Source organism: Chaetodon auriga, chromosome 12 (assembly GCF_051107435.1).
Source record: "Chaetodon auriga isolate fChaAug3 chromosome 12, fChaAug3.hap1, whole genome shotgun sequence".
In the NCBI taxonomy this organism is placed as follows: Eukaryota; Metazoa; Chordata; class Actinopteri; order Chaetodontiformes; family Chaetodontidae; genus Chaetodon; species Chaetodon auriga.
This window is the reverse complement of record NC_135085.1, coordinates 26,422,679-26,492,093: the sequence shown is the minus strand read 5'-3', so window position 1 is coordinate 26,492,093 and position 69,415 is coordinate 26,422,679. Positions and strand designations below refer to the sequence as shown.

Below are 69,415 nucleotides of genomic sequence, written 5' to 3'. Positions count from 1 at the left end.
CCACACGGACACTCTGCAGACATGGCCGGACGGGACCGAGTGGTTCACCTGCTCAGACAGCTGGAGCGCGCGGCGTAAGTGTGACTGACGTTCATTAAAACGCTGATTTTTGGCTGAATGTGATTCACACACGTAAACAACGTGCGGTGACGTTTCAGCCTGCAGAACCTCCCACTTGTTGTTTTGCTCTGAGGGGATCGGGTCACGCCAAACTCCACTCAAAAATCCTCCGGTTTTAAAACTCTTGACGTTAAAAGTCCGGTTCGTCGCGAGGCAGAGAGAACTGAATATATTTCCACAATCAGAAGAAAGTCTTTGAAAGTTCGGCAGACACGTGACACGCTGGAAATCATTTATTTCTTCTTTAAACCTGGTTTTTACAAAGTCTGCTGTCATCAATGTGTCTGTTTGTGCCAGCTGGTTTTCAGACTATCACGCTGTTTTTCTGGAGACCACATCGAGGACTGCAGGGACAGGATACACATCATGACAAACAGCTGATTTTACACTGAAACGGTCTCACTCAGCCCACCACAGCGCGAGCACGCGCTCGGGAACCAGTTAGTCTGAAAACCAGCTGGGCCTGAAGGCCTCATGTCTGACTTTGTAGTTTTCACTGAGAGTGAAAGAAATGATTTTCCTGTAACACAGAAGGCACCGAGATCACACGAAGAGCCTGAGCAGTCTATTAATTATTATTATTATTATTATTATTATTACTAGCCAATGAAAATTCTTTGTTTCAGTCATGGAAACAGTAAAAAAAAAAGAAAGAAAAAAAAAAGAAAAAAGGCAGTTCTGCAGCGCTCTTGGACCACATGACCACATGTGACCTTGAGCAGCTTTTCTGAGGCGCAGCGCAGAGAACTCCAGGTTCATGCAGATCACAGGTGACGGCAGAACGTGCAGGTGTGCAGGTGTGCAGGAACCCGACTGTCAGCATGGTGTGTGTGAGCAGACCGTCAGTTTGGTCCTTCTGGTTCCTTCAAGCCTGAACTGAGGGCACCAATCACCAGAGGTCACAGCTGTGGGAATAAACACAGAAAGATAAAGAACATGAAATGTTTCAGTTACATATTAAGAGGCACGCTGTCACTAAGAAATCAATATAAACCATTGAACTGACTGACGGGCTCCAAACCTGGACCCTGAAGTGCTCCACACCCTTTACCAGCCAAACAGTTTTTAATGATAAAGAGGCGTTTGAAAAACTGAGAAGAGAATCAGCCAGAAATCCTTTCAGTGTGCTCTTCATGTCAGTCAGACGCAGCTTTTGTGTTTTACTTTGAAGATTCTCTCCGTGCTGTCAGTGGGAGGATAAATACTGAGGTCATTTGAAAATGTTCCTTCAGATTCAAACAAACTTTGACTAAACTTGCAGTTTTTTGAATGGAGTTCTGCTGTCTGTGACATGAGTGTTGTGTGAACAGGTGCAGATGTCCCGCTCACTCCAACACCTTCCATCAAGGTAGTCACACACACACACACACACACACACACACACACACACGTGACTGTTAATCAATGTTTAACTTGCTGATGAGTCACTGTTGGTGAGTTATTGGCTGGTAACCTTCAGGCTGGACCACATGAAGTTTGGTCTATTAATCACCAGATATGTCAATCATAAGAAACCTGAATTCTGATTGATCTGGATCAATGAAGATATCCACAATCATTTAATCAGTAATCCATACACAGATTTTAGCAGGCATTTGGTTTTCCTGCAGGAGCTGGAGCTGCGACCTGCACCGTCCGGAAAACCGACTACGCCTTCGAGGTAACTCACACCAAACCCTGTTTAAAAAAATGATGATTTTAGAATTCATCTGTCCAGATTCATGAGCTCCGCTTATAAGAGGGAAAACTGACGAAAGTAAAGCTCAAAATTCTCATTAATATTTAAAGATGATTTGGAAAGTCACAGATATATTTGAGCATCTCAGAATTCAAATGAATGAAATGAAAATATCTTAATGATTGTTGAGAATTAAGAAGTTAAGAAGTGAATAATCTCAATAATCTCTCAGAATTTTAACCTGTCGGAGCTCTAAAACTCAGATACTTCTGCAGTGAACAGCCATCCCTGGAAACTGCCTTGTTCAGATATTACCTGGCAGCCGACTGGATGAGCCACCTGTCTATTGCTGTCTATCACATGCTAACGTCAGCCAATCAGATCATTGAACCATATGATGTCACAGGACGACGGCCAGGAAGCGAGTGAAAACATCTTCTCATGGAGAAACCTTCAGCAGCTACGCTAACCTCCTCAGCCGCCGCCACGGCTGTTTTCATGTGAAAACGGCTGCTAGTCGCTACCTGTAGATCCTGAGAGGGCTCTGATTGGTCCACAGGGTTCAGGTGTCATTAGCATAGCTTCACTGCTGTCCAACTTTGTTGTGTTTGTTTGTGTCAGATGGCGAGTTCCAGCATCAGATACGGAGATGGAGTCAGCAGAGAGATTGGCATGGTAACCAAACACCACCTTCATCATCATCATCATCATCATCATCATCATCAAATATACCACTGAACATCTGCTTGATGCTTGAACATCTGGTTTTACTGCAAACACTCATGAAAGTAACTGTGTGAAGACAAAAGTGATGCGTCTCTAAGACGTTTGTCAAACTGTCCACCTTATTAAGGTGGCAGACGACGAGGTGCTGACAGGTGAATGTGCACCTGAGCGCAGGTGAGCACATTCACTGTGACCTCATCGAGCTCACGGCAGCGCTCGATTGGAGAGGAGGAGGTCCTCAAAGGAGGACATGGAGTGTCTGCGTCCAGACCTCCTCATGTTCCTCAGTAGGAACACGAAGCTGTTCTGTCCTCAGTTTGTCCTTGTTCTCCGGTTCTCCTGCAGGACCTGCAGAACCTCGGAGCTCGGAACGTCTGTCTCATGACCGACAAGAACTTGTCCGTCCTCCCTCCGGTGAAGGCCGTCCTGGAGTCTCTGGCCAAGAACGGAGTCAAGTACAAAGTCTACGACAACGTGCGGGTGGAGCCCACCGACACCAGGTGAGACCAGCTGTCACAGGTAACGTACGGCCGGGGACATCCTGCCGTCTGATCGGCTGTCAGGTGCACATACAGCAACAAACTCCCGGGTGTCCTTGCAGAGACAGTCATGGAGACATTTTGTCTGTCAGTTTCTGACATCAGGACACATTGGTGCGTATCTGTGTGTGTACGGGACATGTCTTCATGTCTTAGGAGGACACAAACCACACGGCCGGGAGGACTCGTGTGTCCCGACGGTAAGAGTCAACAACCGTGAAGTCCTGTCCATTTTCTTTACACGAGGACTTTTTAGAGACTCTTTGTCTCTGCACGTGTTCACAGTGTGGACACAGTGTCCGTCCACACCGTCCCCGTTGTTGAGACATATCGAGACGTTTCATCCAGTGAAATGAGCAGAAAAGACAAATGTGGACATGAAGGACAGACACAGCGAAGACAGTAACCAGTAAACACCTGTGTGTGTGTGTGTGTGTGTGTGTGTGTGTGTTTCTGTGTGTGTGTGTGTTTCTGTTTCTGTGTGTGTGTGTGTGTGTGTGTAGCTTTAAAGAAGCCATTGCCTTTGCTAAAAACGACTCGTTCGACGTGTTCGTGGCGGTGGGCGGCGGCTCTGTGATTGACACCTGTAAAGCAGCCAATCTGTACGCGTGTCACCGCGACGCCGATTTCCTGGACTTCGTCAACGCTCCGATCGGCAAAGGGAAGCCCGTCACCGGAGCTCTGAAGCCGCTGATCGCAGGTAACAGAGGGCGTGAGGATGATTGACAGCTGGTTCTTTACTGTTGTGTCATCAGGACTGTTCACGATTGGTTCAGATTAAAGATGAACTGATCACATGATCAAAACTTGTCACTATTCCTTCTTTTTAATTCAGTTCACACGTTTTCCAAATATTCTGTTTAAACGTAGTAAATGTTTTCTCCTCTTCGTCCTTCTTCTTCTTTTCTCCTCTTCGTCCTTCTTCTTCTTTTCTCCTCTTCGTCCTTCTTCTTCTCTCCTCTGCCTCGTCCTCCTTCTTCTTCTTCTTCTTCTTCTTCTTCTTCTTCTTCATTTCTCATTTTTCTGGAGCAGGTAAAGTCACTCACTGGTTTTATCTTCTCTAATGAACCATCGTGACGTCTGTGAGGCGAAATGATGAAATATTAGAAAAACAGAAAACTACTCGTTGATTTTTTTTAAATGATTTGCTTTTCGATTCCTTCGTTTTTTTCCAACAAAAAACATCAAAAACCTTCATCACTGATTTGTCGCTCGTCTGTTTTTGAACATTAGTTTAAATCATATTTATTTTTATTTCTTTGCTTGTTTATTATTGAACTCATTTAACCTCCTGCTCTTGAACTCATCACCGTCACGGTGAACTGACTGATTGTTTCCTTCAGACTGAGGCTGCTGTGACACACCTGAGCCTCAGGTGTGTCACAGCAGCCTCTTATCTGTAGTGATCAGCTCAAGGTTCAGAGTTCAGAGTTCAGAGGTGACCCGATCACCTCACGCCATGAGGCCGTTTGATCACATGTTTGTCAGGATGCCTCATCAGTCGTTTTCTCACAGGTGTTCAGGTACAGGTGTTCTGCTAACGGACCAAGTTTGAAGGTGGCGTTCACAAACATGAACCTTCTGTGAACGCCATGAACGCCTTTAATGTGTTTTGTTCTTCAGTTCCTACGACTGCGGGAACCGGCAGCGAGACCACCGGCGTCGCCATCTTTGACTTTGAGCCTCTGAAAGCCAAAACAGGTAAAAAGGAAACTCACCTGAGTGTTTCTGCTCGTCCCGAATCAGTTTTCCAGTCAGACTTTGGTCAAACTTTGCTGTTTGAAGATGTTTGAAGTTCGTTCATTCTGTCGAAACAAAGAAAGATGGAAGCTCAAACATCCTGTCAGGTGACCAGTGAAGTGTCCAATAGAAGTAAGACTCACGGTGACATCAGAGCGTCAGTCTGAGCTGTGATTGGTCGTCTGTGTTCAGGTATCGCCAGCAGAGCCATCAGACCCACGCTGGGCGTCGTGGACCCGAGACACACGCTGAGCATGCCCGAGAGAGTCGCCGCCAACAGCGGCTTCGACGTGCTCTGGTCAGTCAGCGACCGCCGGCCGTCACTGGATGATTGGCAGATTGATTGATTGGCAGATTGATTGATTGGCAGATTGATTGATTGGCAGATTGATTGATTGACAGATTGCTCAGATTGCACTCTGCTGGAAACTGTTTTCTTCTCCCGTCCGTCATCCAAACATAAAGATTCCATTTAACATTTCAGACGTCGTTTAAATGTTGAAAGTTAATGAATAATTTAAGTTAAGTTTAAGTTAATTGTCTTTTTTAATTTGTCTTTGCAGCCAAATGATGAAGCTTTAAGTACTTTCTGACTTTAAATGATGACAGTCGCTGAATATGTCTGATGTTTGTGAACATGAAGCTGAAGAGGAGCCGTGGAGCAGCCGTGACCTCTGACCCCGCCGGTGCTTTCAGGAACCTCTCACCTGCACAGTATCAGGCCCGTGAAGGTCTCAGCTCGTCTCTGCTAGTTAATGTTTTCACGAGGTTCTAAAGTCTGAAGAGATAGAAGGAAAACTGAGAGTTCAGAGTCCAGACACAACGTTTTCACCGCCGCTGCCTTCAGTGAGATCAATAAGTTCAATCGTCCGTCCGTCGATCAACACGCTTCAGAGTCTTTAACTTCTGATAATAACAGATTAATCAATATCTTGGTTTTGTTCTTAAAAACTCTTTGAACTCTGCAGTGAACAAAGATTCGTTCTGCTTCTCCAAATATTCAAGTTTCTGAAGTTCATTTCACGTATTTTTGTCAGTGATGTCATCCTTTCCGTATACTTCCTGTTTGATGTTCATGTGTGTGACGTTTGTTCCTTCACGCTGCGTTTCATCATCGTTCGAGTCTAACCAGAAGACAAAAGTCAGTGACGCGCAGAGTGAAGCAGTGAAGATCGGAGACGTGAATGAGAGCAGGATTCGGTCTGTATCCAACATGGCCGTCGCCTCCGTGACTCCACCCGTCTCCATAGTAACTCCAGTAATCCGAAATTGAACACAGGCGGAGGTGCGGCGGCGAATGAAGCCACGTGTTTCTAACTTTAACCCTCAGTGTGATTTAACGAGGCCGGAAACGTTTGTCTGCGGTGAAGCTGGTGTCATAATGTGGGGGTCTATGGGGTCGTCTCAGCCCTGCTGCTTGGCGTAAACACAAAGTGTGAGAAGGAGACGTGATTCACCCCCCATTTCATTCCCTTCAGTCACGCTCTGGAGTCGTACACCGCTCTGCCCTACAACCAGAGGAGCCCCTGCCCCCCCAACCCCATCAACCGCCCCGCCTACCAGGGCAGCAACCCCATCAGCGACGTCTGGTCCCGCCACGCCCTCAACGTGGTCGCCAAGTTCATGAAACGGTAAATAAAGCGAGAGTGAAGGTACCTGAACAGGTTCCCTGAGGAACTCCTTTCCAGAGCTGCTGTTCTCCGACGCTCGGAGTCACTGCATGAAATAAACCCACATCAGCATCCGGAAGTACAAACAGAAAACAGGAAGATTACTGGAAACGTGTTTGTTTGTTTGTTTGTTTGTTTGTTTGCAGAGCGGTGCGGGACCCCGAGGACCTGGAGGCTCGGTCCAGCATGCACCTGGCCAGTGTGTTCGCAGGCATCGGCTTCGGAAACGCCGGAGTTCACCTGTGGTGAGAAACTTTGTCAGAGAATGAAGGAGTGGGTTGAGTTCCGGCTGAAAACGTGAACGTGTTGTCGTGGCCTCTCTGCAGTCATGGGATGTCGTATCCGATCGCAGGAAACGTGAAGACTCACACGGCGAAGGGCTACAGTGTGGAGCACCCTCTGGTGGTGAGTGACAGCTTGACCTCTGGATCGGTGTCGTTGTAAAGGTGTGTTTTCACTGCGCGGCTGCTTGGTCAACATGAGGAGGTGTCCGCTGTAAGAAATGTCATTCCATCTCTGAGTGAGAAACCTGCAGCCGTCAGCTGACGTGTTCCAGATGTTCCACAACTGGAGATAAGAAATGACCATCGTTAAAGCTGCTTTATGAAAACATCCTCGTCCCTTTGCACCAGTTGTCTCACTGGTTGAAGAAAGTGAGACTTTGTAGAAGCACAGAGGTCCTGAACAGGTTCCCTGAGGAACAGCAGAGCTGCTGTGGGACGCAGACTTGGTCCTGATGTTTGCTGGTTTCGGCTTTTCGGTGTTTCCGCAGATCTCAGCAGGTGGTTTGTTTACAAAATGAACATTTGACCATTTATTTGTGGAAATGTTGTTTCTCTGTTTGTTTGAATGCTGGTGTGCGTGAATAGTCTCTGCGCTGTGAGGACATTTGGCTGTTTGAAGGTTCAGGTTTAGGGGGACGAGTCCCGTACGTCAATGAGAGTCCTCACAGTGAGACGTGTGTGTATTTGTGTGTCCCCAGCCTCACGGTCTCTCTGTGGTCCTCACGTCTCCGGCCGTCTTCAACTTCACAGCCCCGATGTGTCCAGAGCGCCACCTGGAGGCTGCAGAGATCCTCGGTAAGGGTTCACCTGTTCACCTGTTCACCTGTTCACCTGTTCAGCCTCCTGTGCTGGATCGCACAGAAAATCCAACACAGTCTGATCGCACACTGTGAAAATAATACATATAATAACAGTGTAAGAGTTGTGAGCTGTGACTGCAGCCATGTGCCTGTGGCTAACATTAGCATTAGCATTAGCTGTGGCTGTGATTGTGACTGGCTGTCTGCTCTTTACAGAACCTGTGACATGGTTCAGCGCGGCGCCGTAAAACCTGCCGCCAACTCGAACATGGTTCATCTGTCAGATGTGACAGACGTGTTACAGGAGAAACATTACGAAAAACTTCACAAACTTTACAGCTTTACAAACTTTACAAACTTTACAACGTTAACTTGACGCAGACGTGTCGGTTAGCTCGTGTTCCACTTTAAAAACTGGGCACAGAACCACCATATTAGTGAAAAATTGTCAAAAACAACTAAATGACTTCACTGATTACTGAAAAAGCACCTTGTTGCTGTGATGAGGAACCTTTTAGTTCTCACACATTCATCCATAAATATCTGTTTCATTTGACACTTTAGGACGTTTTCTCTAAATTCAATGAATACTCTTTAGAAAATGACCTCATGGAAGACCTGTTCCATTGGAAAGAAACCAGTCTGTCCCAGTATACCCAGTATACCCAGTCCACCGATCAGGAGGTCGGTGGTTCGAGCTGCCTGTGTGAGTTCATGTGTACGTGGCTTCGGATCAAAGCGTCTGGAAATGACTGACTTTAACTGGTGAAGATGTTTTTTCTTGAATCGATTCGAAGAAACTTTCTGACAGACGAGTCGAACTGTTTTCATTAAACAAGCAGAACAAGTGGAACTGTCAAAAAACTTTACCTGATACACACCTGTGCCGCGGTCAGGTGTGATAACAGACTCTGTGCCGCGGTCAGGTGTGATAACAGACTCTGTGCCGCGGTCAGGTGTGATAACAGACTCTGTGCCGCGTTCAGGTGTGATAACAGACTCTGTGTTGCGTTCAGGTGTGATAACAGACTCTGTGTTGCGTTCAGGTGTGATAACAGACTCTGTGTTGCGTTCAGGTGTGATAGCAGACCCTCTGTGTTGCCTTTAGGTGTGATAACAGACTCTGTGCCGCGGTCAGGTGTGATTACAGACTCTGTGTTGCGTTCAGGTGTGATAACAGACTCTGTGTTGCGTTCAGGTGTGATAACAGACTCTGTGTTGCGTTCAGGTGTGATAACAGACTCTGTGTTGCGTTCAGGTGTGATAACAGACTCTGTGTTATGTTCAGGTGTGATTACAGACTGTGTTGCGTTCAGGTGTGATAACAGACTCTGTGTTGCGTTCAGGTGTGATAACAGACTCTGTGTTGCGTTCAGGTGTGATTACAGACTGTGTCGCATTCAGGTGTGATAACAGACTCTGTGTTGCGTTCAGGTGTGATAACAGACTCTGTGTCGCGTTCAGGTGTGATAACAGACTCTGTGTTGTGTTCAGGTGTGATAACAGACTCTGTATTATGTTCAGGTGTGATAACAGACTCTGTGTTGCGTTCAGGTGTGATTGCAGACTGTGTTGCATTCAGGTGTGATAACAGACTCTGTGTTGCGTTCAGGTGTGATTACAGACTGTGTTGCATTCAGGTGTGATAACAGACTCTGTGTCGCGTTCAGGTGTGATAACAGACTGTGTTGCGTTCAGGTGTGATAACAGACTCTGTGCCGCGGTCAGGTGTGATAACAGACTCTGTGCCGCGGTCAGGTGTGATAACAGACTCTGTGCCGCGGTCAGGTGTGATAACAGACTCTGTGCCGCGGTCAGGTGTGATTACAGACTCTGTGTTGCGTTCAGGTGTGATAACAGACTCTGTGTTGCGTTCAGGTGTGATAACAGACTCTGTGTTGCGTTCAGGTGTGATAACAGACTCTGTGTTATGTTCAGGTGTGATTACAGACTGTGTTGCGTTCAGGTGTGATAACAGACTCTGTGTTGCGTTCAGGTGTGATAACAGACTCTGTGTTGCGTTCAGGTGTGATAACAGACTCTGTGTTGCGTTCAGGTGTGATTACAGACTGTGTCGCATTCAGGTGTGATAACAGACTCTGTGTTGCGTTCAGGTGTGATAACAGACTCTGTGTCGCGTTCAGGTGTGATAACAGACTCTGTGTTGTGTTCAGGTGTGATAACAGACTCTGTATTATGTTCAGGTGTGATAACAGACTCTGTGTTGCGTTCAGGTGTGATTGCAGACTGTGTTGCATTCAGGTGTGATAACAGACTCTGTGTTGCGTTCAGGTGTGATTACAGACTGTGTTGCATTCAGGTGTGATAACAGACTCTGTGTCGCGTTCAGGTGTGATAACAGACTGTGTTGCGTTCAGGTGTGATAACAGACTCTGTGTTATGTTCAGGTGTGATAACAGACTCTGTGTTGCATTCAGGTGTGATAACAGACTCTGTATTATGTTCAGGTGTGATAACAGACTCTGTGTTGCGTTCAGGTGTGATAGCAGACCCTCTGTGTTGCCTTTAGGTGTGATAACAGACTCTGTGTCGCGTTCAGGTGTGATAACAGACTCTGTGTCGCGTTCAGGTGTGATAACAGACTCTGTGTCGCGTTCAGGTGTGATAACAGACTCTGTGTTGCGTTCAGGTGTGATAACAGACTCTGTGTTATGTTCAGGTGTGATAACAGACTCTGTGTTGCGTTCAGGTGTGATAACAGACTCTGTGTTATGTTCAGGTGTGATAACAGACTCTGTGTTGCGTTCAGGTGTGATAGCAGACCCTCTGTGTTGCCTTTAGGTGCGGACATCCGGCAGGTGAAGAGGGAGGATGCAGGTGCTGTTCTGGCCGACACGCTGCGTCAGTTCCTGTTTGACCTGCAGGTGGAGGACGGACTGGGAGCTGTGGGATACAGAAAAGATGACATCCCAGCACTGGTGAAGGGAACCATCCCTCAGGTGTGTTTACCTTCACTCAGAACAGCCTGAACGTCACCTGTGTGCTGACATCATGTTTGAATGAACGTCCTTAAAAAGGGATTTTGAAGAAGATTTTATGAAAACTTTACAAAATCACAGAACAGGTAAGTCTTGATTAGTTTTTTGGTCGTTAAGATTCAAATCTTAATTAATTTGTTTAAGTAATTCAGGTGTCTTTAATGGACTTGTTTTTGGTTTAAGGTTGAAAAAGCACCTGAAAATGAAACCACATGACGTCCTGTTTGAATACATCATCGACATGGTTTAAGGGCTTTCCAGGGAGTTTTCAGAAACCTTTAAGATTGAATGAACATCCAGAAATCCAGTCGTTAGTTTCCGTGGATGTGTCAGTTGATCTGATCATCTGTTGCCTTTTAACTGATCGTCAACAAAGTCTTTGAGTTTTAAGGTATTTTAATACAGAATCTGCACAGTTGGAGGGCTTTTAAACTGAAAAGGTGTAAATGACATGAAAGCTTTGTATTTGCTATTAAAGGCCCTTAAAGGTGAAAATCTTCTACACCTGTGGACATCAACATTTAGCCTTTGATCCTGGAGTGTGCACCTGCAGACCTCAGGTCCTTCAAGGTGCAGATGAAGGTGTACCTGTAACGTGAGAGAGCCGTTACTCTTCTTCTTTTGTTCATTTTCAAACGCTGAACGTGTTTTGTGGTTTCAGGAGCGAGTGACCAAACTGTCGCCCAGAGAGCACACCGAGGAGGACCTGAGCCGGCTGTTCGAAGCCTCCATGAAGCTCTACTGACGGACCAGACGTCCCTGTTCAGTACAGAACTGGTCTGGGGTCTGTTGTGTGTTGAGCTGCAGTTCTTCTAGCAGCCATTGGAGGTCGCTGTTTCTCAGCCTCTTCAGACTCACGTGACCTTTCTGGACTCTTGATCACATCCTGCCTGATTTTATATTAACGTGAAAAATCTGAAATAAAAGACGGATCTTCACTTCACACGGCCTCCTGCGCCTCATTCAGACCAGTGCTCTGAACTGGTTTCTCTGAACTGGTTTCTCTGAACTGGCTTCTCTGAACTGGCTTCTCTGAACTGGTTTCTCTGAACTGGTTTCTCTGAACTGGCTTCTCTGAACTGGTTTCTCTGAACTGGTTTCTCTGAACTGGCCAAAAACATGCTCATTAGGTTAATTGGTGCCTCTAAATTGTCCGTAGGTGTGAGTGTGAGTGTGAATGGTTGTCTGTCTGTGTGTCTGTCTGTGTTGCCCTGCGGTTCAGGTGTACCCCGCCTCTCGCCCATTGCCACCTGGGATAGGCTCCAGCCCCCCGCAACCCCGAAAGGGAATGCACGGGTAAAGAAGATGAATGAATGAATGTGTTCATCACTGTAACAAAGGGGTAATTTATGGATTTCTCTCCACGATCAATAAATTCTGATCTTGATCTATAATGGCACAAAACATTTTGTTATTTACTTCATTAATGTGAATCATTAATGAAGTATAATATGAAGTAGTAGTAAGTAAAAGGTACAAAAACAGAAATACTGAAGTACAGAAAAACGTGTGTGTGTGTGTGTGTGTGTTTCTGAGAAGAGACTGTCTTGTTTTAATCCAGTTTAATCTGATCCAGGAACAGTTGTTACGTAAACCTGATCTGACTGTGTTTAACCGGTTTAACCTGACATCAGAAAATGAGCTAATCACAGAGTGACCCTGAAGGCACCACAGAGCAGTCACACACACCTGAGCTCACCTGTTCGACACATGACTCGTCAGAATCACCTGTCCAGTGTTCTGTTTGTCTGTTTTCTCCATGTTTTGGGTAGTTTGTTTGCTGACGCTGATTCTGATTCTGATCCTGATCCTGATCCTGATCTTGATTCTGATTCTGATCCTGATTCCGATTCTGTTCCAGATCCTGATTCTGATCATGATCCTGATTCTGATTCTGATTCTGATCCTGATCTTAATTCTGATTCTGATTCTGATCCTGATTCTGATTCTGATTCTGTTCCTGATCCAGATCCTGATTCTGATCATGATCCTGATTCTGATTCTGATTCTGTTCCTGATCCAGATCCTGATTCTGATCCTGATCCTGATTCTGATTTTGATCCTGATCCTGATTCGGCAGGATCTGTATGAACAGATGAATTCTGGCCTCTGTCGTTGAAAAGTGATGAAGAGCTGAAGTCATGACATCATGACATCACTTCCTGTTAAGCATCTGGAGCTTGATCAGTTTCTGAGATGAAGCGAGGTCCTGGAGTTGTCTTCATCCCAGAGACCAATCAGCTGCTGTCCAGCAGCTCAGGTGAGAAACCTGAAGCATCACTGTGGATGCAGAGGACACTCCAGCTGCTGGTTGCAGTCTTATGGGAAACATGTTCATTAAAGGCTGCTGAGCAAGCAGGAGGAACACTGATGAAGAAGATGATGATGATGATGATGATGATGCTGTGTGAACAGAAGATTCGTTGTGCATCAAAGCACTTCTCATTTAAACTCAGGCCACATGACTGTTCTTGGTTTTGAGGTACTTGTACTTTAGTGGAGTACTTCCGTTGTCTGCTGCCGCCTCCCTCTGCTCCTCCGCTGTCAAATTACTCACACAACTTTACACCTGATTAAATACAAACACACTCAGCCAATCAGTGTCGATGGATTTATTTGTTTATTTGAGTCATGCTGACGCTCCACCTTCACCAGCTGCACCATCAAAGTGATGAACACCTGATCGGTGTGTGTGTTGCAGAGACACACACACACACACACTCAGCAGGATTAGTGGCAGCAGGTATTTAAGCTCAGTGTGTGTGTGTGTGTGTGTGTGTGTCTGTGTGAGAGAGAGAGAGAGAGAGCAGGTCAGCATGCAGCAGATCTACAGACAGAGCGACAAACAGATCGAGGTTTATACCACCGTCTTCTCCCCGCAAGGTGGGCGCACACACACACACACACACACACACACACACACACACACAGCAGATCCAGAAGCTGCTGGAGCTCCAGCTCGTCCTCTTCCTGTCACCTGAACCGCAGACGTCCTGTCTGACGCTCAGTGTCTGTCTGTCTGTCAGTGTGCAGATCGAGGACGAGGACGAGACATGTGGAGGCAGAAAAGGTGAGACAAACTTTTTATAGGTCAGAGGTTTGCGTTGAAGCGTGTCCTCAGAGTCTGTCAGGAAGGGACTGTGGACATCACAGCTGCAAAGACAAAGATGCCACAGTCCCTCAGAATCCACCTCATGACCTGAGCTGCTCCTGAAACACAGACCTGCACATCAGAATCAGTGTGTTGTAGCCAGAGATCACCTCTGGAGGCCTTCTGAGTCTGTGCTGTGTCTCTTTGTAGTTGTTTTGTGTCTCTTTGTAGTTGTGTTGTGTCTCTTTGTAGTTGTTTTGTGTCTCTTTGTAGTTGTGTCTCTTTGTAGTTGTGTTGTGTCTCTTTGTAGTTGTTTTGTGTCTCTTTGTAGTTGTGTTGTGTCTCTTTGTAGTTGTTTTGTGTCTCTTTGTAGTTGTGTCTCTTTGTAGTTGTGTTGTGTCTCTTTGTAGTTGTTTTGTGTCTCTTTGTAGTTGTGTTGTGTCTCTTTGTAGTTGTTTCGTGTCTCTTTGTAGTTGTTTTGTGTCTCTTTGTAGTTGTTTTGTGTCTCTTTGTAGTTGTGTTGTGTCTGTTGTTTTTAGTCTAGTTGTGGAAGTTTTCAGTCACTTTAAATCTCTTTTTGGATGCTGGGCTTCTCTCTGCGGTGGTTTTAAGCCTCTTTGTTTTGTGTCTCTGTTGTTTTTGGTCTCCTTATTGTTGTTTTCGCGTCTCTCTGTGGTCATTTTGTGTCCTATTTATGGCTGTGTTGTGTCTGTGTCTTTTTATGGTTATTGTGTGGTCACTCTGTGTGTTATTGTGGTTTTGTGGTGATCTTTGAATCGATGACATCGATGAACAACCAGCGTCTGATGAAAGTGAACTTGACAGCATGTTGACATGTCAGGATGACGAAACATCTGAGAGCACTGCTGAGTGTGTGTGTGTGTGTGTGTGTGTGTGTGTGTGTGTGTGTGTGTATCATTCATCAGTGTGTCACTTTTAATCTGCTTTAAATAGCTGCTGCTCAGCAAGCTGTAAATACACAGAGGTCAGAGGTCACACTGATGTAACACTGATTAGAGCATGCGCGTGCACACGCACACACACACACACACATTAACCAATTAGCTGCAGTTTCCTGTGATGCAGATCAAATGAGGTCACTTTGATTCAGGAAGCAGCTTCAGTTAGTTTTTATTCACTGAATCTGTTTTGGTCTTTTTAATTAGAACAATTTAAATATGTTTTAGTGATTAGAAAACGAGAAACAACAAAACATCAGAACAAACTAACTTCATGTTTTTATTGCTGATCGAGCTGCTGCTCTTGCTTCACAGAAGATGATCATCAGCTGATAATCGTACGTTCACAAAGCAAATTTAAGAAAATCCAATTTCAGTGACTTTGAGGACAGACGTTTGGCATGTTCAGGTGATTGTTTTAAGGGTTTTACCTGTGCAGAAACCAACTAAAACTTAGATATTTAGGAACCCTTAAGGACCCTTTAATCACGACAGAAAACCCCTTAAAAAACTCCTTCATATATTCAGTCCACGCGTGTTTCCACTCATTGGTCCATTGTGGTAAAATCCTTAAATCTGGAACACTGAAGAAGAATTCACTTAAAATCAGCTGAGTCTGCGTGTGTGCGTGTGTGTGTGTGTGTGTGCGTGTGTGTGTGCGTGCGTGCATGTGTGTGCGTGCGTGTGTGTGCGTGCGTGTGTGTGTGTGTGCGTGTGTGCGTGTGTGTGTGTGTGTGTGTGCGTGTGCGTGTGCGTGTGTGCGTGTGTGTGTGTGCGTGGCAGGTTGAGTCAACGTTAATCGGGGAATAATTAAGGGTTACTTTGGGGGACCTTAAGGGATTGTTGATGTCGTTTTTACTGACGTGGCTTCACCAGCACCCTGAAAACGGACAGTTCTGGACTCTGGCAGGTGGTGGTGGCGGTGACGCAGTACCGGTCCCGCTGGCCAAAGGAGCTGGACCTGAACCCGGGAAATCTGATCCAGGTTCTGTTTAAAGAGGATGAGACCTGGTGGTTCGGACGGATGACGAATGGAAACGAGGGTTACTTCCCCGCAGCCTGTGTGGAGCCGCTCCAGGTAAGAAACTCTTTCATGAGAGCCTCATCGGCCACGTCTTTCAAACTCCACACCTCCAGTTTGTACTGTAGACTGAACATTATACGTTTGTAGTCTGATGACATCACTGTGAAGTCATCAGGCCACAGATGACATCATTCACTGAATAGGACTAACCAGGACCAGGACTCGGCCCCTCGCTGCGGCCCTGACTCGTCTCAGCTCCAGCGGTTTCCTTCCTGTAGAATAAACTCAGCAGCTGATTGGCCGACAGCCAGCTGTGACATAACTCGCTTTTCATGCTGCAGGTCGGAGATTCATCCAGAGCCACGCCCACGCTGGTGAGGAGGGGGTCCGTACCGGTCGTCGTGACGGCAGCAGGCGCCCCCTGTGGCTGCACCAGGTAACTGCACCTGCACCACACGAGGGCCCTCTGGAGTCTTATTCATCGTAACACGACTTCACAGGTCAACACCCCGAAACGCTCTAATAACGACGAGGAAACGTTCGTTAGGTGTAATTTTACCTTAAGCAGTTTTTCAGTTTATGTTTTTGATTATTTATATTGAAACGGGTCATTTTTAATTAATTACTCTCATCAGTTCATGGTTTAGTGTGTGTGTGTGTGTGTGTGTGTGTGTGTGTGTGTGTGATGTACAGTACAGCATTCTAGACATGTTTTATTTCCTCATTGAATTTGTAAAGTCTGTTTTTCAGGAGAAAACTCATCAGTGAGACTTGATTTGGAGGCAGAAGAGTCACTTCTTATGAAGGTCTTTGTTATTTTTTACAAAATATGTCAAAGAACAAAAAAGTTCATGACGTCTTGAACTTTGCTTCTGAATCATTAAAATTTAGATGTCGACTGAATGCCGACTTTGGAAAATACACTTCTATCCTTTCTAATCGAGAGCGAGACGAGACGGTCGGTCCCGCTCTCATGACTGTAGACAACTAGAAGCTGCAGCCAGCAGCCAGTTAGCTTAGCATAGCATCAATACTGGAAACAGAGGGAAACGTTAGCCTGGCTGTGTGACGACGTGCATGGACTCCAGTTAACTGCATTTCCTGTTTTATTTTGTAGTAACTCTCCTTCATGCATTCCCGTATGCTTTACTTCCTGTCTATGTTCCGTTTCCCTCCAGTTTTATCATCACCTGTTCTCCATTATCCAATCAGAGCTCTCAGCACTTATAGTCCTCTGTGTCTCCACCTGTGTGCAGGTTCTTTGTCCTCCTGCAGACGAGCGTTCAGACTTTATTGTTCCGGTGGTGTTTCGTTGGGTTTTATCTCTGCTGTGAGTTCAGATTATCCACCAGCTGACTTCCTGTTTCACCTCGACTTCATTAAACTGTTTGGATCTTTGTGTGTCTGAGTCTCAGAGAAATGCTGGTTTGTGTGGCGAGGACAGGGTGGAGGACAGGGTGGAGGGCGTGGAGGAGGACGTGGAGGAGGACAGGGTGGAGGGCGTGGAGGAGGACAGGATGGAGGGAGTGGTGGAGGGCGTGGTGGAGGACATGGAGGAGGACACGGTGGAGGACAGGGTGGAGGGAGTGGTGGACGTAGAGGAGGACAGGGTGGAGGGAGAGGTGGAGGGCGTGGAGGAGGACAGGGTGGAGGGAGAGGTGGAGGGCGTGGAGGAAGACAGGGTGGAGGGCGTGGAGGAGGACAGGGTGGAGGGAGAGGTGGAGGGAGTGGTGGAGGACAGGGAGGAGGACAGGGTGGAGGGCGTGGTGGAGGACATGGAGGAGGACAGGGTGGAGGGCGTGGAGGAGGACAGGATGGAGGGAGTGGTGGAGGGCGTGGTGGAGGACATGGAGGAGGACACGGTGGAGGACAGGGTGGAGGGAGTGGTGGACGTAGAGGAGGACAGGGTGGAGGGAGAGGTGGAGGGCGTGGAGGAGGACAGGGTGGAGGGAGAGGTGGAGGGCGTGGAGGAAGACAGGGTGGAGGGCGTGGAGGAGGACAGGGTGGAGGGAGAGGTGGAGGGCGTGGAGGAGGACAGGGTGGAGGGAGAGGTGGAGGGCGTGGAGGAGGACAGGGTGGAGGACGTGGAGGAGGACAGGGTGGAGGACAGGGTGGAGGACGTGGAGGAGGACAGGGTGGAGGACGTAGAGGAGGACAGGGTGGAGGACGTGGAGGAGGACAGGGTGGAGGGAGTGGTGGAGGGCGTGGAGGAGGACAGGGTGGAGGACAGGGTGGAGGACAGGGTGGAGGGCGTGGTGGAGGACATGGAGGAGGACAGGGTGGAGGGCGTGGAGGAGGACAGGATGGAGGGAGTGGTGGAGGGCGTGGTGGAGGACATGGAGGAGGACAGGGTGGAGGACAGGGTGGAGGGAGTGGTGGAGGACGTAGAGGAGGACAGGGTGGAGGGAGAGGTGGAGGGCGTGGAGGAGGACAGGGTGGAGGGAGAGGTGGAGGACGTAGAGGAGGACAGGGTGGAGGGAGAGGTGGAGGGTGTGGAGGAGGACAGGGTGGAGGGAGAGGTGGAGGGCGTGGAGGAAGACAGGGTGGAGGGCGTGGAGGAGGACAGGGTGGAGGGAGAGGTGGAGGGCGTGGAGGACAGGGTGGAGGGAGAGGTGGAGGGCGTGGAGGAGGACAGGGTGGAGGACGTGGTGGAGGACGTGGAGGAGGACAGGGTGGAGGACGTAGAGGACAGGGTGGAGGACAGGGTGGAGGACGTGGTGGAGGACAGGGTGGAGGACAGGGTGGAGGACGTGGAGGAGGACAGGGTGGAGGACAGGGTGGAGGACGTGGTGGAGGACAGGGTGGAGGACGTGGAGGAGGACAGGGTGGAGGACGTAGAGGACAGGGTGGAGGACAGGGTGGAGGACGTGGTGGAGGACAGGGTGGAGGACGTGGAGGAGGACAGGGTGGAGGACGTGGTGGAGGACAGGGTGGAGGACAGGGTGGAGGACGTGGAGGAGGACAGGGTGGAGGACAGGGTGGAGGACGTGGAGGAGGACAGGGTGGAGGACGTAGAGGAGGACAGGGTGGAGGACGTGGAGGAGGACAGGGTGGAGGACGTGGTGGCGCTGCGCTCTCGTAGGGACTCAGACTCCGTGCTTTAACGTGAACGCGGTGGAGCTGAAGGCTGAACAAGCTGCTGAACGTTCGGCTAACGTCGTGTCAGCAGCTCACTTTTAAATCTTTTGTCTTCCTTGAGTCGTCGTACAGTTCAGTTCACTCTTCTCACTCTTATTTATTGTTTACCTTTGAATTCTCTTGGAATGATTGCGATCGACTGCGACTGTGTTTGACTGTTTGCGAACAGAATGACAATAAAGTTGTGTGACTGCAGAAGAAGCAGAGTTGTGGTGAATCCCGTCCTCAGACAGACGTCGGTAAACCTCGTGTCTTTGTCTCCCTGCAGCGGTCGCAGCACTCCCAAGCTGCTGAGGAGAGACAGCATCCGCCGGCCGCTGGGACCGGACGGGCCCTCGGCGGCACCGGGACCCTCGGCGGCTCCTCCTCACAGCTCCCCCAGCCTCCTCCACCGTGTCCTGGCCAAGTCCAGGAGGAAGAGCTGCCCCCACCTCCCCCACCCTCCTCTGGAGAATGGCTCCGTCAACACCGCCTTCCAGCCGGACTAGACTGCTGATGTGGTCCAGCCTCTCAGGCACGAGGAGATGTGTAGTTTCTTGATCTTCCTGTATTTTTAATTATGTACTGGCCTCACACACAGAAACGAACCACACTGAAGATGAAACCACGTGATCCCAGAGCCATAAAACCTCAGGTTTGACCTGCAGGTCACATGACCGAGTCCATGTTGTTGAGGCGAAGTCCTGAGATCAGGTCTAATACGTCCACTGTCCATTCTGAGTCCCTGAGATCACATCCGAGTGGAGTCTCATGTGCACACTGGGGCTATGATCAAGTTACTAAAGTCACCTCCAGGTCACTGTGGTCAGGAAAGAGTCACCAAGGTCAAGTCCATGTCACTGAGGTCATTCCCAAGTCGCTGAGGTCCTGTTTGTGACTTTGAGGTCAAGCTCCAGCTCACGTGGTCAGTAAGTCACATCTAAGACAACAAGATGGCGTTTAAGTGTTCACATCCAATAAACGAGACCATGTCCGAGTCACTGCGTCATCAAAGTCATGTCCGAGTCACCGCTTCATCAAAGTCATGTCCGAGTCACCGCGTCATCACAGTCATGTCCGAGTCACCGCGTCATCACAGTCATGTCCGAGTCACCGCGTCATCACAGTCATGTCCGAGTCACCGCGTCATCAGTCATGTCCGAGTCACCACGTCATCAAAGTCATGTCCGAGTCACCGCGTCATCAAAGTCATGTCCGAGTCACCGCGTCATCAAAGTCATGTCCGAGTCACCGCGTCATCAAAGTCATGTCCGAGTCACCGCGTCATCAGTCATGTCCGAGTCACCACGTCATCAAAGTCATGTCCGAGTCACCGCGTCATCACAGTCATGTCCGAGTCACCGCGTCATCAGTCATGTCCGAGTCACCGCGTCATCACAGTCATGTCCGAGTCACCGCGTCATCAGTCATGTCCGAGTCACCGCGTCATCAGTCATGTCCGAGTCACCCCGTCATCAAAGTCATGTCCGAGTCACCGCGTCATCACAGTCATGTCCGAGTCACCGCGTCATCAAAGTCATGTCCGAGTCACCGCGTCATCAAAGTCATGTCCGAGTCACCGCGTCATCACAGTCATGTCCGAGTCACCGCGTCATCAAAGTCATGTCCGAGTCACCGCGTCATCAGTCATGTCCGAGTCACCGCGTCATCAGTCATGTCCGAGTCACCGCGTCATCAAAGTCATGTCCGAGTCACCGCGTCATCAAAGTCATGTCCGAGTCACCGCGTCATCAGTCATGTCCGAGTCACCACGTCATCAAAGTCATGTCCGAGTCACCGCGTCATCACAGTCATGTCCGAGTCACCGCGTCATCACAGTCATGTCCGAGTCACCACGTCATCAAAGTCATGTCCGAGTCACCGCGTCATCACAGTCATGTCCGAGTCACCGCGTCATCAAAGTCATGTCCGAGTCACCGCGTCATCAAAGTCATGTCCGATTCACCGCGTCATCAAAGTCATGTCCGAGTCACCGCGTCATCAGTCATGTCCGAGTCACCGCGTCATCAGTCATGTCCGAGTCACCGCGTCATCAGTCATGTCCGAGTCACCGCGTCATCAAAGTCATGTCCGAGTCACCGCGTCATCAAAGTCATGTCCGAGTCACCGCGTCATCATAGTCATGTCCGAGTCACCGTGTCATCACAGTCATGTCCGAGTCACCGCGTCATCACAGTCATGTCCGAGTCACCGCGTCATCACAGTCATGTCCGAGTCAGCCAAACAATTGTGAAGGCCACAGAGGCCATCTTTCAGTCACAAAGGGTCGTCAAGGTTCACGATCACAGCGACGACCTTTGACCTTTGACCTCATTGCTGCTGATGTGAGGTTTTTTGGTCTTTGGCTCACAGAATAGAAGCTGAACCGCTGTGTGAAAGTGACGTTTGAAAAGATTCATGCTGAAATGAAAAGTCCAGAGTTTTCTGACTAAAACTGAGCAGCAAGTGAAGAAGTCGCATTGAGTCCGAGACGTTTGTTAGATCAGAAACAGAAACAGACGACAATGAAACTCTCCTCAGACGTTTGTTCCAGCCTTTAAAACCATCACACTTCTGTTCTGTGCACATTCACATGTTCAAACTTCAAATAAAAGAATAAATAGATGTGTTTGTATTCAAACATCAAGCTCAGTTAACACTCAGTGTTAGTATTAAGGTGGTTAGTTTAAACACAGCGTGTGTTCACGACAAGACAGCAGAACATATTCACCATATCAAGATAATAAATAAATATAGAAACAGAGACTGAACAATTAAAAATCTGTCATTCTTATATAGTTAAAAACATAAAATCCACAAATCTGCTGCTGGTTTCAGCAAAGCTACAAGATACATTAAAAAGTCCGTTTGAAGTCCAGATTCTGAGAGCAGCAGATGTTTCCTGTTAGCTGCTGAACGAATCAGCAAAACGCTAAAAAAGGACTGACACGTAAAATCATTAAAATGCTGACTCATGATCTGCAGGCTGAGTCAGCAGACTGATGAGAATCATTTTCTACTAATAATAAAAGAGTCAATTCTCTGCACGTTCACGGTCTCATAGAAACCTGCTGAGGATGAGGATGATGATGATGATGATGACGACGACGATGAAGACGATGATGACAGCAGGTATCTGTGAAAATGAAGAAAACAGGAAATTTGAATCAGCTTCACTGGTCGAATATGTGAACACAATGAGTCTGACTGGTTTGAAGCTGTTCACACAGTAGCACATGATGATGATGATGATGATGATAAAAAAGAATAAATGTTGATATAAATGTACATAAAAATGATGAACACTGGTGTTTCTGGACGTTCTCACAGGGTTCCCATACGTTCCACGTTCCACGTCGGAGCATAAATATGAACATGTATTCTGAAAAGTTTAAATCCAGCTCTCGACACGTGCGTTGGGTTGGATGACGTTCGTTTGTATAATGAGAGGTTTGTGGGATCCTGCGGGGTCCTGCTGGGTCCTGCGGGTTCCTGCTGGGTCCTGCGGGGTCCTGCTGGGTCCTGCGCGGTCCTGCGGGGTCCTGCGCGGTCCTGCGGGGTCCTCTCACCCTCCTGATGGTGGAGCTTTCACACAAAGTTTGCATCCAGCTGTCTTTTCCCCTTTGGGCTCAGCCAGGCAGACGTTCCATGTGGACCTGACGGCCCTCAGACACGTGACAGGTGGACGACTCTGCTGTCAACCTGAAGAAGAAATGTCATTGTTCCCTCTGTGTTCTTTAGTGTCTTTCAGAAATATGGACCAAAAAGAGTTGGCAAGAGTTCCATTTATGAGCTGCTCTGCGGGCCGTGGCGTGCAGGTGTACAGGTGTTCGTCACATGACGTAACCTGCAGGCCGGCCGCTCCAAACACCATGAAACACTCTCACGTTCTTCCATTCTCTCTTCCATCGTGATCCAGACCCGGAAACGACTCCACTGTGCAGAGCCCTGCTGTGACACATGAACCCTGAATGGTCAACGTGACGGATGACTTTAGACATGAGGCGGTGGCCTGTGTCCAGTGTTTGCATGTGCGTGTCCACATACAGTGTAATGAAAGAGAAGAATGTTCTTCCTGTCCAATAAAAATATACTAGATGGATAATTCCACGTTATTTCAGGTGTGCTCGCTCTCAGGTTGAAATCCAAACGAGGTGGTTTAGTGACCTTGCGAGGTAGCGCGACAGAGTCCATGTTTCTTCAGGTTGAGTGTTTGTGATCTGTGCGAGTGAAAACAGTTGGTATTTATCCGTTGCCTTTCTTAACATGTTGTATTTCCTCATGCAGCTGCAAACAACTGCTGCGAGCCAACGTAGATCAGAATTAGGAGCTAAAGTTCTCGCCATGTTCTAATTCTATCCGACTCACGCGGCCTTTGTGTTTGACCATTCACGGTCTTCATGGGCACCGGCGTGGCCGAGGTACAGGAGCTGACCGACAGGCGTCCTGGAGATATACTGATTCAACGAGGAACCCCACTGATGACATGGCACATAGGACACATAGGACGAGGCTAAGGAAGCTTCTTGAACCAATCAAATGCAGCCAGCGAGTCTCCTTCTCCTGCCCAGTCCACATTCGTGGCCAGAGGACCTTGCTGTTGACCGAGCATACGATGCCTTAGGGTACCCTCTGTGGGGTCAGCCTACTTCAGACCTGAGCCGGCTCCTGGACAGAGCTGCTGGACGTGACAGACAGAGAGAGGCTCACCCCTCACATCAGCCCAAGTGTCATCTCAGTTTGAGTGATTCACGGTGATTTGATGGACTTTGTGTTTTATCGTCCGTTCAGTGTTTTAACCATCACGTGAAGGCTCCGTAGTCTTCATCGCTCACTTTCCAACTGATGAGAATTCAGCAGCAGCCAGTGACATTTGCCTTTTTGCCCTGGGTTTTGCCTCGCAGGTAGGTTAGCCCACCAATGGGCACATCCCAAGTCCCTTATTTGATATTTCTTTGTGTGGACTGGAAGCTGTTCTGGTCCGCCATCTTGAAGGCCATCTCAAAGCTCTTACTTCTTCTCTGAGGAGTGAGGAGAGATCTCTGAGGAGCCATGAGCATGGACACAAGAGCTGCCTTCACCCAAGCCTTTACCGACACACCACCTTATTGGATATCAGTTATTGATTGGATGCTGCAGCTGATCAGTCACAACATCACCAGAGTGAAGGAGGTAAGAGATTAAACTCCAGTGATTTGGATTTGATCGGTTTTCTGTACATGTGACCGCTGTAACTGTCATTATGGATCCAGTTAAAGTCGGACAGAGCAGGAGAGCCTGTCAGTCAGCCAGAAACACCTTTTACATCATTCTTTTCATTTCCATTCAGTCATATGTGAAGCTGACGAGCCTTGGGTCTGATATGGTTCCATAATTTTAATTTCCCGGAAACAAAGAAGAGGCGGACTCACCAGCTGGTCGAAGAGGGCCTGGCCTCCACGTCAGTTAGTCCCGCTCCGTCACACTCATTTCATCGTCTGCTTTCCAGAACAGCTCCACGTCTAACTCACTGCTCAGCTGCCAACACAACAGGAAAAGTCATGTGATCAGATCTGCAGACACTGGTGGTGTTTATGTGTGGAGGGATGGAGCAAGCACCACCAGAGGCTTTGGGATCAGCGCAGGTGTGTCGTTGGTGTGTGTGGAGAACATGAAGGAGTGGAAATGTGGAAATGCCCTGCCATCAAATCTCTTCTGTTAAAGTCTGTTATTCATTTTTCTTCATCAAATCTCACATTTAGTGTCAAACCAATGTGTTAGTTCATCTCTGAAGACCAATCAGCTGTGACACACACTGAACTGTTAGCAGTTAGCATTCACTGCTGGTTTGAGTCTGAATGCGAGATTTATTTAAAGTCAGAAACTACAGAAAGTCACCAGATTTCTACTTCAAACCTTCCAGAGAAGCCTGAGCACATACATCAAGTCAGAGACAGAACATGACATCCTGCTGGTTCAGGGCTCAGAGTGATTGTGGGTCAGTCCTCACCTGGAACAGGTTCGGTCTGTCCGGACCTTCGGGAGAGTGCGGACTGACCACTGGCTGCGGACACCACCACACCTGCATCTGCTCCTCCATCAGGAAGCAGCCGAGCGGGGAGCTGTTTTCTCTCCGGACCTGCTGCTGGACGGAGCTCAGCAGACTCTCTCCCTGGACCTGGAGGACAGAAGCTCCACATCAACAGTTCGTTCCATGTGAGGATGACTGACAGACTAACGTCCTGTCGTCTGTCAGTGTCCGTCACAGACGGACGGGATCTGGTGACAGGTGACACATCGTACTACAGGTATTCACTGGCATTTATTTGTTCATGTGGCCACACGTACTATCTGACACATTATGTGAATGGTGAGTTGATTTGCACATGGACAGTGTCTGTACAGGATGAGACGATCACTCGGGTCTTTCTGCTTGGAGATTCTGTGGACGTGTTGATCTCTGCTGGTGTGTCTGTGGCTGCAGGTGTGTGTGTTTCAGACATGTTCGTGTGTCAGACCTCAGAGCTGCTGCCGGACTGTTGCGTGTCAGGATCAACACTTTGCTCCTCGCTCGGCCGATCCATCATCCCGCTCCAAATATCTGAGCCCTGAACCACAACACACGGGGTCAAGCTCCCAGAGGAACACCCTGCAGCTCCAGGTCCGCGAACATGTGAGCCGAGTGTTTACTCTGTGGCACCGTGACACGACAACAGCAGGATTCATATCTGCTGATTGGCAGCAGCGTCTCCTCTCACCTCCTCGGGGCTGCGGCTCTTCAGCGGTGATGGTGTTGGAGGAGCCAACGCCGACAACTGTCCAATCTCCGGCGGCGTCCTGAACACAACGTGTCACTTTAGCTTCTGTTAGTTTAAAACCGATCAACAGAGTGTGATCACTGTGTCTCAATACGCAGTCAAAGACAGGGAAGACCATCGGAGAGAGAAGACACCAGTGTAAACTGTCTCCTGACCTACCGCACACACGAGTCCTCCTGGTTGGTGCTGGTGGGGTGTTTGAGGACACAAATGGGGGTGGAGGTGAGAATTGGATGCTTCAGATCCTCAGCACCACACAGATTCAACAACTGAAGACAGACAGACAGACATCAGATGGACATTGGCAAATGTTTCATATCAGGACAGACAGCAGAGCAGCAGCAACGTGTCTTCACCTCCGAGGGCGAGAAGGTCAGAGCTGCCAGCGTGTTGCTTTTGTGCCAGGAGAAGGTGGAGTCCATGAAGGAGGCTCCATCCTCACTGCTCCCCAGCAGCTCCCCCACACCTGCAAGCTTCACACAACAACACAGCGCCTTCACCTGAGACACAGGAGGGACAACTTACCTGAAATAAACCATCAGCAAACGCAGACCGCTGGCTTCACGTTAGACGTGAAGTTAACCAGACGCCTGCTTTTAACCACGACGGCTTCCTCGTGAATCCTGAGTTGACTCAGGTGGCTGTGCGCGTCCACGTGGCGAGGCCGTTTGTCAGGATGTGAATTAAAGCCAGCAGCTGACTCTGAGGAACTCTGAGAGAAACCATCTACCGTCCTGTTTACGTTGTGTTGTCGGGTCAGACGTTCTGGTGTCGCTCAGGAATCATTTGGTCCTGATCTGCCTCCGACTGGAGACACTTAAAGTCCAGACACACAGAGAACGCAGGTGCGGTGTGTGAAGTACGCTGCATGCTTCCATGAACACGTTGGCATGAAAAACGACGTGTTGAGCCGAATCGTTCCTCCACACTCAGCACCACATTCTGCTGTATGTGAACGTCAGTGGCAGACAGGAGCATGACGGAGTCGAAGCCTTCGGTCTGTTCTTTGACGGATCAAACGTGGACATCATGACTGTCCAGTGTCACACACCTCTGCTCCTCACATGCTTTCAATCTAAACAATCACTTCCTACAGTTACAGTTACTGGTGGTTACAGGATGTGTATCCAAGGGACAAATGAGGCCAAATTTAGGGTAAAAATGTTTGTGGGTACTTCAAATTTTGAGTCATTGATAGAAATGAAAAAAGTCCTTTAATCAGTGTGTTTACGGAGAATGAATGTACTGTGATGACCGGCTTCTTAATCACGACACATCACACACACGAACATGAAGATTTGCTGCTTCTCTTGGTCATTTAAGACAATAAAGGAAATATTTTTCAGTTTGAAAAAAAGCATGTGACCTTGAGCTCTGGGAGACTGTGACGACAGCTAACTGATTCGAGAAAATAAGACGCAGGTGAAGTGTCATTGGAAATGCTGGCTGCAGCGCTCGGGGAGTGGCAGGAAGTAGTTTTCATCTCAGTGTCAGAGGTCTGACGTGCAGTCCTCCTGTCATGCTGAGGGGGCGGCTGTCTGCTGTCTTACATGAACGCTGCTCTGATCAATAACGGATGGCTCGGTGTCATCGCTGCACGTGCAGGTGGAGAGTGATGAGGTCACTTCCTGTGGGACGCAGCTCCAGGTCTCTGGGTCCTGTGATGAAATCAGGTTCCATAAATTTAGACAGAAAACAGGTTTAATAACGAGCTGACGTTTCAGCGACAGTCTGACGTCACAGCTTGAGAGAAAACATGACATCATCAGAGTCATGGCCTCTGGGTAAATCTGACCAGTAAGATCTCATGTTTCAAGTTAATAATCCACTGAATCAAAATAATCTGAAGACTCTTAGATAATTCACACTCATCTGCAGCAGTATGCATACACATGCTTTCAGCTCCACAGGCGTCAGCTTGCACACGCTCAGACAGGAGGTGTAACCGGAGGAGGAGGCGGGGGCGCAGACGGAGCACCGGCAGGTGTGGTGGCTATGGCCTCTGCACACGCTCTCATGGCTGCAGGTGGAGCTGGACAGACTGTCTGCCCGCTGGAGGAGAGATGAACTTTATCATCATCTTTTATCATCGTCATGGGTGGATGATGGGTGCGTGGGTGGATGCTGACCTTGGTGGAGATGGCCATGCTGGGAGGGATGCAGGTCCTGGATGCCGGTCTGGTGGAGGAGGAGGAGGAGGAGGAGCTGGAGGAGTTGTGGAGGTTTAAGACCTGCAGGTATCCCTCCTTCTCCATCTTCCTCTTCAGGGTGGAGTTCCAGTGGTTTTTGATGGAATTATCTGTCCTGAGAACAAAACACAGAAGCTGTTTCAGCTCCTGCAAACAAACCTTCAACAGCTGACCTGATCACAAACGTCACATGCTAACATTAGCACAAGAGCATGTCCTAAACCTTAAACCCATACGATCGTATTACATCCTGTCTAACATCTCTAGACTTCATGTCTATTCCTCAAACTATTTGGTTTTAAATACTTTCTGTACTGAAAATGTGAAGTTTGTAGAAGATTGTTTTCCTAAAGTTTGGCTGCTGACTTTCGACTCATCTTGATAAAATCTGAAAAAGCCTGCAGCAGTACTTTGACTCGTGATGTTGTGCTGTCTGCTTGTGAAGGACTTGGCCCATCGCTACTGGACCAATTTCAAGAAATGTTGTGCCCATGAGTCACTTACACATAAAAACATGGAACAAAGGATCCAGGCTGGCAAGATGGTCAACAAGAACTTAAACAGAACATGTGAACTTTAAATAACAGCTGAACAAATCTGTCAGCTCTTCACAGGGTTGCTCTCACCTCCTCCTCCTGTACAAACTCTCTTTAATATGAAGGTTATCATTCATAAAAATCAAGCTAATGTTAGCAGCTACTTGTACAGCTGAGACCACATTTCATCAGGCCATCTGATCCCAGTCTGACAGTGTAGACCTGACCATGAAACTCTGATGTCCTTACAAGGCCACCATACAGATGATACCAATGTCTCCCCTTCACCTCACCCTCAGGACAACTTTTACATTTTTTACCCCTGGACTCCTGCAGACAGGACACCTACAGACAGGACTCCTGCACACAGGACACCTGCACACAGGACACCTGCAGACAGGACACCTGCAAACAGGACACCTGCAGACAGGACTCCTGCACACAGGACACCTGCAGACAGGACACCTACAGACAGGACTCCTGCAGACAGGACACCTGCAGACAGGACACCTGCAGACAGGACTCCTGCACACAGGACACCTGCAGACAGGACACCTACAGACAGGACTCCTGCAGACAGGACACCTGCAGACAGGACTCCTGCACACAGGACACCTACAGACAGGACTCCTGCACACAGGACTCCTGCAGACAGGACTCCTGCACACAGGACTCCTGCACACAGGACACCTGCAGACAGGACACCTGCAGACAGGACTCCTGCACACAGGACTCCTGCAGACAGGACACCTGCAGACAGGACTCCTGCAGACAGGACTCCTGCAGACAGGACTCCTGCACACAGGACTCCTGCAGACAGGACACCTGCAGACAGGACTCCTGCAGACAGGACACCTGCAGACAGGACTCATGAACCCAGGACTCCTGCAGACAGGAATCATGAACCCAGGACTCCTGCAGACAGGAATCATGAACCCAGGACTCCTGCAGACAGGACACCTGCAGACAGGACTCCTGCACACAGGACACCTGCAGACAGGACACCTACAGACAGGACTCCTGCAGACAGGACACCTGCAGACAGGACTCCTGCACACAGGACACCTACAGACAGGACTCCTGCACACAGGACTCCTGCAGACAGGACTCCTGCACACAGGACTCCTGCACACAGGACACCTGCAGACAGGACACCTGCAGACAGGACTCCTGCACACAGGACTCCTGCAGACAGGACACCTGCAGACAGGACTCCTGCAGACAGGACTCCTGCAGACAGGACTCCTGCACACAGGACTCCTGCAGACAGGACACCTGCAGACAGGACTCCTGCAGACAGGACACCTGCAGACAGGACTCATGAACCCAGGACTCCTGCAGACAGGAATCATGAACCCAGGACTCCTGCAGACAGGAATCATGAACCCAGGACTCCTGCAGACAGGACTCCTGCAGACAGGACTCATGAACCCAGGACTCCTGCAGACAGGACTCATGAACCCAGGACTCCTGCAGACAGGACTCATGAACCCAGGACTCCTGCAGACAGGACTCCTGCAGACAGGACTCCTGCCGGTGGCCTGCGTACCTGCCAGGCAGCAGTTTGGAGATGCTGGCCCAGCGGTTTCCCAGCAGACTGTGAGCCCGACAGATGATGCAGTCCTCCTCCAGAGTCCAGCTGCTCTTCTTCACTGTTGGGTTCAGGTGGTTGTGCCAGCGCTCGCGGCACTGCTTCCCGTTACGACTTTGCAGGTGTTTCCCAATGACTGACCAACGCTTCACGCCATACTTCTGAACCAGATCAATGACCTGCACAGGAAGTGGTAATCAACAGTTAGGCTTTTATGACACGGGATACTTGGTTAAATTAAAAATGTGGTTTTTCATAGCAAATATTATGCTGATAGTAACAGAAATAGACCTGTAATATTTAGAATGAGCTTATTCTACATGATTAGTGCAGGTAAACCCCTGCCACAATGTCACTGTGTTTATAATTTTGGAAATAGATGAAGACTTAATAAAAATGATATGTTACAGGAAAGACTAAAGTTAAATATTAATTAACTGTCTGGAATCACTTTTACGTGAGCTTACAGGACAGTTTTAGAACAAGCTATCTTAAATAAATCTATGAATGACTGCTTCATTTGACGCGGGCTTATGTTAAAGACAGGCCTGTATTTCTAATTCCTTCTGTTTGAAAAGCATATTTGCTCATATTTTAGTATGAAGCCTCCTTGTTTTCTGACCTGTATCTGTTTCATACAGTGGCCGACAAGGTGTGTGCCAAGACAAGTGTGCCAGACCACAAGGGGGACTCGACCTGAGGGATGGACCGGTCAGGTGGGACCAGACCCTCTGAAAGACACGAAGAAGAAGAAGAAGAAGAAGAAGAAGAAGAAGAAGAAGAAGAAGAAAGTTGGCTAAGTTACAGTACGTTTTCCTTTATGTATTTTTTTTCAACACTTAGCCGCAGTCTTTTACAATATTAATCTTTTACAATATTTCGGCCAAGTGTTCTTCGTGTCTTTCAGAGGGTCTGGTCCCACAGGACCGGTCCATCCCTCAGGTCGAGTCCCCCTTGTGGCCTGGCACACTTCCGTTTTGTGGAGTGAATTTGCAGCGTTTCTCTTGCAGTTGTTTTGGGGTTTTGTGTGTTTTTTGATATTTGCAGCATTTTTCTTTCGCATTTGTTTTGTGGGTTTGTAAGTTTTTGCTTCTGCTTCGTTTCTGTGATTGCAGCATTTTTCTCTTGCAGCGTTTTTCTGTTGCATTTCTTTCATGTGTTTGTGTGTTTTTGGTGTTGCATCATTCCTGTGTTTGCAGCGTTTTTTGCCCTTGTTGGCCACCGTAGTTTTAGGCTCATACTCAGGCTCAACAGCAGCATAAAATGAACAGAAAAGGACCAAACAGTAACCGCAATTATTTGAATGACAGTTTCATGATTGTGAGAGGTCTGCCGACAACTCAAGACCAACAAGTCCTGAGTCAAGACCAGCGGCTCCGTGCAGCCATGTTATACAGAAGTTTTACAAAGTACTTATGGATTATAGTAGTACCTTCTCATCCTCCTCCTGAGTCCAGGGACCTTTGACCAGCTCTGGATTCTTTATATGCTGCCACCTCTGGCGACACTCCACATCTGACCTCTGAGCCTCAGACACAACAGACATACAATTAACAGTCAACACTGACAGTAGGTCTGTAAGTCACCCACGTGGACTGATGTGTTTGAGGCTGAAGATTTAGCACCACAGTAACTGCATGTCGACGTCAGACTGTAGGATTAATGAGGAGCGGTGGTGATGTTCACATGCACATGTGAGGACTGCAGCAGCAGCTCAGTCAAACTCACAGTGAATGGTAACAGCGCCCTCTGCTGCACCACAAGGCAAACTACTTCAAACACTGTAAACATGAGCTCAAACTGCTCATTGGAACTACTTCAAATGTTTTTCCACATTTGAACAAAAGCTTGAATTTTTAAATCAAACGTGACTGCGTTAGTGTGTGTGTGTGTGTGTTTGACTTACAACCTCTAATACTACATCAATGTTATTATTCTGACACTCTGGCTAAAATGAAAATACCATAAAGTCACAGCTGAATGGCTGAAGTGTTATATTTAATCTAAGACAAAGGTGGATATATCATGAGGTTTAATTACAATACCGATGGCAGAAATGTATGTAAAATATTGCAGTGAGTTTAGCAATGACAGTATGTGAAGCTCACTGTGAAGTCCTAAACCCTGTCAGACATGAACATTACAGGAATATTATACAGGGCCTGTAAAGCTAATGCTTTCTTTCATGTTGGGGTGTGTGTTGTCGGTAATGTTTCCCAGTTTACCTTCATTTCACACAGTCCTGCTGAACAATATCACACAGCCCCTGCTGCCTTCATGAGATCAAAGATGTCATATTCTATCTTCAGTCTGATTTCATGTGTGATGCACTGTCTGCATTCAGCTGCTGTGCTGCATTCATGCCATGTCAGATTTGACAGTAAATCTGAGCTGTGAACTTATTCCAGCTGGACGTGCAGCAGCGTGTCGTGGTGATCAGCTCACACTCGGCCTCGGACTGAGTAAGACGGTCTGACGTGAAGCTGATGTCCTGCTGAGCAAAGACACTGAGACACAAAACAAAACTACTCACTTGAAAATGAGGAGAAACTGAAGACCAGTTGTTTGATCCAAACTCCTTCACCAGCCTGTGCAGTTTCTTATCCTGAAGAGGAAGATCATCATCATCATCATCATCATCATCATCATCATCAGAGCGAGCTGCCGTGTTGTCATCTCAGCAGTGATGCAGGATTTCCAGTGAAGGACACATTACAGTCACCACTGGCCTGTTTGTTCTGTGTGTCCTTCCTCGGCACTTTTCTTTATTCTTGGACATCAATCAAAATTCCAACAAATGTTCTCTGAGACTTGCTGAGCTTGAAGTTTATGGTGTAAAAAACAGAAACACACACGGACATAAAGAAAGTATTTCTGGAACAAAATCTATCAGGAAGTTGTTTTATGAACAAAGCAGTTTGTGTACAGTATGCACACGAACATGTGTGTGGACGCCAGCAGCTCACACTGAAAACTGATTCAGTTTGTCTCAGATCAGAACCACAGAGAGAAAATAAACAACACAGAAACAACCAGGAACATATTTGGAAGCCAGATTGAAAAAAAAATCAACAGCGCGTTTCAACAAATTTAGTCACAAATCACACTGTGTTGACCCTCCCTGTGTTTCTTTTGTTGGTCTGTTCTGGACACACAGCATCTTCTTCTCTAACTGTGTCCCTCTGCTGCTCAGCATGTTGTGTTCAGGTCACTATAAAGCTCTGTAAAGCCGGGGGAGCTGCACCTTCAGCTGCTCCCCACACGCTGTCAGTGCTTTCACATCGTCATTCCACATTCAGAGGATAAATGAATACATTCTAGATGTTAGCACAGATACAAGCAGCTGAAAAGTGCCAAAACCTGCAGTTCCTCCACTGGCCACTTGAGGCTGCCTCCAAAAGTGAGTCAGTCTCCATAGACCCCCATATTAAAATGTCTGACTTTACAGCAGAAATAAACTAATTGGCTGGGAGTTTGGTGCAGTGAGACACCGCCAAGATGGAGACGGACAGTCACTGTCACTGAGCTTCACAGTAACTCTTCAGAGACCTGAGGGTGACGTCAGAGACCTCGTTCATGTTTGATACAGTCTTCGCGCAGGTATACAGCACCTGTGCACATCCCACACTTGCAGCTGCTTCCATACTGTGGGGGCCTGGACGCACAGCACACACACACGGTTTTAGCCCTAAATGCTAACACAATGACCGTTACCTCATCATTTGTCCATCCAGGCTTCCGTGGAGTCACTCTGAAAAATAGTTTACCCAGTCCTTTACGTCCCAAACAACTGGAATGACTCTTTGTCCTGAGACAGGAAACAACATGCAGGATTAGAGCAGAAACTATTAGTCAATTAATCAATCAACAGAAAAATCAATCGGCAACTGATTGTCTCTACTGTCTCACATTCTCCGTTTTTCTCTGTTTTCTATCTCAGTAAGATGAACCTCTGTGAGCTTTGGACTGTTTCACTGTCCGCTGGCATTTTATCAGCCAAACCATTTACCAAGTCAGAGAGAAACCAATATATAACAGATGGACTGATCATGCCAATAATCAAGAGACGCAGCCCCTCTATGGCATGTTAAGGACCAAACACAGGGTCTGATCACGCTTCACATACTGCTGTATACACACTGTGTACTGTGTGCTGATCACCTCTCACCTGGACCTCCTGCGGCTCATCGCTGCTGCTCATATAAACACTGACACACTGACGTGCTGCTGGAAGAAACACCACACGCACACACACACACACACACACAACACAAACACACACACACACAGTCAGTCATCATGTTCCATGAAAGATCTCATCGGACTTCAAGCTGCTGCAGCTCTCAGGCCAGCGGGCGGTGACGACACTAAAACTTGTTCAAATAGATCAGCAGATTTCATTATTTATCAACCAAAACAACAAAAGAAATGAAGAGCGAGCAGACTTAAAGATCACAGCTCTGATATGAACAATGTGAAAACCTCTCAGGCTCATGTGAACAAACACAATCAAGTTATTGCGTCACATCAAAGTCAGAAACGCCGTCACAGGGCGCCCCTACAGCCGAGTTGGTAGGGTGTGCACCCCATGCATTGAGGCTGTCAGTCCTCTGCAGTGGCCACAGGTTGACTCCCACCTGCAGCTCATGTGCAGCGTCGTCCCCTCCCTCTCTCTCTGCCCCCTTTCCTGTCGTACCTTCAGCTGTCCTTATCATAAAGGCTAAAAAGCTCCAAAAAAATAATAATTAAAAAAAAAAGAAACACCGTCACTGTTTTCAGTAGTGAGTAGCGGTGTATGGTCAGAATCAGGCACATGACTGCCCTACATGTCATTAAAATGTTACTTCAACAGGCCTAACGATCAAATAACACGTTTTACATAAAAAGGTGGAACAGCTTCATCTTAGCACCACGTTTTTCCTCCATTAATGAATGCAGCTCATTAATGGAGCTGCAACCATTCTCTAATTTTTTCTCATTCATAAATCAAACGACATTGAATATCTTGAGGTTTTGGACACTTGAGACAAAAGAAGCAGACTGAAGACATCACTACGGACTCTGAGAAACTGTGAATGCCACTTTTTCACTAGATTTGATCATTTCATAGACATTCACAAACACTGATTCATCTGAAAAATGGCAGCTCTACCTTTTGCAATGCAAACGAAGCTAATAACAATAAAATGTGAACATAATTTAAGCTGCTGACATCGTTCTGTTTGACCACATGCTAAAAGCAACATAAACAGTGTTAGCTGTGATCTTTCATCAGATTAAGGTCAAGATTGTGAATTTTTTTCTGCAAAATGTGACCAAAACCAAGAGAATGAAAACAGAGAACAAATCAGATGTTTGAGTCGGATAACAGCCAAATATTTAGTGCTCAAGTGCTAAATGGACAGTTTGCAGCTTAGCTTAGCTTAGCCAAGCGACCGTTGAGACAGCTAGCGTTAGCACCGGCTAGCTGCGAGCGGCCAGAGAACGCCGGTTAATACAGGACATTAAAGAGATATGAAGGACAGAAACTCGTCAGACACTCGGTCCTTGTCACAGACTGTCTTCTCTGTCCGCGCTCACCGCTGTAGCGCCACCCTTCAGGTAAATGGCGGACATCAGGTAACTTACCTGCTGCGGCTAACGGAGGAGGAGAAACGGCTGCAGACAAACAACTGTCGCCGCTCGCGCTCTCTGATCGGACAACCAGACGCTGTGCTCTGATTGGGCAGGCGATGACGTCACTTCGTGTCATTAGTCGTTTGCCAAACTACTTGCTTTTTTATTGATGGAGATAAAGAAACCTTAATCTGATTCTGATGGTATGATTATGCTATTATTCCACGTATATCAGTCACTGTATATGTATAAGCACCTTGAGTAGCAGCTCAAAGCACGGTTAGTGGTGTTACATCAACTCAGTTACATTTGACCTCTGGGGTCACTCTTTTTAAACGATGTCATGCTTTGGAAATTTGGATGGATTTTGACTTTTGTTTCAGGCATCAATTGGCATCCAGATGGACCCAAAACGTATGTTGTTTCACTTCTGTAACCCATCACAGTGAACTTCATGAAGAGGGTACAAACACTAAACGTGTGCAGTATGAATTTAAAATGGAAAGAAAGAAACTAAGTATGCATAATTTGGATTTAAGCAACCAAACCTGTGCCACACACACTTATATGTTCAGTCAGTAATTAGTTCATTTCTAATTGGGGGATGTTCAATAGAGGCACCCCAACCCAAACCCTAGCACCATCTAACGCCAGCCTGATATTGCAACTGTGATTGTCATTTACTAGGCTTAATGCATATTTTGTCTAAGTCTGTTCTTTTACTAGATGTTGACATAAAGCATTTTGATGAGACTTAAATTTCATTAACTTTACCTTAAAGTATGTAACTGTAACAGTTGAGTGTGGTGATCAGTGCAGGTTAATTTTCTCAGCCACATTACCTGCTTCACTTCCTGGTTACACCAAACAGCGGTAATAAACTGGATCTGTACCCATATCTCCCCTAAAACATGTTGATTTGACAGTATATTTTCTGCTGAATGATCATAGAAATATTGTAGGAATATCATAGGAATACTACAGGCAGCAGGGAGTCTCTATGATCATCTCACTCTACGACAACTACATGCTGCTACTTGTCACTTAGATCAAGGTGACACTAGTCTGTAGAGTGTTTAGGCTGTAATAAGCTGAGGATTTATAGTTTATAGTTCAGAGAACATCTAAGATCCAAGCTGAAAATGACAGAGAGGACTGAGAGAGCATTGTCAGTACCTCTACCACCTTTATACACTAATTCATAGGGGTCATAGATGTTTACCTCACTTCATAGGGACCCAACATGATGTGTTCAAGTGATTTCATCTCTATTGGTGTAAAGTGCGACTGCTCTAAATGACTTACCCCATGATTGTCTCTGCAATATAATATAATATAATATAATATAATATAATATAACATAATATAATATAATATAATGGCGCAGCAGGTAGTGCGCGTGCCTCACAGCAAGAAGGTTGCTGGTTCGAACCCGGGGTCAGGCAGGGCCTTTCTGTGTGAAGTTTGCATGTTCTTCCCGTGCATGCGTGGGTTCTCTCCGGGCACTCCGGCTTCCTCCCACAGACCAAAAACATGCTCGTTAGGTTAATTGGTCTCTAAAATTGTCCGTAGGTGTGAGTGTGAGTGTGTGAGTTGTCTGTCTGTGTGTGTGTGTGTATGTAGCCCTGCAATCGGCTGGCGACCGGTTCAGGGTGTACCCCGCCTCTCGCCCATTGCTAGCTGGGATAGGCTCCAGCCCCCCGCAACCCCGAAATGGGATGCGCGGGTAAAGAAGATGAATGAATGAATGAATATAATATAATATAGCCCTGCAATCGACTGGCGACCGGTTCAGGGTGTACCCCGCCTCTCGCCCGTTGACAGCTGGGATAGGCTCCAGCCCCCCCGCAACCCCGAAAGGGATAGTCGGTATAGAAGATGAATGAATGAATAATATAATATAATAGAAGGTAAAACCACATCTCCCAGAATCCTTTGCGTGAAACGACACATTCTCCCGCCCATTATGACATTCTCCCAGCATGCTTTTCTGCAGGGCCGAGAAGAAGAATCGTCATAATGGAATCTGCTGGTGGCTAATGTGACAAACCTTCTTATTTTCAGTTGAATAAAGTTTGAGGCCTTCATGTTTCTTCAGAGAAAAGCTTTACGGAAGAATCTAGCCAGTTAATGAAAGCTAGATAATTAACTCTGCAGCGGAGATTGTCGGTGAGTTTTTTTAGCTGCAGCGCGTTGATATAACGACGACTTCCAGCACCGGGCCGCCATTTATCTACGGCTACAAACATAACAAACACCGCTAAAACAAGACTCAGAACAGACTCTTGCGTTTTGTCATCTTTGAATGTCCCAATTAACTCCATTCATAATCAGAATTTATTAGTACCAGCATTGTGTTTACAAGCTGTGGTGGCTGCTAACGATTAGCCTGTTAGCAAAGGTAGCCGCACAAGCTAACGGCGTTAGCCGCAGCATCTCCGGGTAAAAACATGTAAGTTATAATTCGTAGAGAAACACAGCCACAGACTGACTGAGTGCCCATGCCTGTAAGTATTTAATGGTGGCGTCTGTCAGACAGTTTGAGCTCACTGCGAGTGAAATTAGCGTTAGTCCTGTGTCAGCCGTCCGACTCTTGGCTAATGTTAACCGCAGTAGAAGCAGTGAAACCTCGTGTGGCAGCTCGGGCACCGTTGCCTTAGTTTTTCACAACAACCTCAGTAACTGTACGAGGATTTAAACGACCGTTTCTGTTCTTATGAAAACTTGCAGTCGCCTCGTCTCAGGAAATACTCATAAATACAGCTTTTAGTGTCCGGTTTCAGTTAAAGGACATCAGCCGTTATTTTCCAGTGACGTTTGAAGTGGAAGGCTCAGATGCATGTCTGTAGATAATATATGAAACTGAAGGGTTTGAGTTCACTCTGAGTTCCAGCTCTGTCTGATCCCGTAGTGTTTTTGTTTGGTGGTGGTTTTGGATGATCACATTTGTTTAGTGGGTTGTGAATCCACTTGGTACATTCATGTTACAGTGAGTTTGTCTTGTTTCCTCAGAATGACCTCAGTAACATCTGCACTGTTACAGAGGTCTGTTTTTGTCAAACTGTTTGAGGACATCGTCTATAATCGAGGTACATGGGGACTGTGCTGTGTTGCTGTCGATTTACCCAGTTTTGTGATTTCCCCCACTTATGCTCCACTTTCTGTCTCTAGTATTAGTAATGTAGAGTTCAGAATCCAAAGGCCTTACAAGGTAAATCAGTGAGGATTTTAGATAGACCAGATCTTTTAACTTAACTAACCTTCAACTGTGCTACTCCAAAACTAGGGCTGTACCGAATATCATTTTGAGGTTTTTAATCTGGCTTCGAATGTCTGGCATCACACTTTATAGCACCATTCCCACCCCCAGAAAGAAGGTGGATTTTCTCCTTGTGTACTTGTGTGTATGAGAGTTATTGATTGTGAAATCATTTGTGTTTATTCACCCCAAACGTCCAGAATAATGAACATTAGCTGTAAGCCAGCTGTGTGTCTGTCTGTTTAGCCTCTGGTTGCTTCACTTCTTTCTTTCCAGTCTCTTCTTTTTCCTCTGTCCTCTCATTCATGATGGAAAGTACATTTCCAGTCAACAAAGAGGGTCATTACAGTGCAGGTGGGCACCTTCACGGTTCAGTGTTACAGATGGACTTGTCCACTTTTTAATTCCCAAAGTTTAAGAGCTTAACTCTGAGCTGTCCTCTGGCTGGCACACAGCTCTGGATCAGAATCTTAGACTTAGACTTTATTGATCCCAATTTGGGGAAATCTTGAATCTGTTGTGACTCCAGATTTCAGTTCCTTCAGCACCTCCAGTCTGCCTTCGTCTGTTTCCTCCAGAGCTCTCCGACTCTCAGCCGCCGTCTGCCGGCATCTGTCCCTCCACTCTGCCTGGTCCTCCGCACACAGCACTCTGCAGAGCCGGGCGAGATTCAGTGTTAGTTAAGAATCTGAATGTCAGCATCATGAATGAAGCGTCAAACTGTTTGGTGCAGCCCTATCTAAACCCTCTGACTCTTGTGTCCACCTGGATCAAAAATCTTTCTGTCAACATCCTCTTCTTTGTTTTGTATGGCACAAGAAAATATGAAAGTCACCACGAATAAAAATGTAATGTAATTTAAAGTAACGTTGGTACAGACATTGCTGATTATTCAATTTGTACAGCTTAGACCAAATTTAGCACAGGTGTCTGGTTACCATCTTTCTTTGGTTGCAAAGTGATGAAGTTGTGCGTTGGACAGAATGCTTTTTGATCCAGGGAAGCAGACTTTGACACAGTGCTGGTTTCTAATAGGACTTGGTCAGCTGGTAGTTTCCACTGAACTTTGTTAATGTCTTCAAATGTTGTGGAGGGCTCAGTCTGTACCATATAAATTTTTAGGTTCATGTATGTCACTGAAGGGTTTGAGACTTACAGCAGGTCCTGATCACCAATCATTTTGTTTGACCTTTGTATATGATCGATGCAAAGGACCAGACCTTATTTATGGTGACAGGCTTGAATCATGTGTCACCGTGAGTGTTGTCTTATTTGCTTGTCACTACTTCAGTAACTTCAGAGCACGTCACGGGTTTTCTCCGTGTGTTGAAACTGAGTACATTGTCATTTAAATCTCAGGTTTACAGCACCTGGTTTAATCCAGTGAGCTCTGTTGTGAGTACTGTTCAGTGGCCAGTCAGCACGTCTTCGGTCCATATTCATAAGTGAGACTTTGAGTTGAGTTTAAGAGTTGGAGCAGAATCTAATCCATACTTATGTTGTCCAGTGTTATCACTTTGTTTCATATTTGGACAGTGGACCAAAAACATGCAAATATTCTTCAGTCTTGTCCGCCAATAATGTGTGAGTTCAAACTCGGGATGATCCTAGAAGAGGTGGCTCCAGCAGAAAATAACAGCATGTCACTGATGTTGAAAGCAAATTCATAACTGACAAAATGACCCAGAATCCGTTTTCATTTCCACAGTGATCTGTCAGACATGAGGCATCTGTTTCTACACTTCTCTGTTCATGACAGATTATATGCAGGTTAAAGGAACAATGTTTAATGGTAAATAACAACAGTAACACGTCTCTGATGTGTCTGCAGACATTTTGGGTTTGTGTCTCGTGAGTGCAGGCTTCAGCCAATGCTGATTAAAACGCTGGATGTCGTTGCAATCCGCTGGGCCGGTAGTGGTAGATTAATCAGTTCACCGCTGCTCTTTGAACGTGGAAACACTGACTCAGTGGAGTGTTTGGAGGTGTTGTGGAAGGTTCAGTCTGTACTTTTCTTTACTGTCAAGACCACAGGTGTCTTCACTCAGAGAGCTGAAGACCTTCAGTTCAGTTTGAGACTTAAAGCAGGTTCTGAAAGGGTGTTTTTGTCCACTCTGTGGTGGTTTTTCACTTTGATGCTGGAGCCCTGCTCTTCTTAAATTTCACACATGTAACATGAGGTCAGCTGTGACCAAACTGAAGTGCTCCTGAGTGAAAGGGACAGCTTCTGTAGGTTTGGTGAACATGAATTCAGGCCAGTGAATTGGATGCTTTGGGTGGAGCTGGTGAAGAAACTGCTGTGGTGTAGTTTGATCGTCTGTCAGACTTCAGTTTGTTCACTGGACACAACTAAACATTTGATTTCTGACATGTTCACTTTGGAGTAATGTGTTTCTGTGTACTTATTTCATGACTGAAGTGCACTGTGATGGTGGAGGAGTGTGTAGAAAGGAAAGAAATACTCAGGTACTGTTTTCCTGCATGTCAGCGTCATATTGATGAGTCTGTTTTAGGGCTGAAGATTGGCACAAAACTCCCGATTCGGATCAGAAAGTCACATCCTGGATTCAGCTCCGATGAATCCCACTAATCTGAAAACATGAAAGTGCTAGTCAGAATTTCTACTCGGAATTTAACTTTCTTTTTTGTTGAAAAAGGTGCAAATTATTTCAAAGTTTCACAGCTTTAAAGTTGAGCTGAAATAGGAGAATAAAACCACCGTTAGTCACAGCCTGCACAGAACACGCAGAGCAAACATTTGCTGAAATACAAAGACTGACGGTGAGATTTTCACACTTTAAATGAGATCGTGATGATCAATACTCACGTGTTGATTGATTTCTACTCCACATGCACATGGCTGTCTGTCAAACTGTTTTGGTTTTTGGGCCTCATGCAGACACAGTTTCAGCTCACTGAAGACAGACCTGTGGAAGACGTCTTCAGGGTGGAGATGGTCTTTGGCTTGTGGCTGAGCGTGTGCTGTTATCTCCTTTGTTTACATGAGGAGATTTTGTGGAGTGGAAGTGGCCAAAATAGTGCTGGAGCTAACCTTGCTAACTGGACTTGTAAATGTACAGTCACACTTGGACCGTATGAGGACCAGAGGCTTCAGAGACACAACCCAGAGCTCCCACAATCCCGTGGAGCGTCTCTAAGTACGACGCGCCTGCTTTGTATATGACAGATTCAGATTCGTTGTTGGACTTGAGGCTAGATTGTGAAAGTTGTCCTGGGTTTGTTGAATGTTCTCCATGGTGCAGGATGCAGGGCGCTCCAGAAATCTGCTCCTTATACACAGTTTGCAAATTTCTGGAAGTTCTACTAGCTTCTGATACTATAGGGACATCCTGTGTACATACACGTGTACATGTTTACACACATAGTTGGCTGTTCCTGATTGGCCGGTGCTGCAGATATTTCCCACAACAGAGTCACACGTTACTAAAGAAACCTGGTTTAGTCAATCACTTGCTTGAAAGTAGTGAGGAGACAGGAGAACTTGGGAGGAGCTCTGTGTTCATGCTGAAGGTTTTCTGGTGACTCCTGGTCTGCATGCGGTCCAACATGTGGTGACTCCTGGTCTGCATGCGGTCCAACATGTGGTGACTCCTGGTCTGCATGCGGTCCAACATGTGGTGACTCCTGGTCTGCATGCGGTCCAACATGTGGTGACTCCTGGTCTGCATGCGGTCCAACATGTGGTGACTGGATATCTGATATTTAGACATGAGGAAGTCAAGTTTGTTGTTGATTGATGGATTTTTGTAGTCGTTTTCTCCTGTTTGGATTGGATGAACCTTGTGAGACTTTAGTGGGAGTTACACTGTTGATTGTGGTAGTGATCAGAGTGTAGTATTAGTACTATTAATCATCGTAGTACTCACTGCCAGGGCTGTGTGTGTAAATAGTGTGTTGCTGAATCATTTAAGTCATTTGAGTAAAAAGAAGTCCAAAAGTAAAACTCGTCCAGTTTCTCTCAGTGCTGTCGAGTCTTCTAGCGTCCAGCCTCTTTGTCTTCTGTCTGTGGGTCAGTGAGAGACGCTCTGTCTGTAGCCTCGGCTTCATGGGAGGAAGTTCACTCTGTAGGTTTTACACAGTCCAGACTTTGTTGGGATGGAGGTTGTAAATATACTTAAATGATGATGAAATATGAAACTGACACACTGGAATAACAGCTCTCCATACTGAAAGTGGCAGTTTATTTTTCATGAGGTACTTCCATCAAATCCTAAAAAGCTATGAATTTGATCAGTTTAAATTATTGACCTGAGAGGAGTGAAAGATGAAGTGAAGAATGTGACTCTGGAGACGGACAGAGATCCTCTATGAAGACGAGGTCTCGCTCTGTTGGAGGTGTTGAACTACAGAAACACTCTGGTGTTTGATTGGGGTCAAACACACAGACAGACAACATACAAGCTAACTTTTGTTCTGGCATCAAGTTTCTCTCTGAATTGATGAATTAGTCACAGAAATCAATATCAGCGTCATCTCTGTGTTTGAGGTTTACTGTGCGGTTAGCCTAGCTTAGCACAAAGACCGGAAGCAAGGGCAAACTGCTCTTAGGAAGAAATCCACCTTTGAACGACTCCACCTGCAGAGTGAGACATGGTCTCCAGTGAAAACATCAGCTGATCTCACATCAGTTTGAGGATCTTTTCATGTTGATAACTTCAGTAGATCACTCGGGACTGTTGGTGTGTGGATCAAAGTACATTTGTTAGTAACTGTTGTATGTTTAATCCACTCTGAAGGATCACATGAGCTCCATCAGCGAATACGCACGTCACTGCTGAAATGTTTGATCACAGTTAGATGTGCATTATTTCAGGCTGGTCGATGTTCTCTATCGTGCTGTAAATGTTCCTTAAAGTGTCTGATAAAGTTGCACTGATGTGTGTTTCCTCTGTTCAACCATTAGTTCATTCTTAGTCTCCTCAATAGTGAATCTTGTAAATCATTAGTAAACTCGTTCTCACCTTCTTCCTTTTCCTTCTTTTCCTCGTCCATTCTTCCGTTCCGGTGTTCCAGCTTCTGTGTTTTCCTTCTTCTTCAGCCTTATTTCCTTCGCTCTGTGTTCAACGTGTTCTCCAGACATGAACTGTGCTCGATCTGTCTGTTTTTCTGGGTGTCTCTGATGTATTTTGTTGTCAGTTTGTGGTTGTGAAGCTGGTCGATCTTCTCTGGCTGAAACGACCTACCTGGTGTCCCGTCCTGCAGGTATAGCGGGTCAGCATGGCGACGGACATCGGCTCGCCGCAGCGGTTCTTCCACATGCCGCGGTTCCAGCACCAGGCGCCACGGCAGGTGTTCTACAAGCGGCCGGACTTCGCCCAGCAGCAGGCGATGCAGCAACTCACCTTCGATGGGAAACGCATGAGGAAGGCTGTGAACCGCAAAACCATCGACTACAACCCCTCCGTCATCCGACACCTGGAGGTAAATACACCTGACTCACCTGAGGTTTTAAAAATGTTCACAGTACTACGACCATCACTACTTTTTTCAGCCTAGAATTGAGACTCATGCCGAGCTACGCTCAAGTCCAGATTCCTCATCAGGGCCCAAACAGACAATTACCTCGCTATCCATTCATGTATTCCTCCTCCTCTTCTCGGAGCAGCTGTGGTTCATGGTTTTCTGATGTGACTGTATGCAGTGACGCTGTGATGGATCTGCAGCTGCTTTCAGCTTGAAGCTTTACAGTGACTCTCAGCTCAGTGTTGATCTGTGCAGACCCTGTTCTGGTTCACTCTCTGGACTCTCATAGCGCCTTGTTCAGAGAAAAAGCTGTGAAAAGCCTCGAGTTGACCTGCTGTATCATGCAGTTCATTCAGTGCAGCGCTGCTGCTGTTTTCCACCAGTGAATATTAATTATTTTTCGATTATACATTTGAATTTACCATATTTGTGGAAAGCCTGACTGCTCAGTGGATTGAGAGTCCTTCTATACGTGAAGCACTTTCAGGGTTAGCACGCTGGCCGTGCTGCAGCAGGTGGGTGGATGATGAGCTTCAGACGTACATGCATTCAGAAACGTTGTGCTCTGCGGATGAAAGCAGCCAGTGATGCTAGACGCCTGGCCGGCCGTGTGTCTCTCACACCCTCCAGCTGGCTGTTGATGCCGGTCTTTTGGCTCAGAGCTGATGTGGTGGCAGTCAGACGTCAATAGATGAACACTTTAAACATTCCACCTTAGCGGACTCGCACCTGGAAGCCATTCAGGTGCAGCTCAGCCAGGCCGTAAGAAGAGTCCAGTGAGACATGCAGCCCTGCAGGAGCAACACGTGCTACGTGCTACATGCTACATGCTACATGCTGCAGCCTGTCAGCGAGTGGAGGCTCTGGGATGAGTTGGGTCTGAAGATGAGCTCCTCCTGACGCTCTCACTGCTCACCAGAAGAAAAGCCTGAGCTCCTCTGATGCTTTGACATCTGATGTGATTCCTGCTGCGACTGTCACAGACCAGGACCATGGCGTCAAAACAATGAAGGAACCTGAACTCAACACACAAACTCCTCCTCTGCCGTCCACTGCTGTTGGTTTTGGGTGCAGACGCTGCGCTGGGACTTCAGAGGTGAACTGTGAGCAGGACGCACCTGTTTCCTCCTCTGATTGTAGAAATCTGATGTTTTCACATCACGTGACAAAGAAAAGCATGAAAACAGTCTTACAGGTAAAACATGAGTTCAGCAGTGAATATTTTGAAATTGTTTCATTTGTTTGTTAATTTACACACTGGTTTTAATGATTTTAATGTTTAAACTGAAATAAAAATGTGGCTGTGAGGTCTTGAATGTAACAGAAATACGTGTGCTGCCTGTGTTTAGTCCAGTCAATCCATTTGGTCGCCAGTGTTAATGTTGGCAGTTCAAGTTCAGTCTTTGGTATTTAAACGCTCAAACTCTGTTCCTATGACACACAAACTGTTTGACTCAAAGGAATGAAGAGTTGAATCTTCTTATGGAGCATAATCCCTGTTTGTTGGAAACTGGTGGTGTGTGTGCTGATTACACACGCTACATGAAAATAAAGCATTATTGAAACATCCTGCCAGCTGACCAGTCCCTGTTTGTCCGCTCCAGTGTTCTTCGTACTGGGACCAGTTCAGCAGCTCAGGAGCTTCAGCCTGCAGAGATTTTGAGATGAACAGGCTGTTTTTGTGTTTCCTCTGCAGAACCGTTTGTGGCAGCGAGACCATCGAGACTTCAGAGCCGTCCAGCCTGACGCGGGATGTTATAACGACGTGAGTTCAGAGCCCGTGCTGACGAGCTGCTCCAGTCAAACACTGTCAAACCGTGCAGCAGATATCTGCTGAGCGACAGCTCAGCAATAGTTACTGAGTGTCAGTGAACGTCTCATGTGATCCATCATCACCTCATCAGTACTGAGACGTTCAAACAGGAAGAAAAGACGAGTTGATCAGAGGAATTGATGAGTTTTTAATAATTCATGATTTTTCCAGCAGAAATGCTGAACATTCCTTCTAGCTTGTTCATTTTTTGGATTTTCTTTTATTTTATCTCCTGTGATAAGAAACTGAATTTCTTTTAGCGTTGGTTACAAAATGACCTCGGGCTGGTCATTTTCGTCAATGTTGTGATGAGTGATTGGAGCAGCTTTCTCTGTCGGCGTCCTGCGTCGGACTGAACAGGAAAGCTTGTGTCTGTGTTTCAGCTGGTTCCTCCTGTGGGCATGCTGAACAACCCCATGAACGCCGTCACCACAAAGTTTGTCCGAACCTCCACCAACAAAGTCAAGTGTCCGGTGTTTGTGATCAGGGTAAGCGGCCGCCGCCTCACTTCCTGTCAGCAACATGCAGACGGTCTGATGGAGAAAGAATGTATGCATGTACATGTAAATGAACGCATTCACCTTTGACGGTGTTTGAGACAATTGTGGGATGTTTTACAGTGTGTTGGTGTCTTGTTAACAGCACACACGCACACACTGATACTGATAAATGTGATTTGTCTCTGAGAAGATGAATTCACTGTACTCTTTGAATTTCTGTTTCCTGTTTGTCTCCAGTGGACGCCTGAAGGTCGTCGTCTGGTCACTGGAGCCTCCAGTGGAGAGTTCACACTGTGGAACGGACTCACCTTCAACTTTGAGACCATCTTACAGGTAAACATGCACTCACCTGCGCGTCCGTGTCCTCTGTGAATGATGCGGCTGTGTGGTTCATAACACAGCTCATTAACATATTAGCTACATGATAAACACTCAGACATGTATCATCAAATGATTATTCAATGAGTAAAGATGCATATGCCTTGGTGGTGTGTTCAAGGAAGCTCAGACACCTGAGAGTCCAGTCAGCTGCTGAAAAGAAGCACATTCATGAGCTGTGCTGTCAGGAAATCAAACCCAGAAGAAGAATTGTATTAAAAGGTAGATTGTGCTTATGGTACGATGAAGACGTGAACCATCAGTCCAGAGCTGCCGGTTACACTTCCTGTTGTTTTAAACATGAATGAATAAATACCTGCAGACTGACTGATGTGCACACTGAAGGCAGATCTCAGACCAGCTGCTCAAACGGTGCCTGCTCACAGATGCACAGAGACAAACTGCTTCAGCGTCAGTTGTAGCTTCTGTGTGGACGAGCAGCGAGAGGCTGTCTGAACGCTGTGGACGAAGGACTCGCCTGTGTCCGTCTCCTCCTGCTAATCAGGCTACTCAGGTGTCATGGAACGCATCATTTTCATGTTGGCATTGTATTGAAATGTTTCAGACAGCAGATTTCTTTATAAGCAGCAGAGCAGGAGCTTCATGTCCATGTCATGTCAGGACCGCATTCCCACAGTCAGCATGTGTGCAAACAGCTGACTGAGCATTGTGTCGCCATAGAAACAAAGTGAAACGGAGGCAGGGTTTGTAAACTGATGAGCAGTGAAGTGATGATCAGTGTTTGAATGTCCTTTACGTTGTCCTGAGCTGGACTGACCTCCGTCCTCCCCGTCTCCTCTGTCCTCCGCAGGCCCACGACAGTCCGGTCCGGGCCATGACCTGGTCTCATAACGACATGTGGATGCTGACGGCGGACCACGGCGGCTACGTGAAGTACTGGCAGTCCAACATGAACAACGTCAAGATGTTCCAGGCTCACAAGGAGGCCATTAGAGAAGCCAGGTTTATACCCAATCTAAAATTTTCTGTAGTTAACCCCAGTCTCTGCTGCTCAGAGTCAGCGCTGCAGTACCACTGTGCAGCCATGCGGGGGCACTGCCTCACCTCTGGCCACATGCTGTTGATGTGGTTGATTAATGACAGATGTACGTGTGTGCTGTTGCAACACTGCAGTGATCTGTTGTTGATGTTCTTCCTGATGTGGCTGATGAGCTGTTTATCTCTGTGTACACAAACGGTTGATTTTGTTGAATAAAGTGGTCAATCATTTATTTTGAACGGGTTGGGGTAGGCCCAGTGGTGTGGGTGGAGAGGAGGGTGGAACTAAGAATAAATCAATAAAGGCCCAGGGTTTGACTCTGACCAATAAAGTGTTAGCAGGGATCAATAAAGTTTTAAAATAAAGTGAATAAAGCGAAGCTCTGCACACAGTCACACAATCAGCTGTAGAGGTTTTAAATAAAGGTTTGAATTCAACGTGTACGTCTTAAACAGAGGTTAAACACCACGGCCCTGAACTACTGACGGGGTGGGACAGATTTAAAGAGACATCCTGACTCTTAGTCCAAAAACCGCCAATCCTACGCTTCCCATAATGCACCTGGATAGTGTCTGTCATTAGAGCCTCCCTGCCTGGTAAGCAGCCTCGTCTTTCACTCCAGTTTGAAACGCAGACCGTTAGACATTTGTAGTGTCCAAGCTGATGACATCACTGTGACATCATTAGGCTACAGATGACCTCATGCAGGGGGCTGTACTGGTCCCGGTTAGTAAACCGAACTTCATGTGTCGAATAACTGTAACCAAACAGGAACACCTGTGCAGTGTGATGTCATGAAGCGCAGCACACCTGGAGCAGTGGTTTGTGGCGATGTCTCGTTCTGCATCACACTGTGAGGTGTTCTTCTTTTGTCTGTCAGGTGAAGCTGTGGAACCTGAAGGTCAATGACCATTACGGTTCTCTCACTGCTGAAGGTGCCGGCGAGGTGCTGCACTACCCATGAGCCTTAGCGAGGTCTCTCTCACAGGCTCCATGTTCGCCTGATGAGGTGTCGCTAGCTTGGCCGAGACGCCTCTGTGCGAGGACAGAAGTAATGTGATTACTGTGTCAGTCGTGGTCTGGAAGTATTTCACCGTCTGCGATGTCTGATTGAGTTTTCATGTTTGTAAATGATAACTACTGTCAGAACGACCTTTCTGACCTTCTGAATGGAACCAGGAAGCGTCAGTGACGTGGTCTGTGTCCCAGCCACTAAACCACCATGGTCAGGGTTTTCCCATCAGCCCGGGGCGGTGCGCTGTAGCTGAGCTGTGACGGTGTCTGCCGACCTCGAGCGGCCGGCGAGCGTCTCCTCCCTCGGCAGAGTAACCCGTGTTGGACTGAGTCTGGTTCACTGCTCGCCGGGCAGCTGAGATGACGATGTTTCCTCTGCTGCTGCTCCACAACAAAAGCTTTCTGCTTTTATTGTGGAGGAAATTAAAAAAAAAACAACTTAGCAGTGGAAACGTAAACAGAATCGTCCAGGTGAACAGCCTCACCTGGCTGAGCTGGGACGGCTCGGCTCTTCACGCCACACTAAGGTCTTATAGTGTCGCAGTGCAGTCGAAGTGGAGGAGACGGCGAATACGTCCCCGTTGTCCTGCAGGTGCTGTCTTCACTGAGGACAGTGTCCACATTTTCATTGGAAATAACTAAATCGATGTCAAATCATCATCTGCGGTCCACGTCACGCTCAGCTGAGCGCGTCAGAGCGTTTCAGCTTCACTTGGGCAGTAATTCATTTATTTCATGGTGACAGAAAGGACAGACAGGAACTGAAAGATGAAGTGTAACACGTCACAGAGGCCCCCAGAGCAGTCAAACAGGGACGTTGTGGTTCCCCGTGGACAGACTTTACATTTGAAAACACAGAGATGAAAAGTGCGATTGAAGATTTTATTGATCAGACGCAGGAACTGAGCTGCCATTTGAACTGATGATGAGCTGCTCTTGGTGTCAGGATGTCCTTTAATATCCTGTGATGTCACGTCTCTGTGAGTCCTCCTGTTCCTCTGTGTGTGTTGTAGTGTAGCTTAGCTTAGCTTAGCTTAGCTTAGCACAAGCACTGGATGCAGAGGAGAACAGAATCCATCCTCCAACAAATCCAGTTGTCATTAACATTATCTTGGCCCCCAAACAGTTGCTGTTCAGTTCTGTGGGCCTCAGGGGCCTCAGGGGCCCATCAACCAGAGTCCCTCTCTGAATGGACTGTTAGTAACATTTCATACAGTCAGAGGTTTGAGGGTCTGTGCACAGTCCAGTCTGGTATTTGTTTGTGTTAGATTTTTGTTCTTTGGGTTGTTGTGAATATTTCATCGGTTCAGTTCATGTTCAGGCCTCAAAGTCCACATTAAAAACAGGGAACCTGAACACCAGGTTCACGCCGCCGCTGCAGACCAACACTTTATTATTTTATTATTTTGTCTGAAGAGTTTGTTTGAAGTCGTTTCGTTCAAAACTCGGTTTTTGAGAAACATCAGTGGACTGATGGAGGATCAGTTCTCAATATTCTAGCTGATTAGTTTCCTGTCAGTCGGTCGGATGTTTTAGCTCTTGATGGTGTCCGTTAGTTCTCCGTAGTCTCATAATGTGTCCTCGAGGTCCCTGCTGGACGTGGTCAGTTTGTCCGTGTTCTCAGGTGTTCGACTGAGCCTTCAGGTGTGTGAACACGTCTGACAGCTGAGAAACAGACAGAAAACACCACGAGAGATCAAAGCAGCAGCTGTTCCATCACGGTGTGTTTTGGTGGTCATACGGAGGACGAAAGGCAGCGTGACGAGCTGTAACGTCAGTCCTGATCAGGCCGATTATTGATCCTCAGTCCTGCTCCAGCAAAAGCCAGAATGCGTCGGTAGCATGAAGCTGCGCGACTCCAAAGGAGCTGATAGTCTGTTCACGTTCATCGTGTGTTTGTTTTCCTGAGTGAACTCAGACTTTTCATCTCAGCTCTGTCGGTTTCACTCGGTTTTCTGTCGTCCTCGTTGGCCTCTTCGTGTTTTGGGCGCTCGGCACTGAAGCTGTTGCAGAACGACCTGTTTGTTGAAGGTCACTTCACGGCGGCTCTGTTGGTTTGTTTCTCTTCTTGATTCTTGTTCTGCTTCCTCCTGACCTCCGCTTCTCCTCCCGCTCTCCTCTGACACATGAGCACCTCCTCACCGAACAGTTCGGTCCGCTGTGACGGACATGCAGACTTCAGTGCTTCGCGGACGATTCAAACCCTTTGTGAGCAGCTCCCAGAAGGTGCTGACTTCCCACCTTTCATTGTGTCCTGACGTCTGAAAAGCCCTAAAGTCTGAATGAAGGCTGACGACTGAACGTCCTGAGGTCAGAGTCAGATCTGCTCTCTACCTCACCTGAAGACTGAAGCAGTGAGTCCACGTCTTCTGTCCACACTTGTCTTTATTCTGTACAAACTGGAGCAGCACAGGTTAAACTCTGACAGGCTGACCAGCCGTCTCTACGGGCTCTTTGAACTGTGACCACATTCAGCAAAAAGCAGGACAGCGTAGACGTACGTGTAGATAATCTGTGTAAGAGCCCTTTAATCAGGTTATCTGATGTGTCACAGACCCGAGGACGGCAGAGACGGACACAGACGTCACGAAAAACGTGACGTTTAAAATGTGTTTGTGTGCTGAGACGTTCAGGTGTTAAATCCTCAGCCGCTCGGCAGACCTGAGATCAGTTTCTGATGTAGTCCTCTTGTTGCTGCTGTCAGCATGTCCAGAAACCATCAGAGACGTGTGGACGTAGACGTCTCTGCAGACAGAGTCCACAGTCTTTGAGGTCAAACGTCTGTGTGTCCTGTGTGTCCAAGCGTACCGTTAACTGTACGTTTAGTCCTGTCAGAGACATTTGAAGACAAGTGAAACACGATGAACCAGGAGACGCAGCAGCTCTTTAGAACCACTGATCCACTGAACCTGGTCCAACCTGTGAAGCTAGGAGACATCTGCGGCTCAGTCCAATCAAGAGCCATCATCTATGTAAACAGGAAGTCTGCGTCTAACTCTGTGCTTTGTGAACTCGGGTCTGATTGTTTAGTTTCAGCTTGTGTTCAGATTGAGCTAAGCTAAGCTAAGCTAAGCTAACTGACAGCGTTTGGCCCTTTAGTTTAATTATTAGCTCTGAGTTTTGTACTTTGAGATGTTTTTGGTGAAATGTAATTTATTACTGGACTCAGGTCCGATCCGTCAGCCGTCTCTGACGTCTTTTGTCCTCTGTTGAAAGATGTCAGATGTTAGCATGCTAACGTGGTTAGCACCTGTTTTAATTCAGTGACGATGAAAGTCCACTGACGTTAGCACGAGTGTGTTCACCTGCTGCAGCCGTGCCTGAAACGAGCTCACGTTTCACTGAGCCCAGATCTGCCTCTGTCCAGGTGGCATGATGTCACAGGTCGTTCAACAGTTCAAACTCTTTAAATCAAGTTAAGGTCTCGTCTGTTCAGTTTAGGCTGAATGAGGCTTTTTGTGACCATGTGTTCATGTTTCAGACTCGTCTGTAGTTTTTTGAAATGATCAGTTGATTAATTGATCAGTCAGTCAACAGAAATCAACAATTACAGAAAAGTGAAGGATGGTTTGAGTCCAGAGAAGGTTTGGCTTTAAAAACAGGACTTCTGGCTGTTTGTCAGGATGTCGATGAGCGTCCTACGTTTGGATTTGTTTGTCCTTCTGCAGGGGACGTCGTTTCCACCTTCTGTCCAACCTCAGAGGCTCAAACACATCAAACCGGACAGAAGACATACATGAATCAAACACCCCGACCAGCACGTCCTCAGACACGAGCTCAGGCACGTCAGTCTGGATGCTCTGCTCTGTTAGGGGACAAAAGTCCTGCTGAACGTCACTCTTCGCTCATCTTCATCATTTCATGGCCCAAATGATCCATCGGCTCGTCACATCAATTGTTAGTTGCAGCTCTTTTGTTTCTGTTGGCTGAGTTTGAGACGTGAATCTTCTTGACGTTCTGTCTGATGGGACTTGGACGCAGCGTAAAGGTGGACGCGGCCGTTTGTCTGTCTTTGTCTTTAATGATGTGATCCGTCTCTGCCGCCTGCAGACGCTTTGCTTCGTTCGGTCCGTCACATGAAGCTGCTGTGTGGTTGGCTGTCGTTCCGCTGATCGTCCAGCAGGTGGAGACATTTAGACCTTAACACTGATCATCTTCAGGGCGTCTGAAACGCGATGCAGTGCATTGTGGGATTGTTGGACAGGTCGTGTGAGCAGCTGATTGATTAGTCGATCGACAGGATGTCGCTGAATCGGCTGTTTTGATCAGCAGAAGTGATCAGCAGATCAACTGATCGAGAGACAAATGTTAGATTTGTCTCGTTTAAGACATTTTTAGAATCCTGAATAAATAAAAAGAGAAAAGCTAGAAAAAAGAAAACAAACAAACAAACCAGACACACACACACACACACACACTCTCTCTCTCTCTCTCTCTCTCTCTCTCTCTCTCTCTCTCTCTCTCTCTCTCACTCACTCATTGGTGTTCTTTGTTCTGACTCACTGTCACACTGTCACTGGCCTCACTGGCCTCACTGGCCTCACTGGGCTCACTGGGCTCACTGGCCTCACTGGCCTCACTGGCCTCACTGGGCTCACTGGGCTCACTGGCCTCACTGGCCTCACTGGCCTCACTGGCCTCACTGGGCTCACTGGGCTCACTGGCCTCACTGGGCTCACTGGCCTCACTGGGCTCACTGGGCTCACTGGGACACTTGCTCAGACAGACTCGTGGGTGACGTTTGTTGGTAACAGCTGACCGTGACGACAAACACGTTGAGAGGAAATCACTGAAGTCTGAAACAAAATCTGATTCAAAAAATCTTTTTTTATATATTATTTTTTATATAGGAACACCAAGTCAGTGTAGTCCAACAGTCCTGTAATACAGTCTGTGTCCAGCAGTGGTCCAATCTAACAAAGTATATTTACTCAAGTGCTCAGAGTACAGCCTCAGTCTCAAACGAGCCTGAAGCTGCTCAGATATCATCTGCAGTGTTTGTTTGTCTGAAAGCACAAATAAACTCAACCATGTTTGATCTTCTCACATGTTTGATTTGCTGCTTTTCCTCTCAATGATCTCAATGTGTCTGGAATCATGTGGAGCTTTGGACTGTTTGGACCAAACAAACATGGTGAAGGTGTCACTTTGGGCTCATTGTGACCACATTTCTCACAATGTTTCCAAAGCAAACGATCGATCGATGGAGAAAATGATCAGCAGATTGATCCAGAATGAAAAGAATCATTAGTTTGAGTTAAAATGAGCTCCACCTCAACCAACTCCAACAGGAACATCCTGCTGAGACATGAATGAGGAGACACCATCAGTGTCCAGACTGAAAGTCTCTGACAGTCATGTCTCATCATTGACACTGATGCTGAGTGACGGTTTAACATCAAGTGCGTCATCATGCCGAGCTTTCGATCAGATCTCATGGTCTTCCTCAGCGGCTTGTTCTCAGTTCTTTGATTCTCTTCTCTTCTTGTCCAGTTTTTCTCCCACAGATAATAAATTTGCCACCTGCTCGGACGACGGGACGGTGAGGATCTGGGACTTCCTGCGCTGCCACGAGGAGAGAATCCTCCGAGGTACGAGCCGCTGCTTCCAGATGTGAGACTCACCTCAGCTCCGTGAGCGCCACCTGATGGCCGCTCTGACCAACTGACGCGACTCATCGCTGTACAACACTGGTGTCTGTAATCACCTGTGACCAGTCACAGTCCTGCAGACACTGGGACACGCCCCCTCATTACCATAGAAACAAGGAAAATAGATATTTTTCATTCTGACTGGAAATAAAGACGAAGAAGAGCCAGTAAAAATAAATAGACCATAATAGTAATAACAGTAATCTACTGGAAAATGAAACTATAGATAATGTGTGTGTGTGTGTGCGTGTGTGCGTGTGTGCGTGCGTGCGTGCGTCTACCTGCCTGCAGGTCACGGTGCTGATGTGAAGTGTGTTGACTGGCATCCCACTAAAGGTCTGGTGGTCTCCGGCAGTAAGGACAGCCAGCAGCCAATCAAGTTCTGGGACCCAAAGACCGGACAGAGTCTGGCGACACTGTGAGTTCATCAGAGATCTGAAACTGAGCCCAGATCAGATCAGTGAGCCTGGAGGTCGTCTAACGTTGAGCTCTTGTTATTTGTCTTTTGAGACTTTGAGCTGGTCTCTGTTCAGCTCGCAGTGTAAATGCACAGAGACAGTCGAGACAGTGTCTCACCTGTGACGTGTGGCCTGACTGTAGAGGTGTGGACACGCAGAACAGCCGTGTGTGACCAATGTATGAACGGCTTGTCGTGAGTGTAGGAAGTGACGGTGGTCACGCCGTCGCTCTCAGACGACTCAGACCTTCTGCTCATTTCCCTTCATTTGATTGAATGTTTCTGTGCTCAGTCACGCCCACAAGAACACAGTGATGGAGGTGAAGTGGAACCTGAATGGTAATTGGCTGCTGACGGCGTCACGTGACCACCTGTGTAAACTGTTTGACATCAGAAACCTGAAGGAGGAGCTGCAGGTGTTCAGAGGACACAAGAAGGAGGCAACAGGTGAGAGGGAGCAGAACTACCTGTCTACAGGTAGCAGTTCACTGTACGGTGGTGGTGATGGTGGTGATGGTGGTGATGGTGGTGATGGTGGTGTAAGCTGAACTTCTCTCTGTCTGTGTGTCCTCAGCTGTGGCCTGGCATCCCGTCCATGAAGGTCTGTTTGCCAGCGGAGGCTCTGATGGCTCTCTGCTCTTCTGGCACACTGGGTAATGATGATGATGACGATGAAGAACCTGAGTGACTGTGACAGACACTGACCTCAGAGACACTGACCACAGGCAGCTCTTAGAAATGACTGACAGGGTTCAGGTCAGACTTATAAAGAAGCTGAGTGAACCAGACTGAAGCCTGTCTCTGTTATTCTGTCCACCCCACGTCGTTATGAACGTGCTGGTTTGTTAATGGTCTGACTGGTACAGATGTTGACTGCTGTTGTTTGTGTCAGGGTCGAGAAGGAGGTCGGTGGGATGGAGATGGCTCATGAGGGGATGATCTGGAGTCTGGCCTGGCACCCGCTGGGTCACATCCTCTGCTCCGGCTCCAACGACCACACCAGGTACATGAACTGTGTACACATACGTGTACTGCATACACAGGACGTGTACAACGTGTACGCAGTACACTGGCTCCACACATCAGGTAGCATGATAATCATAATAAAAAGCTTTATTTGTGTAGCACCTTTCACACGGGAACTGCAGCTCAAAGTGTTTGACACAGAAGAAAATGGTCCATCGTCAAACACATGTTCTGATTTAAGAGAGTGGCGTAATGTAAGAGCAGAGAGCGCATAGCTCACCTGTTCACCTGCCGAATACGTCACCATGCGGTTCAGCGGTCAGAGGCCACCGTCATGAGGTCTGTAGCTCTTCATCGCCGTGTGAACAGTCGGAGCTCTCGAACGCCTCCTGAACCTCAGACGCACATTGCCCTCTGAAGGGACGCAAGCGTCAGACCAGCTGTTTCAAACTGAACTTTTCTCTGCGATCTTTTTCATCTTTTAGTAAATTCTGGACGAGGAATCGACCAGGTGATAAGATGAGAGACCGCTACAACCTGAACCTGCTGCCCGGGATGTCAGAGGACGGCATGGAGTACGGTGAGCCGCAGGAGGACAAACAACACACAAGAGTTTGTGATTTCCTTTGATCGCCGCTGTTTATGGTTCTGTCTCTGTGTGGGTGTCTCAGATGACGTGGACCTGAACAGCGTGGCCTCCATCCCCGGCATGGGGATCCCTGAGCAGCTGAAGGCCGCCATGGAGCAGGAGCAGAGCAGTAAGTCTCCTCCTGGAAGGTTTCCGGGCTTCAGGGAACAGAAGAGATATTTATTTTCAAGCTCAGGACTTCAGTGTCTGTTTCAATGCAGGTGATCACCTGTATGTCACAGATCTCAGAACCAGACGTCCTCCTGCGTGATTTGTCCAAAAAACTGCCAGAAACTGTCTCCATGTTTCAGGTCTGAAAGGTTTTACTCAGTTATCAGGTGTAACTCAGGTGTGCCTGTTGTCTCCAGATAAAGAGGCTGCTCCTGAGGTGGAGATGTCCATTCCAGGTCTAGACTGGGGCATGGACGAGGTCATGGGTAAAGACGCCAAGAAGGTCCCGCAGAAGAAAGTACCGTATGCCAAACCTATCCCAGCACAGTTCCAACAGGTGAATACCTGCCGCTAAGCACTGAGGAACACCTGGACACCCGTTTGTAAAAGTGATGAAGTCCTAAATGTTGTGCTGAAGTTTGAATGATGTCAGTGTTGTTGACCATGAACTCCGTCATGTCTCTGCAGGCCTGGGCAGAGAATAAAGTACCCATGATGCCCCCCGGTGGAGATTTGTCCAAAGACCGGAAGGTGGAGCAGAAAGTGGACATGAAGAAGAAAACTCAGGCAGAGATCGAGCAGGAGATGGCAGCTTTGCAGTACACCAACCCCATGCTGCTGGAGGTGGGCGCTCCCTGTCCCTGATGAGGACAAAGCTACACAGCTTTGCTTTGTGATGTGGACTCGCACTCAGGCTTCATGACGTCCACTCTGTCTCAGAATCAGAATCAGAAATACTTCATTGATCCCAGAGGGGAAATTGTTTTTGTTACAGGTGCTCCTTACAAGATATATATATATATATATATGTATGTATGTATGTATCTCTGTGTCTATATCTGTATGTCTCTAAACCCAGACAGGCTGCACATGCGGTTGGTGCTCTGATTTCATTCAGAACGTTACTGGATTTGGTGAAATTAGTGAAATTGTCGATCCATTGAAAGGTTTATGAATTATGGCAGATTTGGCAACCACACACGCACATACAAGGTCCTAGCAACCACCTAGTAGCACCTTTGCAACTCCGTACCAACTTCCTAACTACACCCAAATAACAGTCCAACCATAAAGACCTCCATCAGTGCCTCCTAAAAACCACCCAGTAACTCCTCAGCGACCCCATAAAACCGTCAGTCATGATGTGGAATGAATGAAAGTCTGGCCTCATTTTAAACACGTCTTTGGTCCTTTGTGCAGCAAATGAAGATGGACCGGATGAACCAGATGAACACAGACGGGAACATGGGCCCCCCACAGGGACAGGGCCCTATGCCGCCCTTCCCTGGTCCTGGAGGTCCCGGAGGTTCTAGTGGCCCGATTCCTCCTGGCCAGCAGGGCTTTCCACCAAACATGCCTCCTCAGCAGATGCCCAACAACATGGGGCCTCCCATGGGCCCTGGAGGCATGCAGCCTCCCTTCATGCCCCCTGGACAGATGGGACCACCCACTGGACCCCAATCTCACCAGGGCCCCCCTCAGGGTATGATTGGACCACCAGATATGCAAGGGCCGCAAGGTATGCAGAGACACCCGGGCCCTCCCAGAAACATGGGTCCCCAGGGGCCTCATGCCATGGGACCCAGAGGGATGCAGGGCCCCCCTGGTGGGATGATGGGCCCCCCTCCTCGAGGAATGGGTCCAAGGGATACTCAAGGGCCTCTACCTCAGGGGAGCATGATGCCACCTCAGGGGAACATGATGGGCCCTCAGGGGCCCACGCAGGGTGGGATGATGGGGCCCCCACCCAGGACACATGGCAACATGTCAAACAACTATGGGATGGGCAACATGCAGGGCCCCCCGGGAGGTATGCACGGCCCTCCAGGAAGTATGCAGGGGCCCCCAGGTAACATGCAGGGACCTCATGGAAACATGCAGGGGCCTCCAGGTAACATGCAGGGACCACACGGAAACATGCAGGGACCTCATGGAAACATGCAGGGCCCCCCAGGGAACATGCAGGGACCTCCATACATGCAGCACCAGGTGAGTTCAAGTGTTTGGTCCCAAAGACAGAAGATTTAAACGTTGTATCATCACAGAGTTTGACTGGTTCCGAATCAGTTTCAGCATTGATTTGTTCTGTTAAACTGTCAGCCGGACTGGTTTTAACTGTACTGCACGAATAAGTACTTTATAAATCTGATCTGGTCTTTGCAGGGTCAGAACGCAGGGCCTATGATGCATGGGATGGGGCAGCAGGGGCCCACCAACAAAGGTAAGACCACACAGAAAATGAAAAGCACCTTACAGCCTGTAAGTATGCAGAGTCATGTATGAGCAGAGGTGTAGACTGTAGACTGTCTGTAGACTATCTGTAGACTGTCTGTAGACTGCAGACTGTCTGTAGACTGTCTGTAGACTGCAGACTGTCTGCAGACTGCAGACTGTCTGTAGGCTGTCTACAGACTGCAGACTGTCTGTAGACTGCAGACTGTCTGTAGACTGTCTGTAGACTGCAGACTGTCTGCAGACTGCAGACTGTCTGCAGACTGTCTACAGACTGCAGACTGTCTGTAGACTGCAGACTGTCTGTAGACTATCTGTAGACTGTAGACTGTCTGTAGAGTGTAGACTGTCTGTAGAGAGCAGACTGTCTGTAGACTGCAGACTGTAGACTATCGACTGTCTGTAGACTATCTGTAGACTGTCCGTAGACTGCAGACTGTCCGTAGACTGCAGACTGTCTGTAGACTATCTGTAGACTGTCTGTAGAGTGCAGACTGTCTGTAGACTGCAGACTGTCTGTAGACTGTCTGTAGAGTGCAGACTGTCTGTAGACTATCTGTAGACTGTAGACTGTCTGTAGACTGCAGACTGTCTGTAGACTATCTGTAGACTGTAGACTGTCTGTAGACTGTAGACTGTCTGTAGACTGTCTGTAGAGTGCAGACTGTCTGTAGACTGTAGACTGCAGACTGTGTCACTTCAGGAAATCACTGTTGACTCTTCTCATGTTAGGAGACCCTCGGGGGCCGCCACCCAACCACCACATGGGCCCTCCTGACCGGCAGGGTCCCGGAGGACCAGACCAGGGCTCGGGCCCTTACTGGGGAGACAACCAGCAGGGTAGGCGTGGACCGCAGGACTTTGACGGAGGCCAGGACTTCCACGGCAGAGGAGAGGAGGGCTGGAGATCTGGACCTGGAGCAGGATACCAGGGAGGAGGAGGAGGAGGGGGAGGACACAGGGGGGGAGGACACAGAGGAGGAGGGAATGGAGGGAACTGGGGCCCCGACGAGAGGTTCACTGGAGGAGAGTTTAGAGGACGGAGAGACGACAGGTGAGACACTTTTCTCCTCAGTCTGATACTGTAGTGTTTGAGCCTGAACGGGAGGTGGGACAGGAGCTAAAACCAAAACCTGCAGACTCTCAGGGGTCTGGACAGATCTGAACTGGACTCACCGGGTGTTTCAGGTTCAGAGGAGGAGGCGCCGGCCGGCCGGGAGGTCGAGGGTACCCGGATGAGTACGGCGGCCAGGAGGATGGCTTCGATGGCACGGAGGAGATGGGTCGAGGCTGGGACAATGGAGGCAGAGGGAGGACGCTCCGAGGAGGAGGTCCACCCAGAGGAGGAGGTGAGAGGAGCCAGAGCTGGTCTCTGTTCTGTCCATCCAGTCTTACCACTGCCAACCCCTTCAAAGTGAGCTGTGGTTCACCTGTGAGCTCCTGCTGCTCCTCTAAAGTCAGAGGAGGTCAAAGTGTCGTCTGATCAGGTTTTCTGTCTCCTGTCGGTGATTCTCCTCATCAGGTCGTCTCAGACTTACTGACCTGACCTTCACGTCTGATGTGATTCACTTCCCCTTTAATGATGTGCAGGACGTATGAATGGATGAATTGTGCTTTACAAATAAACTCGCCCCTTCATGTTTTAGTGTTCACACCCGGCGACACATTGTTGGAAAGATACGATTCTTGTGATCAAACTGATGAAAACCATTTCAAGATGGAGTCACAACAGTCAGACAGTCAGGCCAGTCTCATAGTAACGTTACGATGGCAGAGGTCCAGATGAGCCAGTCCAGAAAAACCATAAAAATCCTTAAAAATCCTCAGAAATCAAACTTGGATTTCTCAGTTTCAGCATCTTTTACACTGATTCTGTCAGCTGGGGATTAAAGTTCGGAGTGTTTCAGAAGAGACCAAATCCATGCAGGCACTCACATGGTTCAGGATCAGGTTCAAGATCGGGTCTTGGTTTAGGCTTTTTAGGCTGATTGTGCTGGAATTTGGAGGAACAGTAAAGAATAAATGTCATGACTGAACCTTTGGACTGAGTTTTATGTTCACAGTAAACGTTTAACAGAAACTGATTTTTTGAAGTCGTCTCAAACCAGCACACTGAATTATTTCTCTGCACTCTTATTGTGGCGGGCGTCTCTCTGTCTTCCTGCCCGTAGGTCACGATGGTTATCGGGACAGTCAGCAGATGCATGATGGGTCGTCTCCGGCCGGTCGTGAGCGCTCCTCCTCCCTGCAGGGGATGGACATGGCGTCCCTGCCCCCCCGGAAGCGTCCGTGGCAGGACGGACCAGGAACCGGAGACCCCCGAGAGAGAGAGTCACCGGGAACCGACGGAGGTGAGAACCACGCCTGACTGACTGACACTCTTCTTCTAACGTTTTAAAACGTGTTCTGTTTTCTTCATTTAATGATGTTACGCTTGTTTTATTGTTTATGGTTTATGATGTTTGTTTATTAGATTTAACGGATGATTTATAAACAGAGACAGAAAAGACAAACGTGAGACATCAGCTCTTTAACATGTCCACCATTACAATAAACAAACAAAAGATATTCCGGAAGCAGAAACACGTCGTGGTGAAAGATGAAGAATCTGAAATCAAGATGAAGAGTCTTCATTTTGTGGACTGAACCACTTTGTTGTCCTCACGTCCGTCTCTGCTGCTTCCCTGCAGGTCGTCCCCCTCAGAGGGAGGACGCTTACGGTCTGTCAGGACGAGGTGGACGAGGTGGCTGGGGTCCTGGAGGAGGACCCGGACCGGTTCCCAGGAGAGGAGGACCGGCGCCCAGAGGACCACCGAGGGGGGGCGGCCGGGGCCGGTAGTCCTGAATAAACTCCCACGATCTTCCTCTGCTCCGGTAGGCTGTCCCTGCTGGTCCCTCCACAGGCCTGAGACCAAGTCCAGATCCTGAAAACCTCCAGACAAACTTTTGGTCATGTGACACATTTGGACCTCTGCTGCTGTGCAGGATGGTGGTTTCTGATTGGTCCAGACGGACTCAGCAGTTTGATGAAGCGCCTGAGCTGACAGGTAGACGGACAGTAAACCAATAAAGTGTCTCATTGACAATCTGTCTCCACCTCACTGAAGCACAGAATTATTTTAATGTAAAATATGGTCTTTGTATCTCAGTTGATTCAGAGTGAACACTGTCTTCAGCCTCATGCTTTTTGTCTTTTTGTAAAAGATTTCTATGTTTTTGTGTTGTCACTGACTCCACTGAAGTGGACAATAAAGATTCACACTTCAGCTCCTCGTGAGCCGAGCCGAGCTTAAACGAGCCGTGTTCAATATTTCATGTAGCTGATGTTTGTGACTGCAGGTGATCCACAGACCCCAGACGCCTGCTCACAGGGCAGGCCTCACTAAGTTCACTGAACCAGAACAGCCGCTGGACTCGCATCTCTGAATGACGTCTAAACGTAAACCTGTTCAGAAACCGTTAACAGAGACGCTTCTAGTGAAAGAAGCACAGAGACCATGTGAAATGTCTCTGACTTTACTTCAATGGACTTGTTGGACCTGGTGCACTTGGTGAGGACCAGGGTCAGAGGTCACAGACAATACATGAAACCAAACAAATGTTTAGGTTTTTATTTCCTGCATCCACCTCAACCTCTCACCCAGATACATGTTATTCATTCAAAGTACATGAGAGAAAAGTCTCACAGCTGGACGTCTTTTACACTGGATTTGGTCCTCTGGACAGCAGCCGCCTGTCCTGCAGGTCAAAGGTCAGGGTTTAGTTAACGTGTCAATTCTCCAATCAGCCAAACATGTGACTGATATCATTCTGTGAACAGCAGCTGGTAATCAATCATCGGGCTGCAGAGCGATGCACTCAACTGAAGTTGGTCCTTTACAAACAGGGACCCGCTGGAGACTCCTCAGCGGCCCCTGGGGGCCACAGACCCTGTCCTATTGGATGTGTGACCCCGCCTCGAGTCTGTGACATCTGTCCGCTCAGATCGGCATAGTCTTCCCGGTCACGGTCCTTTTGATGGCAGACGCCGCCATCCCCCCCATGAAGCGGATCCCGGCGCTCCCCCCGGGCAGCAGCGATACCACATACCCGACGATGGCGGTGACCTGTAGGGCGGCTCCCAGCGCGGTCAGCACGGTACTGTGGAGGCTCAGCGCCGCGTACAAAGTCCCTCCGAGGGCGCACAAATAGACCGCGGCACCTGGAGAGGTGGGCAGGCCGGCGGCCAGTCTGCTGGGGCCGCGCAGCATCGCCGCCGCAGCGATGGCGAACAGCGAACCGAGCGACCACAGCAGCGCGAACTTGCGCGCGTAGAGCAGCAGCAGCGGCGCGTACAGCGCCGACAGTCCGAAGCACAGCGCGGAAAACGACACGCACACCCCGAAGGCCACCAGCCGCTGCCGGCGGCTCATTCCCGGCAGGCAGGGGTCCGGCTCGGCCGACCACGGCCAAGAAAAGCCGCTGGAACTGTGGCCGGACGGACTACTGCCGCGGCTCCCGGTCCATGGGCTCGACCACCGCCCAAACCAGCTACCAGATACGGGCTCCGGGTCTTCCAGGTCCACCGTGGTGCTGGAGTTAGACTGGGAGATGGTCTTAGCGCCACCACCTTTGGACTGGGCCAAATACTCCTGAAGCTGTCGGTTCAGTTCCGCCATGACAGAGGAAGTTACCTGGTTCACTGTCGGCCGGATGGACTTCTTCTTCGTGACTGCGGTTCTTTCTCTAAACTTCCGGCCGTCCTCCACTGCCCCCAACAGGACGGATGAAGAAGTACATGTCTTAATGTCCCGTCATCTTTGTTATTGTGTAATATTATCGATCATTCTGTGTAATTCATAATATATAATAATGTAATATGTTCTTATAATGTTCAAATAATAGAAATGAAGGGAATCATGAAGTGATCAGCTGACACCAGCTCAGCTAAATATAAGTTTATTTACAATAGAAAGAAAAGAATTAATGAGCAGAAACTTTGTACCCAGCTGGTTTCATTGATACGACATTTATAATTAACAAATTATATTTAGTTAATTTAACAAGTAGCTGGAAACAGAAAAGAAAACAATAAGATCAGCTCCTCTAAACATGTGAGATGTTTCATTTTTCGAAGACAAACTGACTCACATTCAACATGATTGAAAATCAATAACAGAATCTGTGTGTGTGTGTGTGTGTGTGTGTGTGTAGAAGACGTCACAGTCTGTGTGTGTTTGAGTGGTTTTAGTCGTCGGTCTTATTTTGGTAAAAGTCACATGACCTCAGCACCAGTTTTCAGCTGTCGCACTAAATTTAACCCTTCAGTTCATTGGCTGGCTGACAGACACACACAGCCTTCTATGGTATCAGCTGTGTGTGTGTGTGTGTGTGTGTGTGTGTTCATTCAGAGCTGTGATCAGAGGAAGAAACGAGCAAAACCAAAGTGAAGGAAGCGACCAAGCAGCAGGTAACACACACACACACACACACACACACACACACACACACACACACACACACACACACACACACGGTAGCGCAGCAGTGAGAGGAGACTTCGCTGCCTTTAATCATCAGTGTTGACGTCATTTCCTGCCTGAACACACAAGACAAGACACACGTTTGAGAAACACCTGGCTAACAGCAGCTCCGGCAGGTGCAGAATACGTCACATGACCTCTGACACGGTCTGTCCTCAGGTGTGACTGTGGTGTTCGGCCCTTGTCCACAGCAGCAGGTGGCGCTATGAGTCCATTTAACAGTTGGACGTTATTCTTAAGGTTATGATGCCGCCAGTCGATCGTTAGCGTCCAATGTTTGACTGAAGTCTGTTTCCATCGGCTCTCATCGTGGCACGTCGAGAGCTGCTTCTGTTTCCACTGTTTAATAACCGTTATCAATGAACGGTGCGTGTGTGTGCGTGTGTGCCAGGTTCTGTGATGGTGTTAATGTTTGTGTGTAATGTTACCTGTGCAAGTGTTTAAGTGTGCAGTGACACCTGTGGTGCGTTCAAGTGTAGTTGGAACGTTCCATAGATCACACACGCTGATATTTCTGCTCCCGGTGCTTTAAAAGGACTCATGGCGCCACCTGCTGTTGTGAGAAAACTCCTCTGTCATGTGAGGAGACTGTCACGTGATCAGATCAGCCTATCAGAGCTGTTGTGTCAGGTTTAGGAACATGTAGTGGGTTTGATGTGTACCAGTTTGTTTGTAAGTGGATCTAACAAGTGGCAGTCTTTGTGCTAAGCTAGGCTAACAGTCCTGGCCCTCCTGACTCTGACAGAGACCATGAGGGTCTCAGGTGTGTTTGGGGGGTCGGTGCTGCAGAACCAGCATTCTAGATTAACACCGTCATGTGTTTCCTGACAGGTTGGCCTCATGTCGGTCTCTCGGATCACACCGACCTTGTTCCTCAGTGGCGCCGATGCGCCGCTCAACGCCGCGCTGGTGTCGCAGATGGGCATCACCCTGATCGTCAATGCCACGCTCAACCACGCCTGCCCCACCTACCCGGGGGTGGAGTGTGTGCGGGTTCCAGTCTCCGACCTGCCCAGCGCCCGCCTTGGAGACCACTTTGACCGAGTGGCTGAGCGCATCCATGGCAACCGTGCAGGGGGCACACTGGTGCACTGCGCCGCCGGTATGAGCCGCTCACCGGCGCTGGTGATGGCCTACCTGATGCGGTACAGAGAGGTGACGCTCAGCCAGGCGCACCGCTGGGTCCAGGAGAGCCGGCCCTACGTCAGGCTGAACGCCGGCTTCTGGGACCAGCTGCTGGAGTACGAGAGGAAGCTGTACGGGAGGAACACCGTCAGAGTGGCGGCGGTCCCAGAGACGCCACCACCACCTCTGACGCCGAGGGTGACAAGGTCAGTGCCGCCGGCGCCGCAGCATACAAACTGGTTAACGCTGGTTCCCAGGTCACCTGTGATGACGCGGACAGCAGTGACGTCACGGTTACAGGCGATGACGCCGGCAAACAAGCGGAGAAGAGGAACCAAATCCAGCAGCAGCAAAGTCTGAGGACTAACCGACCGCCCCAAACAGATCTGAACGTTCTGAGAATTACAAAACAAAATGAAACATGGTGCCTACATTACCCATAATGCAACTCAACCACCGACAGACAGCACCCTGACCTCTACATCTCCACGTCACCCCTCTGTACATACATGAATCAGGAGAAGCGTAAGCTTCAGCATCACTGACTGTTTCCAGTTTAACAGCCCAGTCACACCAGCAGTGAAACCAGCAGCTGTAACGTCACCTGCTGTCACAGGTGACGTCACACCTGTGACAGCAGGCGTCGTCACAGGTGAACCAGAGAAGACGTTAAAAGGCTGTGAATTCATATATATTTGTTTATTTATCTATTGAGTTCAGTTTGATGAACTCAGCTCAACGCTGACCAATAACACGTCGTGTTGACAGAGCTGAGCTCTGAGTGGACAGAAAGTCCAAAACAGAGGACGCTGTCGTAGCTCATTAGCTGTGTCACCCTCCGGCTCCACCTGCTTTACAGTCAGTGACAGTTAGCGAGCGGCTGCTGTGACTGACGCCCCCTGCTGGCTGACATGTTAGCCATCGAGCTGCTAGCTCCACTAGCATCACGAAGACTCGAGCACCGACTCTTCTGAGAGGATGTAAACACAAACGGTGCTGAGACGCTTCCTGATGTGACAGAGTCTGAAGTGACAAAAGACCTTTTCTTTTCTTTTGGGACGCTTCAGGTTTTGGGTCCAGTTTCATCTCCTGGAACGCGTCCAGGCAGCACTGCTGAAGGTCTGGGACCTTGATGAGGCAGTAAACTTCAGGGACTCTTGACAAAGTGTTTGTGGGTTTTTCATTTCTTTGCTTATCAGAGCAGCAGGTGAAGAGAAGCAGCTGAGATCCTGAAGGACTCAAACCAGGTCCTGGTTTCACAAAGACAGATCTGGTTCTTCATCTGGACTTATTGCCTCTTATTTCTGGGTAAAGTGTAACCTGATAATCAGTCTAAATTGTCTTGAAATGAAGTTTAATAACTAGGTTCAGGAACAAAGTCCCAGACATCCTTTCATCATTCATCCCCTCATCCCTTCATCTCTCATCCCTTCATCCCTTCATCCCTCATCCCTCATCCTTCATCTCTCATCCCTTCATCTTTCATTCCTTCATCCCTTCATCCATCATCCCTTCATCCCCTCATCCCTCATCCTTCATCTCTCATCCCTTCATCCCTCATCCTTCATCCCCTCATCCCTTCATCCCTTCATCCCTCATCCTTCATCCCCTCATCCCTTCATCCCTTCATCCCTCATCCTTCATCTCTCATCCCTTCATCTTTCATTCCTTCATCCCTTCATCCATCATCCCTTCATCCCTTCATCCCTTCATCCCTCATCCTTCATCTCTCATCCCTTCATCCCTCATCCCTCATCCTTCATCCCCTCATCCCCTCATCCCTTCATCCCTCATCCTTCATCCCCTCATCCCTTCATCCCTCATCCCTCATCCTTCATCCCTTCATCCCTCATCCCTCATCCCTCATCCTTCATCTCTCATCCCTTCATCCCTCATCCCTTCATCCCTTCATCCCTCATCCTTCATCCCCTCATCCCTTCATCCCTTCATCCCTCATCCCTCATCCTTCATCTCTCATCCCTTCATCCCTCATCCCTTCATCCCTTCATCCCTCATCCTTCATCCCCTCATCCCTTCATCCCTTCATCCCTCATCCTTCATCTCTCATCCCTTCATCTTTCATTCCTTCATCCCTTCATCCATCATCCCTTCATCCCTTCATCCCTTCATCCCTCATCCTTCATCTCTCATCCCTTCATCCCTCATCCCTCATCCTTCATCCCCTCATCCCCTCATCCCTTCATCCCTCATCCTTCATCCCCTCATCCCTTCATCCCTCATCCCTCATCCTTCATCCCTTCATCCCTCATCCCTTCATCCCTCATCCTTCATCTCTCATCCCTTCATCCCTCATCCCTCATCCTTCATCCCCTCATCCCCTCATCCCTTCATCCCTCATCCTTCATCCCCTCATCCCTTCATCCCTCATCCCTCATCCTTCATCCCTTCATCCCTCATCCCTCATCCCTCATCCTTCATCTCTCATCCCTTCATCCCTCATCCCTTCATTCCTTCATCCCCTCATCCCTTCATCCTTCATCCCCTCATCCCCCTCATCCCTTCATCTCTCATCCCTTCATCCCTCATCCTTCATCCCCCTCATCCCTTCATCTCTCATCCCTCATCCTTCGTCCCCTCACCTGGACCTGGTACATGTCCAGGTGACGTAGCCCTCCTGAGCTCTGATTGGCTCCTTTGTTGGCTTTTAATTTAGGAAGAAAGATTAAAGAGAAACAGCGAACAGCTTCATCCTGTTTGTGTTCATTCAGCATCTTCCTCGTCCAAACCTTCATCATCACTGAGCAGAAAGAAAGAAAGAAAGAAAGAAAGAAGGAGAGAGAGAAAGAAAGAAGGAGAGAAAGAAAGAAAGAAAGAAAGAAAGAAAGTTTACTGGAACATTCAGAAACTCCTGAACGTCACTGAATCTGCTTCAAATGGATCATTTTCACCGAGTTGTTGAGTTTCTTCAATATATTTTCATTGAACCGAGAATCAATTAAAGTGAATGTGATGTCAGAACAACACCTGTCATCCCTGACTCTTCCTCCTGAAGTCTTCCTCCCTGTAGTGCTCTATTGATCAGTGCATAAAGGAGGTCACATGACATGAAAACGTTCGTCACCTTTTTACATACTTCCTGCTTTATGTGGCTCTCTGAACGCACCTGAACACACCTGAACGCACCTGAACACTGTTTTTATCAAAACCTCAATCTGAAAGAAATATTTCACCTCAGGTGTTTCTCAGGTGTGTCATGTGTCAAATCGAGAAAAAAATTAAAACGGATGCAACTTTGCTTTCAAAATAAAACCATAACTTAAAAGTATATGTAGAATAACGTTTGTTATTAAAAGTGCTCACACAGGAGATGATAAGATTTTCTCCAGGCAGGTCACATCGTGCAGTGATTCATGATGAGTTTCTGAAAAGACTACTTGAAAGTGATGAAGATTAAAAATACTCTTGAAACGTAACATTTAAATATTTGATTTTGGTTTGAATTATTGTGACTTTTGATTTGACCCTGTCGTGATCAGCTGAGACGTCAGTTAATGATCTGATAGGTCAGAGCGGTCTGTGATGGGACATACTGGTTCCCAGTATGTCCCATCACACTGGTTTTCTCTTTGACAAACGATTTATTATTTATTATGAAATCCCTCACAGGAAGTCAACTTGTGGAGCTTGGGCAGCTTGACTTCGGAGCTGCTCGGGACGGACTCGGCTCCGCTCGGCGTGTTTTCGTCCCGCCCTCCACCGGAGCGGAGAGACATGACGA

At 47.8% G+C, this 69,415-nt stretch overlaps 6 protein-coding genes across 8 annotated transcripts in view; 5 read left to right on the top strand and 1 right to left on the bottom strand.

Annotated features, from left to right (window-relative positions):
- adhfe1 (alcohol dehydrogenase iron containing 1) overlaps positions 1-11,499 on the top strand; it is an 11,554-nt gene extending 55 nt beyond the window's left edge. The window contains exons 1-14 of one of the 2 annotated variants that reach the window (XM_076744468.1): positions 1-74; positions 1,431-1,468; positions 1,731-1,780; positions 2,420-2,473; positions 2,870-3,024; positions 3,567-3,763; positions 4,687-4,764; positions 4,996-5,101; positions 6,282-6,434; positions 6,620-6,718; positions 6,800-6,878; positions 7,456-7,552; positions 10,360-10,517; positions 11,218-11,499. The exon at positions 1-74 is cut by the window's left edge and continues 55 nt beyond it. In XM_076744468.1, the coding sequence (XP_076600583.1) occupies positions 22-74; positions 1,431-1,468; positions 1,731-1,780; positions 2,420-2,473; positions 2,870-3,024; positions 3,567-3,763; positions 4,687-4,764; positions 4,996-5,101; positions 6,282-6,434; positions 6,620-6,718; positions 6,800-6,878; positions 7,456-7,552; positions 10,360-10,517; positions 11,218-11,301 (1,401 nt within the window). In that variant the 5' untranslated portion in view covers positions 1-21 and the 3' untranslated portion in view covers positions 11,302-11,499. Of the gene's footprint in view, positions 75-1,430; positions 1,472-1,730; positions 1,781-2,419; positions 2,474-2,869; positions 3,025-3,566; positions 3,764-4,686; positions 4,765-4,995; positions 5,102-6,281; positions 6,435-6,619; positions 6,719-6,799; positions 6,879-7,455; positions 7,553-10,359; positions 10,518-11,217 lie in introns of both variants that reach the window. The other variant, XM_076744469.1, reaches the window with a different exon arrangement.
- Positions 11,500-13,330: 1,831 nt separating this feature from the next.
- LOC143329636 (uncharacterized) lies at positions 13,331-19,660 on the top strand. Of its 2 annotated transcripts, none has more exons than XM_076745629.1 (5): positions 13,331-13,439; positions 13,583-13,626; positions 15,517-15,684; positions 15,972-16,066; positions 19,037-19,660. In XM_076745629.1, the coding sequence occupies exons 1-5, from the start codon at positions 13,373-13,375 to the stop codon at positions 19,254-19,256; spliced, it is 594 nt and encodes a 197-aa protein (XP_076601744.1). In that variant the 5' UTR covers positions 13,331-13,372; the 3' UTR covers positions 19,257-19,660. The 2 variants fall into 2 exon arrangements, with proteins under 2 accessions (XP_076601744.1, XP_076601745.1); XM_076745630.1 differs by having other exon boundaries at positions 13,340-13,439; positions 15,501-15,684.
- A 17,798-nt stretch (positions 19,661-37,458) lies between these two features.
- Positions 37,459-62,316, top strand: wdr33 (WD repeat domain 33). Its single transcript, XM_076744845.1, has 21 exons — positions 37,459-37,645; positions 43,959-44,177; positions 45,916-45,984; positions 46,416-46,520; positions 46,770-46,865; positions 47,722-47,873; positions 54,418-54,515; positions 54,867-54,993; positions 55,325-55,479; positions 55,607-55,685; positions 55,925-56,035; positions 56,484-56,578; positions 56,670-56,756; positions 56,995-57,134; positions 57,266-57,421; positions 57,998-58,786; positions 58,961-59,018; positions 59,762-60,083; positions 60,218-60,378; positions 61,201-61,380; positions 61,720-62,316. Exons 2-21 carry the CDS (start codon positions 43,974-43,976, stop codon positions 61,866-61,868), a joined length of 3,333 nt encoding a protein of 1,110 aa, XP_076600960.1. The 5' UTR covers positions 37,459-37,645; positions 43,959-43,973; the 3' UTR covers positions 61,869-62,316.
- Positions 62,317-62,625: 309 nt separating this feature from the next.
- On the bottom strand, positions 62,626-63,757 carry sft2d3 (SFT2 domain containing 3). Its single transcript, XM_076744846.1, has one exon. It carries the CDS (start codon positions 63,685-63,687, stop codon positions 63,010-63,012), a length of 678 nt encoding a protein of 225 aa, XP_076600961.1. The 5' UTR covers positions 63,688-63,757; the 3' UTR covers positions 62,626-63,009.
- A 671-nt stretch (positions 63,758-64,428) lies between these two features.
- Positions 64,429-66,165, top strand: LOC143329662 (dual specificity protein phosphatase 18). Its single transcript, XM_076745665.1, has 2 exons — positions 64,429-64,478; positions 65,383-66,165. The coding sequence occupies exon 2, from the start codon at positions 65,392-65,394 to the stop codon at positions 66,034-66,036; it is 645 nt and encodes a 214-aa protein (XP_076601780.1). The 5' UTR covers positions 64,429-64,478; positions 65,383-65,391; the 3' UTR covers positions 66,037-66,165.
- A 3,226-nt stretch (positions 66,166-69,391) lies between these two features.
- The window catches only part of pex5lb (peroxisomal biogenesis factor 5-like b), a 32,762-nt gene continuing 32,738 nt past the window's right edge, over positions 69,392-69,415 (top strand). Inside the window, exon 1 of the mRNA XM_076744796.1 lies at positions 69,392-69,415. This exon is cut by the window's right edge and continues 288 nt beyond it. Coding sequence (XP_076600911.1) covers positions 69,409-69,415 — 7 coding nt within the window. The 5' untranslated portion in view covers positions 69,392-69,408.

What these genes read in the sequence shown, in the direction of transcription:
- LOC143329636 (XM_076745629.1), top strand. Translation starts at nt 13,373, where the DNA reads ATGCAGCAGATCTACAGACAGAGCGACAAACAGATCGAGGTTTATACC. An exon ending in CCTGTGTGGAGCCGCTCCAG is followed by an intron (nt 15,685 to 15,971) that starts GTAAGAAACTCT and finishes TTCATGCTGCAG; the next exon opens with GTCGGAGATTCATCCAGAGC. An exon ending in GCCCCCTGTGGCTGCACCAG is followed by an intron (nt 16,067 to 19,036) that starts GTAACTGCACCT and finishes GTCTCCCTGCAG; the next exon opens with CGGTCGCAGCACTCCCAAGC.
- wdr33 (XM_076744845.1), top strand. Translation starts at nt 43,974, where the DNA reads ATGGCGACGGACATCGGCTCGCCGCAGCGGTTCTTCCACATGCCGCGG. An exon ending in GAGGCCATTAGAGAAGCCAG is followed by an intron (nt 47,874 to 54,417) that starts GTTTATACCCAA and finishes CTTCTTGTCCAG; the next exon opens with TTTTTCTCCCACAGATAATA. An exon ending in ACACAAGAAGGAGGCAACAG is followed by an intron (nt 55,480 to 55,606) that starts GTGAGAGGGAGC and finishes GTGTGTCCTCAG; the next exon opens with CTGTGGCCTGGCATCCCGTC.
- sft2d3 (XM_076744846.1), bottom strand. Translation starts at nt 63,687, where the DNA reads ATGGCGGAACTGAACCGACAGCTTCAGGAGTATTTGGCCCAGTCCAAA.
- LOC143329662 (XM_076745665.1), top strand. Translation starts at nt 65,392, where the DNA reads ATGTCGGTCTCTCGGATCACACCGACCTTGTTCCTCAGTGGCGCCGAT.